The following is a 70,127-nucleotide window of genomic DNA, read 5'->3' on the forward strand; positions in this document are numbered from 1 at the left end:
AATGTTACTCATCTGACCTCATTCACGGCACCTAAGTGTGTACACTTCATTTAAGATGAAGAATTTTAAAAATTTAATCTTGAGCTCCTTATATCCTTTTGGCAAGCCTTACTTGATTAAGTCCGAGGTCTGCCAACCAGTTAAAGTGGTCAGCATTCTTTTTCATTAGTTTGTTAGCCAGTTAAATTGGTCGGCGTCCATTTTCACCGCTCAGATCATCAGTTAAACTGATCGGGTCGCCAGTTAAACTGGTCGGCTTCATGCTAAACTGTTCTGGCTTATTCAAGACGGCGTTGCTCAACGTATACAATACGCTCGAGGACTAGCTGTGGGGGGTATAACCCCAGTTACCCACGGTAAGGGCACATGGGCCGCACCACCAGGACGGTCCAGCCCACGACATTAAGGCTTGCGGCGCACGGCACTGGTCGGCGTACACCGCAAGACATCAAGGCGATATCCTGAAGATGGTGATTGATCTGTTAGGATATGCCGAATATTAAATTCCTTATAAAGATTATCGCTTGCCCAATTAGACTTAGATCTAACCGACCTGTAACCCTAACCCGGCTATATAAGGCGGGTAGGGGACCTCCTCGAAACATATTCAATCTCATATTCCAGCAATACAAACCAATAAAATACAGGACGTAGGGTTTTACGTCGAGCTGACGGCTTGAACATATCTAAATCTTGTGTCTCCGTTGCCATCTAGTTCTGTTTACGCTCACCTCTCCGAACAATCTACCATCATGGGTATACCCCTCGGTGGATTGCCCACCACGTATCGTCGACAATTGGTATATGAAAGATTTCATTGATAAACACAACCATCCATTGGCCTCAGCAGATTTAGCTTATGAGCTTGTCTCTCAAAGTCTCACGGAGAAAGTTGACACCATTGAGATAGAAATCATAGGAACTTATAAACACTTAATCATGCATAAATGTTTATCTTGATTGTGTATTCATCGAAGAGATGAACTCTCCGTTCCAAATTATAAATCGTTTTGTCTTTTCGAGATACATAACTGTTGTTATATACATATAGATATACACTATGTCAAAATACATATTAAAAAAGATTTATATCTAGAAAAGTCAAAACAAGCTATAATTTGGACGAAAGGAGTAGGACGTAACATTTGGATCTTTTTGGTGCTCTATTAATGAGGCAGTTTTTTTTATTGAATCTATCTTTGAGCTAGATAGGTAGTTTTTCATATCGTGAATTATGATATGGAGTACAAGGCCATAGGATAGGAATGTGTGCACACTCACAGAAAATCCTGCCAACTCTATATATTCTCACCCTTTACGTCATCAACGTGCCGATTTCTTGGCGTGGCCACCCCGGTGCTATACCGATCAAGAGACTATGGTAAGGTACGTGTTAGTGGTAACCTGGATAAGAGCGAGAGAAATACTATTTAATATTATTGTCAGTTGTCACTCCCCATGTCACATTCCACCCGAGAGACGATCGAATTTACCTTCTATAAATCCACAGCCATGGCACGGTGTGGAGCATAGCATAGCAAAACTCGTGCTGAGCCAACACACAAAGCACAAGACGAAAGACTAAAGTGCGTGACGCCGCGAGGGGTTAAGCCAGCAAGCAGCCAGCCATGGCAGTCGCAAACGCCCAGAACACGTCGTCACTGCTCCCGCTCGACGGCCGCGTCGCGCTCGTCACCGGCGGCTCCCGCGGCATCGGCCGCGAGGTGTCCTCCCAACTCGCCGCGCTCGGCGCCAGCGTCGTGATCAACTACGCGTCCAACTCCAGCAAGGCTGACGAGCTCGTTGCGGAGCTGACCTCGCGCGGCCAGCGCGCCGTGGCCGTCCGTGCGGACGTGTCGGACCCGGACGCCGTGCGCGCGCTCTTCGACCGCGCCGAGGACGCGTTCGGGTCCCCGCCGCACGTCGTGGTCGCCAGCGCGGGCCTCCTGAACCCCAAGTACCCGGCGCTCGCGGACACGACGGTGGAGGACTTCGACGCCATGTTCGCGGTGAACGTGCGCGGGACGTTCCTCGTGTGCCGCGAGGCGGCCAGGCGCGTCCCGCCAAACAGCGGCGGCCGCATCGTGACGTTCTCGTCCTCCATCATGGGCACGCTCCTGCCCGGGTACGCGGCGTACACGGCGACCAACGGCGCCGTAGAGGCGATGACGAGGATCCTGGCCAAGGAGGTGGCGGCCAAGGGGGTGACGGCGAACGTGGTGGCGCCAGGGCCCGTGCGCACGGAGCTGTTCTTTGCCGGGAAAGACGAGGCGTTCGTGCGGAAGGTCGAGGAGCGGTCCATGGGCCGCATCGCCGAAACCACGGACGTGGCATCGGTCGTCAAGTTCCTGGTGAGCGACGCCGCGTCTTGGGTAAACGGCCAGGTCATCAGGGTCAATGGCGGCTTCGCCTAAGGGCGCTTCGTGTTCAGTAATGAGCACAGTTTCTTCAGTTGTACTAGTATCCATCGCATCTGAAAAGTCTCGAAATTCAAATAACGTATGAGCGTATGCGAGGTTCTGCGTGGTGTGGTGCCTACCACGATCATGTAACTCAGGTTTTATCCGTCTAGTTTTACACACATGTACTATTGGTAATCAAAGAAGAATAAACTATTGGTAACCAAAAGGTAATTAAAGGTAATCAAATCAAAGGTAATTAAGAGGATCTCCAAGAGCCTTTCTAAATCTCACTCCCTAAATCATCATTTGGAGAGTCTCGTTCGCATAAAAATCGTTTTCTATATCTTTTCACTCTTGTTTTTCTATATCTTAAGCGCACTCTAAAGAGTCATTCTCGTCTTCTATATTTGGCCAGTGAAAAGTCCGAAATAGAAAATAGCTATTTGGATGGTCATTTAAAAAAGCCATTGGAGAGTAGTTTTTCATCAAAAATTTTATTCATAACATTTAGTAAGGATGCGGAGAATCTTTTGGAAGTGCTCTAAGGATAATAATTTAGTCATTTTAGTGGGACGTCTCCTTTCTTCTCTGTCCGTCGCACGAGCTGCACGGATCTGCCGCGGGGAGGGTCTCCACGTCACCTCCAGCCTGCAGGGCCTCGCTAGAGCTGCTAGCTGCTTGTTCGGAGATCACCGCCGCCCACTACCAGAAAGTCTCCGGGGAGGGCCTCGCTGCCGCCTCCCGCCTGCAGGGGACTCGTTGGCGCCGGTTGCCTATCCGAAGATCGCTGCCACCGCCTCCAAAAGCTCGCCACTGACCATTTGTAGGGGCCTACTGCTCGCATGCCAGTATGCCACCACTCGCCTGCATTGGGATCACCACTGGCCTGCATAGTTTTGCCAATGCCATCCTCAAGTTGTAGTGATTGTACAAAACTATATATGAAGTTGGATATGTGGACTGCGATCAGAAGAAAGTAATTCCTTCTTAAATATATGATGGCTAGTCAACCTCTAAATATTACGAAGCACCTAATTAACCAACATGCACAAACATGATTCTTTATGGCTTATTGAATTGAATGCATAGGTGGCTGTTGATGAGCTGAATCATATTTTTATTGTAGCGAATGCCCTGGCAGATGGTACTTGCATCTGATTCTTGTTCCACTGAACTGAAGCTATATGGTTGTCGCCGCAGATATAAGTTAATTTGTTCATGTTGATCTGCTCATAGTCATGTTGATCTGTTCAACATAATATTGATGAATTAGTTATTGGATTTGTGAGAGTTTCATTTGTAGTTTAGTACTCTAGTACTATTAAATTGATTCAGTATACATTTGTATATGCCAAAGAATCAGCTAACCTATTGGCCTGCATAAGCGTTGTATGTGTGACTTGTTGCTGTGCCGGATGCGGCACAGTACTGAGTATCTATGTTCCTTGACGCGAAATAGTAGAATGTAGTTTAGTAGTTCTTTATGGTCACTATGGGAAAAATGGAAAATGGGACAGGTAGCAAATTTATTAAATATTTGAATAGTGTATTAATCCTTTTAAGTGCTGATCACTTATTATTTGTGTAGTAACTCTTATCATAACATGTAAGATGCAAGAAAAGATGGTTGATATGAGTGAAGAGGCTATTGGATTATCATCATCAAATTGTTAGCAAGATGTTTCGTAGCTAGGAAGTTTTGGAGAAAGTTTTGACAATGAGAAAGTTTCTACAATAGCTATGGTTTGGAGAAAGTTTTTACAATGAAGAGATACTACGTAGAAAGAGACTCAACAACTAAGGAAATATATCTATGGTTGTCCAGGGTTTCGTGAAAACAGCACATGAACAAAGCGATTGATAAGAAGAGAAAGTCATGGATAGTTGTTGTGGGTGACTAGCCAAAATGGTAATGGCACTCAACAAGAAAATAGGACATTGGTATATGAAGGATTTCTTAATGAACACAACTATCCATTGGCCTCAGAAGATTTAGCTTGTCTCTTGAAGTCTCACTGAGAAAGCGAACATCATTGAGATGGAAATCATAGGGATTCATAAACACTTAATCATGCATACATGTTATATCATGATTGTGTATTCATCAAACAGATGAAAACAAACTTTTGGTGAACATAATGTAGTCCTCTATTCAAAATTGTAAGTTGTTTTGGCTTTTCGAGATACACAACTTTTGTTATGCATCTAGATATACACTATGTCAAAATAAATATTAAGAAGAATATGTATCTAGAAAAGTCAACGTGAGTTACCATTTGGAATGGAAGTAGTAGTATATAACATTTGGATCTTTTTGGTGCTCTATTAATGAGGCAGTTTTTTCTGTATTTTTTAATCTACCTTTCAGCTAGATAGGTACTTTTTCATATTGTGAATTCTGATATGGAGTACAACTGTACAAGGCCATAGGAAAATGTGTGCACACTCACAGAAAATCCTACGTCTATGTATTCTCACCTTGTACGTCATCAACCTGCCGATTTCTTCGCATGACCACACTCACCGAAATATTTAATGTTGTCAGTTGTCACTCCCCATGTCACATTCCACCGAGACCTTTCTTAGTTTCTCCAAACTCCTGAAAAAGTGCACTATATAAAAAGAAGATTCCCCGTCACATCAAACTTACGGTACATGCATGGAGTACTAAATGTAGATGAAATCAAAAACTAATTGCACAATTTGCTTTAACTTTGCGAGACGAATCTTTTGAGCCTAATTAGTCAATGTTTGGACAATAATTCACAAATACAAATAAAATACTACAGTAGAAAATCTTCACTATGCAAAATTTACATGCCCAACTAAACACCGCCCAAGAGACGATCGCGCATGCCTTGACTAACCCTTGACCAGCTTATAATACCTCCTATAAATTCACAGCCATCGCGCGTTGTGGAGCATAGCAAAACTCGTGCTGAGACAACACACAAGTACACAACTACACAAGTGCGTGACGCCGCGAGGGGTCAAGCCAGTCATGGCAATCGCAAACGCCGAGAACACGTCGTCGCTGCTCCCGCTAGACGGCCGCGTCGCGCTCGTCACAGGCGGCTCCCGCGGCATCGGCCGCGAGGTGTCCCCCCACCTCGCCGCCCTCGGCGCGCGCGTCGTGGTCAGCTATGTGTCCAATTCCGCCAGGGCAGACGAGCTCGTCGCGGAGCTCGCCTCCCGCGGCCACCAGGCTGTTGCCGTCCGCGCGGACGTGTCGGACCCGGACGCTGTGCACGCACTCTTCGACCGCGCCGAGGAGGCGTTCGGGTCCCCGCCGCACATCGTCGTCTGCTGCGCAGGCGTCCTCAGTGACAAGTACCCGGCGCTCGCGGACACTGCCGTCAACGACTTCGACACCATGTTCGCGGTGAACGTGCGCGGGACGTTCCTCGTGTGCCGCGAGGCGGCGAACCGAGTCCCGGCCAACAGCGACGGCCGCATCGTGACGTTCTCGTCATCCATTGTGGGCACGCTCCTACCGGGATACGCGGCGTACACGGCGACTAACGCCGCTGTGGAGGCGATGACGAAGATCCTGGCCAAGGAGGTGGCCGCGAAAGGGGTGACCGCGAACGTGGTCGCGCCGGGGCCCGTGCGCTCCGAGCTGTTCTTGGCCGGGAAGGACGAAGCATTCCTGCGGAGGGTGGAGCAGCAGTCCATGGGGCGCATAGCCGAGACGACGGACGTGGCGCCTGTAGTGGCGTTCCTGGCCAGCAACGCCGCGGCTTGGGTTAACGGTCAGGTCATCAGGGTCAACGGCGGTTTCGTCTAATAAGGGTCTAAGTGCGCCAGGTGTTCAGATATAGTGGCATCTACCACACATACAAGTTCTTTTTTTAAATAACGATACAATTAAGACTTCCGCTCGCTCCGCTCACTCCCGCACGCGTCGTTCATCCAACAACCCTCTCCATTATCCGCTTGTCCATTTCTAAAAAAAATCACTCACGCACGCCTCGCTCCGATCCGCTCCCGCACGCGATGCTCGACTGCCAGCCCTACCAGACGCGGCCACCTGCGAGTCGCAGCGCGCGGCTGCCAGCCCTGCCAGGCGCGGCGCTCGGCTAACAGGCCTACTAGGCACGTCGCGCGGCTGCTACCTCCCAGCCGCGTCGCGCAGCCGTTGCCATCGTGCTGCTGCGTCCGACGAACTCTATATACGGACGAGCCTCCATTCTCCCGAGCAGCAAGGAGATGTTGCGATGTGCTGAAAACGCGAGATGTTGCGATGTACTGAAAACGCATGTTGCAAGCGTATGTTTTAAGTGTTTCGTATGTTTCAGAGATATATTGCAGGTGTTTTAAATGAATGTTGCAAAATAGATCATTTATTATTTTTTAGGCAAAGCAAGTACTTATTCCCAATATCCATCCAGTTAGCAGAAAGTAGGTACACTAGTCTGATGGTCAAGATAATGTGACAACAAAAGTGGAAAACCGATACATATTCATTGGCCAAGATACAGGTATCGAAGGAAAGAAGTAACCACATTATTGTGAAGTTTCTAAACTGTTATGGCTATAAACGTAATACACGCTGCAGCCATAACCAAGCTTTACTTCCCTTCGATAACAACTGAGAAAACACCTAACAGAGACATGAATGTGCATCGCCTAATTTGACCTACATTGAATATTTTCGGTATTGAATTAGACATTCTTAACAGCTGATTATGTAGAGATTTTTTTACCCACAACTGCTTGATGGCAACCAGATTAAGGTCTACAGCCATCTCCCCCATGAATGATTCCCGTATTGGTCATTTTTTGCGGAACTAATTCCAATTAGGCCCATAGTTGGCCATGCAGCCCGAGCCCGTCGGCCCGGCCCAAGGCCCGGATTTTTGGGCCGGCCCAAGCACGACCCGGCACGGAGGCTAGCGGGCCTGGGCTGGCCCAGCCCGGTGCAGCAGGCCGTGCCTGGGCCTAACCCCAGGCATGTGGGCTGACATGGCACGGCCTGCTACAGAGCAGCCGGCCCAGTGACGGCCCGGCCTGCCAGCGCCCCCCCCCCCCGTGCCGCGCGGCCCGCGCCCCGCCCCCGCAATCGCATATAAGCGGCTCCCCCCATGAGTCCGTGACCCCGTCGCCTCGCCTCCTCAGTCCTCACCTCTCCACTCTCCTCGCCCGCTCCGCATCCGCAGACAGCACAGCAGTCGCCTCGCCTCCTCATCCACTCCGCTCTCCGCTCCAAACCCTAACCCTAATCCCCAGTTCCCCACTCGCTCGCCGCGGCGCAGCCGAGCCCCGCTTGCCCAGTCGCCTCAGCCTCGCCGGCGGCCGGCTCCGTAGTCCGCTCCCAACCCTAACCGGCAAACCCTAATCCCCACTCGCTCGTCGGCTCGCCCGCATCGGCCGCATCCACGATCTGATGAATCTGAGCTCTCTCTCGTGATCTACTGATCTCGTCCGTCGTCCCCAACTCCGGTGACCTCGATCCACCTCTCCTCCCTTATCCCTCCCTTCTCCCTCTCTCTTCTCTCGCTCTCGGTGAACTATGTGAGTTCGTGACCGTGTTCCCGTCCGTCCCTCCTCCGCCGTTCGCCATCATTTCTAATCGGTCTTTCCTCTGGGTGGCCCTCGTCATCTCCGGCACCGGGCTCCGGTTGCGCAGGTACTCCGCTAACCCTAACCCTAACCCTAGTCCCTAACCCTAGATCTGTCTTCTCCACTTCTTATGTCTCTTCCACTGACTCTGGATCTGTACCTCCATGGCTCTATCTCTTTGACTCTATTTTTCTCCTCCGTGCAGGTCGGTTGCCGATGCCTCATCGTCCTCTTCCTATGGCATAGACCGGGCACGGCGGCCGCGCGCACCGTTGAGGAACGGTGCTAGAGATAAGCCGTCTGCGGTCAAGGTCGCCATGGTGGATGACAATGATGTCGTCTATCCACTCACTAGCAACGATGACCTAATCGTGGCAGGGCTGCTCCCAGAGGACGACGACGACATCCGTGACGACGCTGCTGCGTTGTTGGGTATCGATGTCTGTAGCGGCTCTACTCCGATCGATCTGGACGGTGACGACGGTGGTGGAGGGGCGGAGCCGGTGCCGTCGGCGACGGCGATAGGGACACCGGTCGGCTCCAACAGCACAGATGGTACATCATGCCTTGGTAAGCGTAAATCTGATGTCTGGGTTGATTTTGATGAGATCTATGAGACTGTGAATGGTCAAAAGGTTCGAACTGCTGCTATCTGTAAAATGTGTAAGAGTAGATTGTCTACTAGATCTTCTACTGGCGCTGGCCATTTGATTAGGCATCAGAAATCTTGTAGGAAAAAGGTTGATTATGCTGCTAGGGTTCAGTCTAGGCTTTCTTTCAATCCTGATGGATCTGTGCATAACTGGGACTACAATCCTGCTGTTGCTCGCTCTGAGTTGTGTAGGTTGATTGCTAGGCTTGACCTTCCATTAGGTATAGGTGAGTCACAGGCATGGGAAGATTACATTGTTCTTGCTCATAACCCTAGCTTTGCCAAGGTTTCTAGACAGACCACCACTAGAGATCTTGGTAAGCTGTTTACTGAACGCCGTGATAAGCTTAAGAATTTTGTGTTGCCTGCTGCTACTTCTGTTGCTTTGACTTTAGACATTTGGTCTGGTAATGCGAAGGAGGACTATATTAGTGTTGTTGCTCACTATGTGAATGCTGATTGGGAGTTATAGAAAAGGGTAATTGGTCTTAGGCTAATTGAGGTTAAACATTCTGGTGAAAACATTGCTGAAAGAATTACTGCTGTGGTTGAGGAGTATTGTCTGACTGACAAGATTTTATCTGTCACTCTAGACAATGCTTCTTCTAATGCTAAGGCTATGAACACTTTGACACCTCTATTTGCTTCTTACTTGGGTCCTGATCGTTCACCTGATCATTTGGATCCTAGTAACCATAAGTACGGTCTTGTACATCAACGTTGTGCTTGTCATATCATTAATCTCATTGTAAAATCTAGATTAAAGATGTTAAAACCTTACACAGAAGATTTTAGAACTGCAATTAACTTCTTAAATTCCTCTAATCAAAGAATTGCATTGTTCAAGGAATATTGTAATGCTAAGGGTGTTAGACCTAGAAAGTTTGGCTTGGATATGGATGTTAGATGGAATTCTACTTACCTGATGCTTAAACACTTGGTTCCATACAAGAATGTCTTTTCTGTGTTCATTAATTTCTATTATGGTTCACAATTGTTGAATACAAATCATTGGTATTTTGCTGAGAAGTTATTGGAGTTCCTAGAACTCTTCTATGACTCCACTGTTGTTTTGTCTGGTGTTTATTATCCTACAAGTCCACTTGTTCTGCATCATATCCTAGAGATTGCTTCTCATTTGCATGCATGTGAAAAAGAACATAATCTGAGAGCTATTGTATTACCTATGAAGCTTAAGTTCCTTAAATATTGGTAGGACATACCTCTGTTATATTCATATGCATTCATTCTTGATCCTAGAGCTAAGATGAGATGTTTCTTTAATGTGCTACAATTACTTGGTGAATACACCTGTTCTGAGTACAGTTCATACTATGCTGATATCAAAACTGAATTGTATAAACTGTTTAACAAATATGAGAGCAAGTTTGGTGCAGCTAGGTCTCAAAGGGTTGCACAACCATCACATCATACAGGTAAGAAAAAGCAGGCCTGGGGAAGAATCTTTGGCCGTGGATCAAGTGTTGTTGGTCCTTCCCCTCTCCCTACCTCTTCATCTTCATCTACTTCTCTTTGTGAGCTCTCAGCTTACTTAGACAGTGACAATGTCACTTCTTATGAGGATGATTTTGACCTACTTCTGTGGTGGCATGACCACAAGCTAACATTTCCAATCCTGTCTATAATGGCTAGAGATATCCTATCAGTTCCTGTATCTACTGTCTCTTCGGAGTCTTGTTTCAGTTTGATAGGTAGGATAATCGAGGAACGGCGGTGGTGCTTGTCACCAAAGACCGTAGAGATGCTAACCTGCTTAAAGGACTGGGAGTTGGGAGAAAAAAGGGAACAGCATGCTGCTGACAACCAAGAGCTGGAAGACTCATTCTAGAACTTGTACCTTGATGAAGATGAACCTGCTGGTGGTGCTCCTGGTATTGGTACTTAGTGAGGTAATGAGGTTGAGACTTGACTTTTAAGAGGGTGTGGGTGATCTGTGAGTCTGTGACTGTGAAAGGGTGAGTGACTGTGAAAGACTTGTCTATCATTTGAACAATGGTTAATTAAGACTTAAGAGCTGGCTGCACTCTTTTTTCCTTTCTAAGGTTTCTCACAAGGGTGAGTTTTACCTAGAAAGGTTTTTAATGAGGCAGCATTGCACTAAACAGCTCATTTTGGTTATGAAACTGTGATCTGTGATTCTGTGAATGTATCGAACATTTCGACTTCGCTTCTGTGAATGTATGAAACTGTGAATGTATCGGACTTCGGACATTTGGAGTTTTGGACTTTGATTCTGTGATCTGTGACTGTGAATGTATTGGATTATGAAACTGTCATCTGTCATCTGTGGATGTGAATGTATGAATATTGAAACTTTGATTCTCATTATGTGATCTATGACTGAATGTGAAACTATGATATGTTTGTGAATAAAAAGGGTAACGGGCCATGGGCTGGCGCGGCCCGTGATTCTGGCCGTGCCTCGCGGACCAGCACGGCACAAAAATCAGCCCATAGGGCCGTGCCTGGGCCGGAGGCCAGGCCTGTGGGCCGGTGAGGCACGGTCCGGAAGGCACGGCGTGCCGTGCCGGCCCGTTGGCTATCGGGCCGTGCTGGCACAGGCCCGTGCCGTGTCGGGCCGGCCCGTTGGCCATCTATAATTAGGCCATTGGACTATCCATTGCATAAATTTATATTTGCCAAATCTTTAAAATTTGCTGTAATTTCTACATAAGATGTACCTCAACCAAACTGTGGAATCAGCCACACGAAATAAGAGTTGTCCTAGGAATTATACACATGTTGTCTTGATGATGCTGAAACTCCCTTCCTTTGTACCTGTACAATCATAGACAAACCCTAAGAAGGAAGAGAAGGAAGCGAGCTGAAATCAATCCTGAAAAACAAAAATGAAACCAGATCAGAAGAAGTAGCAAGCATGTAACCAATTTGCAGCACACGTATAGGTAGCTAGGGTTTCGGCAACTAGAGGAGCACACGTTCCCCAGCAGGACGAGGTGTTGAGGAGCCACCCACGCCGCCGCGCCGCCTGTAGGGGGTGCTGCCGCGTCGTGACCGCTGCCGCCTCGCGCCTACCGCTGCCTCGGGCAGGAAGAGGAGAGAGAGAGGAAGGGGAGGGAGGACAGAGGAGGAGGAGGGCGGGTGCTGCCATCACAGCCCGCTCGCGTCGTCGCCTTGCCTGTGTTGGAGAGAGACGGTGAGAGCGAGAGAGAGCGAAGAGGAGAGAGGAGGGAGAGAGAAGATGGATGGAGAAGCAGAAGCTGGGATATATATTTGCTTCTCTAGATTCAGAAGAGAAGCGGGGGAAGCAGAGGAGAAGCGAGAGAAGGCAAGGTGTCGGGGTTATGATACCCCGGGTATCTCAAGACACCGATTAGTTAGTCACTAGGGAGGTTCATGATACGCTAGCTAGTATAAGCCCAAATAACCGAGGCCCAACTTAGCTGTGCAAGCCCAAACCAACGCGGCCCAACTAAGCTGTGAAGGCGTGGGCCGAATGCTGCGACAGGGAGTCGGCCACAACCTCTCCCTCTTCCCTTCACCACACGCCGCACGCCCTCTCTCTCGTCCCGACCCCTGGGGGGTGAGGAGGGGTCGAGGCTCACCAGGTACAACTGTCTAGACAAGGACAGGCACGCCTGCTCAGTCCACGAGGATCGAGGGGACAGCCGTCTCGGAGCTGGCGCCATCCCTACGCCACGCCGCAGACAAGAGAGGACCGCTAGGCGGTGACAATAGATATGGTGACCACCGTCCAGGTATGGCCCGATGCGATGGGCGTACGGTCCCACCCACTACGGGATGGGCTCGCGGCTACGGCCTTGACTTTCAGGGCCATCCAGGCCAACGTAGGCCACGACCCTGGAACCCGAGATCATGGCCATTAGCTCCACGAGCAGCGAGACAACCAATGATCTGGGGGCGGCTACCAATTTATGTACGACGCCTCTGGGAGATCAGGAGGCAGTGACAAAGGCCACGACGAAGACCATGTCGCACAGGACGGCCGACGAACCACCACCGTGCCAACAGTGCCGCTGCGGCTGGCACAGTAGCACTACGCCACCACATACCGCAACATGAGCACAAGACCATGACGACAACCACACCCGGATGTCCACTACACCAAGACAAGAAGGCCTTGCTTGCCGACCAAGCTAGCTAGTTTCCCTCCCTTAGGCTCATGACCGCACGGTCGGGAGAACTTCTTTCTTTGTATGTGGCCTGGCCTCGGACTCTATATAAGGGCAGCCAGGGCACCAATCTAAGGGGACGGACTCTCGAGACTTCATTCAGCATGTCCCTCTCCACTCTCCTATCTCTTTCACTCTTCTTGCAACCCCCGTTGTAAGAACTTCAGAGCATTCAACCGAGGAACATGCACTCGATCTTCTCTGAGACTGGGCGTAGGGTTCCGGCTTGAACCAGTATAATTCCTTGTGTCTTTTGGATGCTACCATCATCTTCCTGGAGCAGCGCGACATTCATACAAATTCAATAGTCGGTCGATAAAACACCGACACAAGGAGAAGCGCGAGAAGCCGCTTTCGATAGAATCTACTCCAAGCGATCTGGGCCGCACGATCGAAGATCCGACGGCTGAAAAAATTAGGGTGACGTGGACCCTGCTTCTCCTGCTGGAATCGGGCGGGTTTTGTAGGGGAGAATGCTACGTTGGCGGACAAAGGCCTATTCAAGTACCAAAAGGACAAGTTTCAAAATCTAAAAATGGTGTTTTGAGAGTTTATTAGGACATCCATGAAAATTCAAGATAATTTTGGGAGCTTAAAAATATTTTTAAAAGTTGAAGGCCCTTCATGACACCCGTAATATTCAAATAAACTTCAAACTACCTGACTCCTTCCTCCCACAAATGCTAGTTTTTTTTTGCTATGGATATCCATGGATATTGATGCATCAACGGTCCTTCAACTTATCAACATGTGCCACTCAGGTTCACAAACTTTAAAAATATATTTTAGGTCTCTGAACTTGTTAATATGGGTGCACCGCACATCCCTAAATTTGTTAATAAGTGCATAGCTAAGTGCATAGCAAGTCCATTTCTAGACCGTACCAACCAGTGCGGTGTACTGATTGACAAGTTTAGAGACTAAAAATGCATTTGCAGAAGCCATTCATGCATTTAACTATACATCTTATAATAAGGAAAAAATGAATATTTTGGACTCATTTGTTTTACACCCAATACTAGGGATGAAAGCGGGAACTGGAAATTCCCGTACCGACCGACACCGAACACCAGAATTCCCGATCGGATATCATTTTCTTGGGAAAAACGGATTCGGGAAGAAATCCGGAAAAATTCGGCGAATCCGGGTCGAAATCGGTTAGAGTGATTTCCCGACCGAATTAGCGGATCCAGTATTTGGTCAGGAAAACTCCCGCGGAAAATTCCCGTTTTTAAGGCCGCAGACGACTCGCAGGAGTCGCAACGAGAAAATTAACATCGGCGGCGGCGCCTCACGCCTCGCTACTCGCGTCGGCGTCGCTTCCAGTTCCACGCGAGCGATCCCGATCAGCGATTCAGTCATTCAGAAGCGGAGTGGACTGTGGACAGGTGGACATCAGAGGCAGAGCTGCAGTCTGTGTTGCGCCGTCGTGCCCGCGTCCGGCCGGCGGCCGCCAATAGCGAGCACCAAGCAGCCGAGCCCGAGCGACCACTGATTCGTTGCGACTCTGTGAGCAAGCAAATCTGCAGGCGCAAGCGCAACAGTGCAAGGTGCAAGCAGCCGCAAAGTAAGTATAAACTATATGATATGATTTCTAATTTTTTTAATTGCTAATTGCCTAATTTGCAATGATCATCTGTCATCCGTGCAAATTTTTATTTCTATGCCACGGAGACGCGCACTGTTTGCTATTGTTTGCATATGGATTATACATGGTTGCTATTATTGCATCGGGCTCACTGTTTCAAGTGGTTACATATATCGATGTTCCCGTCTTGTGTTACCGCTTCCCGATCGTAATCGACATGTTCCCGTTAGAAATATTCCGTTCCCGATATCCCGTAATACCGGATTCGTTTTCCCGTCCGACCTTCCCGTTCCCGTTCCCGGCCAAAAAATACAGGAGCAGGAATAATTAAGACATTTTCCGACCGTTTCCAACCGTTTTCATCCCTACCCGATACACATACGTGCATACTCACCACTACAAAAGTAATTACACACATCCTACTTCTATAAATAGTTACCTTTAAAGATTTCTTGTACGTATCTTACAAGCTCACCATAAGTATTGTGTCCAAAAGATGCGACTTAATTTAGCTTATGCTGATGCTTATACTGAAATGTTGCGAGAGAAAAATACTATTTATTCGTTGAAAAGTACCGCTAAAGTAGTGCAGCAGAACATGGCCTTTATAGTTTGATGACGTATCTATACTTAGTATAAGACAAGTTCTTGTACTGTCGAAGTGATGTTTTATAGTAATAATGCGGAAGTCATTTTTTATAATTTGATTTGACACGAGAAGAGAATAAGAGCAACTCCGAGAGACTTGTCACCACGTCATGTATAGTCTCATTTAGATAATTTGGTGTAAAACCAGCCTCCAATAGATTATCTATCTCGCTTTATAAAAATAGCCACGAGTTATTCCTTGAGTCTCGCTCGTCATAGATAGCCAGCGTCCCTCGCTTGCCAAATGGGCAGATGGGCAGGACAAGATGCACCTCGTCGTCGTCACGGGACGCCACCCCTAGGGATCCAGGCATCCAGCTTCGCACATGCTGACTTCATCTCTGTGCTGCCGGCGCCGCGCTACTGCATAGCGCGCCCGTGCGCATGTCGGGGCGGCGGATCTCTTTTCTTTGCACCCCACAATCGACTCCGTGGCCACGTCGAGCTTCGACGAGCAAGCAGTGCGTACTACATCAGCTGCCGCCAAGCAACACGGTCCCAAGGAAGTGCACATGTTCGAGTAGGGCTCTGGTGCTTCCGCAACGTTTTAGCTCAGGCCTCAGGCTTTGGAAGATGGTCTGTGACGAGGTGCTCGACGGCCGGCCATCTCGTCCGTAGTGGCGTAGAGAAGCTGGAGGCAGATGGCGTCGCAAACATGGAGCTATCGCCGTCGCGAACACAAACGTCATCGATCTGCTCACGCTCGACCCGCACAAGCACACTGCGGCGGCGGCCTATTCTGGCAGTGAGGCATGACGCTTCGACGAGAAGCAAGGCATGCCATGAAGGTGTTCGACGGTGTGCTCCAAAGTGATGCCGTTGCACTTCAATGTAGGCCTGATGACTAGCGACAGGTTGGAAAACAAATAGCGAGCTGGTTTTAGAAAAGCTGCTGCAGAACTTTCGTACTTCGACAAGCTAAGTTGTTTTGGATAGCCGGTTTATCTATCCAAATTTACCTATGCTCTTAGAGTTGCTCTAAGGGCCCATTTGGTTTCATGTGCAATTAATTTTATAATTAACTCATGTTTAGTCCTTCTAAATTCTAATTAGCATCAAACGTTAAATGTGACATATGCCTTGTTTAGATTGGGGTTAGGAATCAGTATTTGGCACTGTAGCACTTTCGTTTGTATTTGACAATTATTGTTCAATCATGGCCTAACTAGGCTCAAAAGATTCGTCTCGTAATTTACAATCAAACTGTGTAATTAGTTTTTTTTATCTACATTTAATACTCCATGCATGTGTCCAAAGATTTGATGTGATGGAGAAAGAGTGAAAAAACTTGCAAACTAAACAAGGCCATAGACTAAATTTTAGTCACCGGATTTAAACACGTTCCTAGAACACCAGAAGAAACGAAGAAGATATAAAAAAAGAAAAAGAAACAGTGCTGAAAGTGCATCTCGCATAGGCAGTTGTTTCTGAACAGAGCAGAGCCAAACAGAATCCCTGACTTGTGAGTCTTGTCTTTGGGCTGGTGACGGACTGACGGCACAGAGGTAATGGAGGCCGCACCTACCACCATCACCGTCCAGGTCAAGTTCGCCGGGCGGACCATCCCCGTGGAGGTCCCGGCCGCGGCCTCCGGCGCGGAGCTGAAGCGCCTCCTCCAGCCGCTCACCAATGTCCTCCCGCGCGGCCAGAGGCTCATCTGCAAAGGCACCGATCCCCAAACCCTTGTTACCTCCTGAGTCCGCGGATTCGTTCCCATAGTAGCCAATCCTCACTCCCTCGTGGTCGCAGGCAAATTGCTCCAGGATGCCGCAAGCCTGAGCTCGATGCAAATTGTGGACGGATCCAAGGTCATGCTCATCGCGTCGCAGGGGCTTCATCAGGGGGTACGGCATCAGTGACCTCGATCTGTCCTAATTCCCCATATCTGTGCTGCTTTGCTGTGATCTTTCTGTTAGTTAGTTCAGATATTTAGCATTGAGTTTGTTGGAGTAGGATGTCCATGAGCGTGTGCATAAGTTCGATTTTTTACGGGTGAGCTGTGCTGGCACCTGGAAGTGCAGGGAGGAAAATTTCAGTTGCTCCTTGTTACTGGGCAAGTGTTCCATAGACAATAGGGTAACTTGCTTAATTTCACCATTGAATGTGGAGTGTTTACAGAATCTGCTTTCGTTGTCTACTCTTAAACAGGATGGACCTATCACAAAGAATAGCAGTAGCTCAGCAACAACTATAAAAAGGCCTTCAAATGTTAAGGAAAGTCAAACACAAAAACCAGAGGCAGTTGTCACCAAAAGCCGATCTGAGCGCTGGAAGTTAACAGGTGTTGTTGCGCTGAATGATTGTGACTTGAAGGTATCTTATTCCGATTTGTTTGAATCACTTTTATGAAGGTCCTGTTGATGCATGCCGGCATAGGATAATTGTGATTTGAATTTGTGAAATCTACAAATCTACCCATGGCCAATGGAAGTGCTCTCAGCATATTGGTCATGAAGAAATACCATTACATGCTTTATTACCGCCTTTATTACAATTTGCAAACAGACCCTAGAAGAAAATGTCTAACACTAATTTTGCAAGGATCCTTTTGTAGATTTCTGGTCATGATTGACACAATGATCTGTAGCCATAAACTATATACTGAATTAGTTATGGCATCTCGGTTTGGTGCCTACAGTTTTATCACCAAACATTCGATGATATTGATTTGTTATCACTTGGTTATTGATTCGATGATATTGATTTGTTATCACTTGGTTATTTTCCTATACCAAGTCCCTTTGAACAAAGTTAGACTTAATCTTTGTGGGTGCCTTCTCTATAGGTAGTGCCTGAAGAAGTCTGGGATTGTGGCCCCTCGATACGAATACTAGACATCAGCAACAACAGTATCAAGGAAATTCCACACAAAATCTCTGCTCTTAAATCTCTAAATGTAATTATTCTTTCCCACCGAGTGAATTGGGTTATTTTCTCCTTCCATAAGGAACTATAATTGTGTGTACATGACTTAATTTTATATTGCAGAAATTGCTCCTAACTGCTAATGATATAACTGATGATAGCATCTACTGGGAAGGTCTATCATGTCTTCAAAAGTTATTGAATTTATCTTTAAGCGAAAACCGGTATGTCCTATTCTGAAACTCTTGTCCCGTTACTGTTATTCATAGTAGTACTATGAATATTCTGTGATGTTGCCAGTGGATATAAAACAATGTTTATAGCTGTGTTCTCCAAAACTGTTTTTTGTTCTTTATATTCTCAAACTTTTGCTCTGCGAGCTAGCAGCTAGGTATTGGTCTATAATCAACCAATAGCTGACAGAAAGCTGAAACATGCCATATGTGGAAGTATAAGAGAGAATGCATACTAAATCTTGGCTTCTAACTTTTTCTTTAGTGTGTGGTGGAATCCTTCAGGCAGGAGATGCATCTGAGTGGTTAATCGGGTGCAGTGCAGATTATTGTGCTAAACATCTACATTAGTTCTCTGAAGATGCCTATACGTATTCATGATTTTTTCAGTTAAATGGGATAGTTGAATTATCCTATTGAGCAACTAAACCTCATGACCGCATTGTTTTTCACCTATATTTCTGTCAACATGTTGAATAGAAAATTTCGCAGTTGACTCCTGCCACCAAGATGTATGTAAACTTGTAAAGTATCACATTGGTACAAAAATGGGATATTTCATAGTTCTAATTAGAATACAGTATCTCTTATCTTCTTAGTGTTATTGGGCATGATGACTGATATGCATGTTTTTGTTATACATGAAAATAAGATAATGTCTTCCCCAGACCCCACTCATGTGGGAGCCTCCGGCACTGGGTCTGCCCTTTTTTATGAAAATAAGATAATGTGATCATCCACTTTCTTCTTTATCTTGCAGACTGGTTAGCTTGCCATCAACTTTGGGCTTGCTGACTTCTCTACGTGAACTACGTGTTGCAAATAACAGGCTTGATAACTTGCCAATAGAAATAGGACAGCTGAAGCACCTCCAGATTCTCATAGCAAGTAACAATAGGTTTGTGCCAGAACTCATCATTTTTGGCTTGCAGTACCTTATTTGTTTTGTCATACTTTTACATATTTATAATCATAACTGAATTCCGATTTTGTAATTTTGTTTATTCTACATACTTGTAAAGGAATGCTTCAGATGAAGAGTGATGCGATGTTACTGATGTGTTCCCATTTGAGATTGACTGTTTGTCAATCATGTTGAGGGTTGAAAAGAACCATGTCTGGATGGTTTGATAGACCAATGTCTTACGAGTTGACATTGAGACTGCTGACTGCTATAATTATGTACTGCTGATTCTATTTTTAATACAACTTTATTATATTTATGTAACCCAAAGAGTACATTTGCAGCCCAGAAAAAGTCAAAGACCTTAGTCAGTTTCTGTTTTCAAGTGCACTTCATAGTTAGTAATGTGCAAACACTATTAGGTTGTTACTAGTTCTATTCTATCATAGAAAAAAAGGTGTTATTGGGAGAAGAAATGCTTTTTCTGTTACTTCTTATGAAAACTATACTAGTACTGTTTTGTTAAGGAATTAAAACTTAGATGTTATGGTGAATGTCACATTTGACTCGTTTACACTTGTTGGCAGGATAACTTTATTGCCTTCATCAATAGGAGATTGTGAATCTCTCACTGAGGTGTGTTTTCTCTTACATATGACCTGCTTCTGCCTCATATATTCTTGTAGAGCACTCTGTATTGAACCTGATTTTTGAAATTTTCAGGTTGACCTGTCATCAAATCTCTTAACTGAACTGCCAGAGGCCTTTGGGAACCTTTGTAATCTTAAGGTGTGTGCTTTTAGATGCATGAAAGGTGCATTTGTGATCAAAACATAAAATTGCTAAGATGATATATTGATATATCATCACTTACAGCAAATGAAATGCTGAATTAGCATATTATGTTATCTTAATAATTTGTTAAAATTCCGAATGTCTCATTGTGAGATAGCAATGGTTTTCACAGTATGGATGGTACCACAAAATATTCATTGTCCAATTGCAACAATTTTGACATAGAAGGTGTATGAATGAATACAGAGTTATTAGTCCAGTCCATAGCTGCAGAACTACAAGATGTAAGAGATTCAATAGTGTGCAACAAAACTTAGCATGCAGTTTTGTGGTCTTATGAAAAAAAAGGAGCTATTTTCTTTGTTTCTCAGTATATCATGCATGGAACTTTGGGTTTACGTCCTGCCGACCTGGGACTGCCACAAAGAGTCAGTTCTTCTTGAATACTATTATTTCATTAACACCTATTAGTGGACCAGTTTAGTTTAACTTGACAAAACTATCATGCTGCTTCTGGCTCTTCTATAATATTTGTTGAGGGTAATATTTATTTGTGTCTTTTTTTTTTTGCTACAAATTTGTTCTCATTTTTTTATTTACAGTTGTACATTAGCGACCAGTGTGTAACATTCTTTATATGAAACAAATTTATTCAACAGTTTTTGCATACAAGGAACATACTACCAGTGTGTAACATTCTTTATATGAAACAAATTTATTCAACAGGTTTTGCATATACGGAACAATGGCCTTACTTCCTTGCCAGCAATGTTATTCAAAAAATGCTCGCAGCTTATTACACTCGATCTCCATGGCACAGAAATCACAAATGATGTTCTTCGACAGGTACCATTTCCTCAAGAGTCTGCATGCCTGCCCGTGCATGTTCATATTTTCCCTTCACACTTTGTTAGTATTGATACTACTTTGTTACCTTCATTGCCGTATTGCGATCTGCTCTGTATGGTTACACCCTATATTTATGTGTCTAATATCACCATTTGTTCGCGGTGGCCTAGTAGATATGCACTTTTTATATATTTATTATTCCTTTTTTAGACAAGTACAGCACTTGCGTATAGCTGATTAATTTGGCTGCATAAGTTTGGCCTTGGGCTCTGATAGAGGCATTTTCCAGTGGCATTCTCAATTTGACCTGTTCCAATTCCCAAACAGGTGGAGGGGTGGGAGGAGTTCGACGAGCGGCGGAGGCAGAAACATCAGAAGCAGCTCGACTTCCGTGTCGGCTCATCTGGTGTGTTCGACGAAGGCGCGGATGATGATAACAGGCGAAGGTGATTGCCTGCCTGTTGTCAGCATAATCGTTTGCTATGACGTTTTTCCCAAACAGCTGTAGAAGTGTACAGCTGAGAACTGAAGACTATTTTTTTTTATGGAGAGCGAGACGAACAACTTTTTACTCAGTCACATATAGATAGACGTGTTGAGAAATACATGGCACCGCTGAATATTTATACCATGGTACTATGGAACCAGACTATACAAAATACCATGAATGACGCATACTGATACTGACACATGCCAGCGTACCAACATCGTTGGAAAAGCCGTGGCAGATAATGAGATAAACACCGTCAATTTTCAGCAAGCGGGCGCACTCACGCGACGCCCCCATTGACCCTGATAACCTGACCGTTCACCCAGGACGAGGCCTCGCTCGCCAGGAACGCCACCACGGGCGCGATGTCTGTCGTCTCGGCTATACGCCCAACGGTTTTTTTCACCCTCTCTAGGAACGCCTCATCCTTCCCGGCAAGGAAAAGCTCCGTGCGCACAGGGCCCGGCGCCACCACATTGGCCGTGATCCCCTTCGCCGCCACCTCCTTGGCCAGGATCCTCGTCATGGCCTCCACGGCGGCGTTGGACGCCGCGTACGCCGCGTAACCTGGCGGCAGCACGGCAACCGTGGACGATGAGAACGTCACGATGCGCCCACCGCTGTTGGGAGGGATGCGCCGGGCGGCCTCCCGGCACACCAGGAACTTGCCGCGCGTGTTCACCGCGAACGTGGCGTCGAAGTCCTCGACGGCGGTGTCGGCCAGAGCGGGGTACTTGGCGTCCATGATGCCCGCGCAGGCCACCACTATGTGGGGCGGGGACCCGAAGGCCTCCTCGGCGCGGTCGAAGAGCGCACGCACGGCGGCCGGGTCGGAGACGTCCGCGCGGACGGCCACGGCGCGGAGACCGCGCGAGGCGAGCTCTGCGACGAGCTCCTCGGCCTTGGCCGGGTTGGAGGCGTAGTTGACCACGACGCGTGCGCCGAGCGCGGCGAGGTGGGAGGACACCTCGCGGCCGATGCCCCGAGACCCGCCGGTGACGAGCGCGACGCGGCCGTCGAGCGGCGTCGTGGTGGACGCTGCTGCCATGGCGAGCACGCTGTGGTTTGCTTGTGTGCGGTTTGCCCGTGTCGTGTGTGTGTGTGTCTCTCTACTGTACGCGAGTTCTGCGGAGTGGCGCGGGGCCCTACTTTATACAGGTTGTCGCAGGTGCTCGGACGTCACGGCTCTCGTCAGGGGCGGCTTGGCAATTGACCAGTTTCGGTAGGTCGAGCCAACTTGACAAAGACGATGACATGAGCAGTGACGGGCTGGTGGCACAGTTAACTCCGAATCTCCGATCCGTCCCGTGATGTCCACCTACACTCTGAATAATTTTTTTCTACACCTAGAAAATCTATAGTTATAAATCTCCCATTTAATTAATTATTAGCAAGCATGACGGTGCATTGTACGTACAATTTATTGCGTAGCGCTTGTGTCAATGTTAATGAGCTAGTTATTTTTGTTGAATTTAATTAGACTTAGTCTAACTTTAAATCACATAGATTCCATGGCTCATACTAAATGCTAGTGAAATAAAAAAAAATTAATCTTGCATGAAATTGACACCAGCTATGTTCGATTCTCTTATAATCCGTACTTTTCAGCTTATTTTTTTTCAGCCGGAACAATATTTTTCTCTCACAACAAATCAGCCGGAACAATGTTTCGGCTTGTTTTTTCAGCGAAACGAACAGGGCCAATATCGACTCGACTTAAATAGATGACTATTGTCATGTGGTGAGTTTTTAAGAGAGGTGGAAAGCAAGACACACACCCGCATGGGTGCAACGACAACCGAAATGGATTATTCTAGGTTAGATCAGCATATCATTGCCAATGGGTACACAAGTTCGGCAGGGACCAGGTGGCAGCGAATGCAAGCGACGCTAGAGATAATCAGGTATGGAAGAAACTTTGGGAGTTGAAGATTCCAGCAAAAATTAAAATTTTTGGATGGAGAATTCTCCATGGGTCATTCCTTGCGAGGCGATACTAACAAACAGACATATTACAAAATGTCGGGAGTTGCCCAGTTTGCTTCGCAGGGTGTGAGGATATCAAGCATATGATGTTTCTATGTGGACAGAGCTGTTCTACTGATACTGATTTGTTGTGATACCAAAAGAAGTGGGGATGCATCTAGGACTATGGAGCAAGATTGAAAACATTCTGAGGGTTGACAGTCAGACTCTACATTGCTAGAAGAAGTAATTCGATGTGGGGGATCTATTAAGAATCTAAATGGTGTGGGATTTGCAGAACTAATTATCACAGGTAGCTGGTATCTGTTGTGGGAAAGAAGACAGATAGCTCATGGAGAGAACGTTCAGAGGGCACATCAATCAGCTTAGGGCGCGTTTACTTTCGAAAATTTTTGGCTTTTGGCTACTGTAGCACTTTCGTTTGTATTTGGCAAAAATTGTTCAATTATGGACTATTTAGGCTTAAAAGATTCGTCTCGTCAATTACAGGCAAACTGTGCAATTAGTTATTCTTTTTACCTACATTTAATGCTCTATACATGTGCCGCAAGATTTGATGTGACGGGGAATCTTGAAAATTTTTGGTTTTTGGGTGAGATCTAAACAGGGCCTTAGGCTATTGCAGCGATTTCAACCAATTATATGCTGTCAATGCAGAAAGGTGTAAACACTTGGAAAGGTTGAGCCAAGCCATCAAAAGGAAAACTTATGGTTAATGTGGATGCGTCCTTCATCCGGTGACTAGCGGAGGTGGCACAGGTTTGATCGTCAGAGATTGTGGAGGAGATATTGTGGCAGCGTTGAACAATTTCTTCTCCCATGTAGCAGATGCACATATGTAGCAGAATAGTTACATCTTTTAGCTCAGCATACTGGTGCCAACAGAGTAATCGTTCTCCGTTCAATCAGATTGTTTATTGGTGGTTGAAACCATGGAGAACGGAGGATTTTCGGCGACTTCGGTGGCTGCGATTTATGATGAAAGCTATTCGTTGTGGAGGGACTTCAGTGATATCTTCATTGAACACTGTCAAAAGGGATGCAGATCGAGTAGCGCATGAGTTAGATAGACGAGCTTTTAGTTTGAAACTAATTGTATATTTGGATTGATGGACCCCCCCAAGCTTTATTTTAGAAGATCTTGTAAAAGATGAAACCCCTGGGCCGCAATCCGCAGCAGTCAACGGGCCGGCTGGCCGATCAACAAACTGCCGGCGGCCGCGTGCCCTGCCCACTGCCCAGGAAAAAACAACAGAGGAGTGACCTCCACGACCCCTCGCTCGCGTCCTGTCGCCTTGTCGCCTGTCGGCGTCCGCCCCCATCCAGCCAGATCCCTCCCCCGCCTCACTCCCATTCCCCCACTACACTCCCAATCCGAACCCAGATCCGCGCGAATGCTGGGGCGGGCGGCGGCACTGTCCGCGCCGCGGTGGCGCGGCGGGGTGCCAGACCTGCGCACCGCGCTGCGGTCGGGGGGCAACCTCCTCTTCGCGCTCTTCGTGGCGGCCGTGCTCGCATTCACGCTCCTCGCGGCGGTGCACAGCCCCGACGATCCGCTCCTCCACCCGTCCTCGCACCAGCTCACCGATTTCCTCACCTCCTCCACATCCACCTCCACCTTCCTCACCGACGACTCCGTGCTGCGCACCGGGGAGGACTTCAACTCCTCGTCCACCGGCGCCGCCGGCGAGGCCGCCGCTGGGGGTGTCGAAGTCGTTGCGGAGGCCGTCCCGTTCATCAAGCTCTCCGAAGTTGGCGCCGAGGCCGAGAAGACGGAGCCCGAGACGGAGCGGGCCGTCACCGTCGACACTGATGCCGCCACGGGCGAGGGTGCGGCGGTGGCGGAGGAAGCCGCCGTTGCGGAGGCGGTTTCCTGCGACACGGAGGCGCCCGTGGACTGCACGGGGGACAGGGAACTCTTCAACCTGCTCATGCGCGCGGCCATCGAGCGGTTCCCCGACCTCCACTTCTACCGCTTCGGCCGTCCCGTGGCGGTGCCGGGGAGTCCCATGGAGTGTGATCTCGCATGGCGCTTCCGCCCCGCTGCCGACGCCATCGGCACCGGCCGGACCACATACTACAAGGACTACCGCCGGTTCACGCTCACCCGCGACGTCAACACCTGCACCCTCGTGGTCGACACCGTGGGTGAGTACCACTCGGGTGTGGGTGCCAAGCGCAACGGACGGCGCAAGGGGAAGAAAGGGAAGAAGGGGAAGCAGGATGTACCTGTGACCGACTTCGTGCCGGCTAAGACACAGATTAGGCTGGACGAGAACACTGCCAGCAATGAGGCTGCTGGGGCTGCAGCGGAGCCGGTGTTTGTTGTTGGTGAGGCTGTCAATGACAGCTTGCCAGTGGTTGCTTCTGAGTCCGATTTCAGCCGTGGAAAGTACCTCATTTACATCGGTGGTGGCAAAAGGTGCAAGAGCATGAACCATTTTATTTGGGGGTTCTTGTGTGCGCTTGGTGAGGCACAGTTCTTGAACCGGACTCTTGTCATGGACTTGAATGTCTGCCTCAATGCACGGTATACTTCGAGTGGCAAGGATGAAGATAGAGATTTCAGGCTCTACTTTGATTTTGAGCATTTGAAGGAATCAGCGTCGGTGATCGACCAGAGCCAGTTCTGGCAAGATTGGGGAAAGTGGCACAAGAAAGATAGGCTCAAGAACTTCTATACTGAAGACATCAGGATGACCCCAATGAAACTTCGTGACGTCAAGGACACACTGATCATGAGGAAGTTTGGGAGTGTCGAGCCTGATAACTATTGGTCACGTGTGTGCGAGGGTGAGACTGAGGGAGTAATCAAGCGCCCATGGCATTTCCTGTGGAAATCTCGTCGCTTGATGGAGATTGTATCTGCCATTGCCTCACGGATGAACTGGGACTTCGACTCGGTCCATGTTGTCAGAGGGGAGAAAGCGCAGAACACACAACTTTGGCCAAACCTTGATAGAGATACCTCGCCAGACAGTCTCCTTATGTCACTTAATGATAAGGTTGGTGCTGGCCGGTATTTGTACATTGCTACCAATGAGCCTGACAAATCGTTCTTTGACCCACTTAAGGAAAAGTATAAAACACACTTCCTCGATGATTTCAAGTACCTGTGGGATGAGAATAGTGAGTGGTTCACTGAAACTAAGGTGCTGAGCAATGGTAAGCCAGTAGAATTTGATGGTTACATGAGGGTTGCAGTTGACACTGAGGTATTCTTGAGGGGGAAGAGGCATGTGGAGACGTTCAACGAGCTTACGCGTGATTGCAAGGATGGTGTGAATACATGCCCAGCTTCTTCCTGAACATTTGGTGTGCTAAGGTGAGCTGATATTATGAAATATTATGCTTCAGAGGATATTTTGGACTGTTGTTGGCGTCTCTTATGCCACCCCTAGCCTTGTTGTAGCTAAGTAGCCGGTATCACTTTTTGTTATACCACGGTTTTGTGTTTCCAGATTACATTAGTACATTCAGTTCATGCGTTGGGCTTGTGCTGAAACAATTAGCTGAACATGCATTATTGCAGCTGTCTTCTGTATCTCTGCTATATAGCTCATTGGTTTTTGCCACCACGACCCGTGTTACTCTCCATTCTCCATTCTATGAATTGTGTGTTTTCTTCACATTTGTTAAAAAGGGCGTACCCAGTGCAGAGAGCTCCCGCTCTGTGCGGGGTCTGGGGAAGGGTGTTAGTGGCAAGCCTTACCCTCGCCTGTGCAATGCGAGGAGACCGCGACTTGAACCCGGGACCTTCCAGTCACAGGTGGTAAGACTCTACCGCTTGCACCAGGCCCGCCCTTCAAATTTGTTGTCTTTGACAAACATAAATTCAGTTCAGTCAATCAAATGAACACCAATATTCTGTACAACTGGTTTGGAAACACTATAATCATGTGAGGATCGGTACCAGCATTTTTAGATAATGGGATTCATACCAGTTAAGTTCATGCGATGGCTTTACCCTTTCCTTTTAGGTGAGTGAAAAAATGTTAATTTTTTTAACATTTCTTGTCTTTGCTGAAAACCAATAAATCTGTGAGCTGGAAACCTAGAAACTTATGATGTCCAGTCGTTTGCATTCATGGATACTTAAGGCTTGAGCTGCAGTGCCACTTCCCTTAAGAACAGAGTTATGGATCGGTCATCTCCATTTCTACACTTCAACTATGATGCATCTTTCAAATCAATCTGTCTTGCCACGCATTTGGTGCATCTTCCTCTGAAATTGCAGCAACATGTCAGTAGTGTTTGCCATTATAGCTAAACTTACCCTGTCCATGTCAAAACCCTGCATTTTTCCTTTCTGAAATGAGCAGTTACTGCCCCTCGATTTCTCTGTCAGTGCATTTTGGGCCAGTGCCAGTTTGGTTCTTGACCTTAACAAGGCAAAGCCAAATCTTGGCCTTACCCAGCCGTTTTGGTTCTGATTTGGTTCGTAGAGTTTACCTGCATTGCTCACCTTTCCTGCCTCAATACTTTATGCTGTTAGGCTTCAGCATCTTCACTTCAAGTCCAAGCCATCACGAAGAACCATCCTTTGTTTAGCTCGCCGGGTACTTAGCGGTTGGTTTCTTGATAAGCCCGTCTTCTCGTTGACCTTGTTTTGGTCAGTTAGCCTGGTTTCTCAGCTCGCATCAGCAATGGAATGTGCCGGACTGAGATGGCAATTGTGCTCAGCGTGGAGCTTCTTCACAGCAGCAGCAGGCATTCTCTTTGTCCTGGGAAGTGCATTTTCTGGTCCTGTACGCTACAAAGCCGAATTGCAGATATCCGTGTGAAGCGCTGTGTCATAAGCCCACTGCCCACACACAGCATGAGATGTGCCTATTAGTGTGATTTGCAAATGGTTGGTTCTGATATACCCAGAGCCCGTTTCCCACACAACTTTACTGTGATTTTGTCCTAGACCCGCAAAACCACATCAATTAAACACACCGGGCCTTGATTTCGCCCTAGGAGAAAAAATATGCAGCAGCCTCATGCTCCAAAGTCGTTGCCGTAGTTGCGTGTTCGTTCGTGGGCGTGTGTAGGAGACTGGAGGACGTATGGGCCATATAATCTGTAAATGCATTGATTTTTTTTTAAGATAATCTGTAAATTCAATGATAAATTAGAAATCGCGCCATCGGCTTTCCTCGTTTCCGTGTGTTCAACACCTGACCATTCCAGCAACTGGAATCAGCAGCAATGTTGGGACAATCTGAGCTGTGGACGCGCCTGAACACGAGAAATATTGCTTGTGCTTCGAAACGGCAGTGTTTTCAGACTGTATCGTTGAATTAGAGGACTGAGAGTGCTGATCGTAGGCATTATAGCCTTCTAGCCTGGCCGCAGCTACGACTCACTAGCTCCGGACTTCGCTTGCGGGGGGCGGGCACGGCCTCGTTGAAGCCTCGTTTGGATGCGATTCGGATTCAACTCCAATCCATAGAGTGGATTAGATGAAATTTAGTGCAAGTTTCACTCCAACCCATACCAAACACGTGGATTGATGCGAATCTCACTACAGAGCCAGTGAAGACGGGACGAGATGGCCCGGAGAGCTGATGAGTACGCCCAGACCAAGAGGCCAAGACATGTTCCAGTGTTGGTAAAGCTCAATGCCCGGGCGGTCCCTGCCTGGACTGTTGGCGCGCGTGCCCGAGCCGCGGGCTCCATCGCTGCCGCTGGCGTGCGATGGCCGCTGGACGGACCAAAATGACGAGGCGGCACCACAGCACAAGTGACAAAAGCGCGGCGTGGCACTGGCATGTGCTCTCCCTGGAGTCCCTGTGCATATGGATGGCAGTGATAGAACAGTGCGCGCGCGCCCCCCACAGACCAAACACAGCTGATTCGCGCGCGCGTTTGCGGCCGGAGCGCCCTGCGCACCACTCCGGCCGCCGGCCGAACAACCCCGCGACGCCGTGGCTCTACCTAGCTAGCTGCTACCACCAACCGCCGAGTCCACGACTCACCTTGGCTTGGGCCTCGCGCCAGCGACGATGCACGACCAATTTCTCGCGCGGACATGTGGGCGTGCAAACGACGGTCGACGACGCCAGAGCGTAACGTGGCACGTACGTACGTACGTACAGCGCGGCGTACCGCGTGGCCGTCGCCAGACCTACCGGTTCGCACATGCTCACTTGCGGGCTTGCCCGTGAGAGGAGCGTGGCCACGGCGCGGCCGTCACGGCACTGTGAGTGCTAGGCAACGCACACACACACGTACGGTTTCCCACGCACCATTTTCTGGCAGTCCGCCTCCTTTCCAGGCCGTATCCGACGAGAGTGCGATGCGGGCGTTAATGGCGTCAATTATTTCTTTGCTTTTGCCCCCACCACCACCGGCTTTCTTCGATCACCGGCCACATCGGCGGATCGATTTGTCATCTGGAAGTCCAAGTATTTTCAGAACAAACGACTATTGGTATGTAGCCAAAGTCTGAAAATCTTACTATTATTAATTAGAGTCCCCAACGGAGACACCACGTTAACTCTCACCAGACGTGCTAGAAAAAAAAAGATAAATCCTATCTCACACTAATAAGAAACATCTGGCCTTTAATTTGGTGGCTAATCAGCATATCCGATAATAGCCAATGGATTTATTGCAATTTATATAAAAAAATTTACCTAACTCTACCATTATGAAAAATACTTAAAGTACCCTCTAATTTTGCATATAAATTACTCACTTCTGTCATTATGAAAGATAATTTAAAAAGAACCCCCCTAAGTTTATATATAAATTACCCCACCTTTTCATTATGAAAAATAATTCAAAAATAACCCACTATATTTGTATCTTACCCATTTCGTCATTATTATGAAACATAATTCATAATAACCCCCTCACATTGCACCTAAATTACCCACCTCTCTCAAATCTATATGTAAATACTAATATGTGGTATTACAAAAAAATAAACCAATATTCATAAAGTATGAGACATATATATTTCTAAATTACAAACTTCTAGAACTATGAAATTAAATAATCACATGATATGTTTGACAATGTATATACGAGGAGAAATATATATTTCTAAATTACAAACTTCTAATCCCGTGAAATTAAATAACCATAATGCTATGTTTGACCATGAATACCAAGTAAACATGTATACATTAGGATAAATATTTATTTTAATAGCTTATAAGTATGGAAAATGTTTAACTAACAAACCACTAGTAATTCCCTTTCAATTATATAATACTCCCTAATAATGAATTTCATAAGTTGTTTTTAAATAACTATAATTTTAACTGAAGCATTATGTCATATCAATATTAGTAATTTAATTTTTAGCACTCTATGATATATAAAATAATACTACACACATAATTCTTTGATATAACAAATTGAACAAGTTTGGTGCTAGAGTGCAATCTATTTCAACTTAAATTAATTAGCATGCAGAAAAACAATATTTCTAAGACCTAAACTCTTTTTAATAAAAATAATTTTTGAATAAAAAGTAAAAAAACACTAGAGTTTCTACCTAACAAGTGGAAAAAATTGTACAACTTGATTAAAAGTAAAAAGCTGAACTATAATATATTCTATTTTCTAAATAATTACCCCACCTTTGCTATTACATAAAACAACATAAAATAACTCATGGCTCTATATTTAAACTACCCACATATGCCATTAAGAAACATGATCTAAAATAGACCTAAATTTCATCTAATTACCCATGTACTCATATTACTATAAATAATTTATGTAACCCAATTTTCATCTCATTACTAAGAAAATTAAATATCCTCTCAATCTACATCTAAAAGATAATCAATATCTTCTATTATAAATTGTTTAAAATAACCATAGAACATGTAGATGTTTGTACATTACCCACTTCTATCAATATTAATATATTAAGATTTGAGTAATGTAAGCATACACATTGTGTCAACATGTATGAGCGATAAATATATATGCTATATTTCATCCAAATATTTTCTTAACAACTCATATACTAATGATGCTAACAATTTTTTTAAAACCATATTAGTAATCATGACATGATTTATAGAGGTTGTTACTTTATCAATATTTATATATTTTAACTAAATGTTTGACACTTCTATATTGATAATATAACCAAAATTGCACATATAATTCCTTGATAGGAAAATCCAATCATCTTAAGAATTGTGGGAGACTACTATGGCTATAATTTTTCGGCCCTTTAGCATTACTCTAGAGTGATTTGATCATTATAAGTCTTAATAAGGTTGAAAATGCTGTTGAGGTTAGCACTACTAATTAACCCCATTCAAGATCTCATTTCAAGCTCTATCACTTATCTTAGATGGCATGCTATAAGTTTTAAATGATTGAATATGCTACTGTAGTCTTTAGAAATGTACTATACGACCTAAAATTTTTATTTTAAAACAGTCCAAAATAAGAGTTAGTAAAAGATACAATAAGCACAAGAGTTTTAACTTGAATTTAAATAATCAAAATTCAGATTCATGACTTAATATATGTGATGCAACAAGGGTCATCATAGTTAATGGCAAGGTTTTCAAACTAATTGGATATTAAAATACACGGGGTGTCATGCAAAGTAAAAATATGAATCTCTACACCTAAAAGACTCTAGAGTAATCGTCTCCCCGGTGCCATCCTATTGATACCCAATTGCGACTCATTAGGAAGTCCTGCGTGCGTTCGATAGGAATGGATACGAAGTCCTGCGTTCAATAGGAACGGATACGAGTCTCGTTCCGACACGAAACTCTCCACGTGTGCAAATAAGAAGACGACGTCCCTCCCGACACTAGTAGAGAATAAACCTTTCATCCGAGGTCAAAATGGGCTCTAGTCCCGGCATTTTTTACGCTCGGGACTAGAGAGACCTTTAGTTCCGGTTGATGTCTCCAACCGGGACTAAATGTCCCTGCCCAATGGCTACTGCGCTCGGCACAGTGGCAAGGGACCTTTAGTCCCAGTTGGAGACACCAACCGGAACTAAAGGTGGACCTTTACTCCCGGTTGGAGCCACCAACCGGGACTAAAAGTCCCCAACCTTTAGTCCCGGTTGGTGTTACCAACCGGGACTAAAGGAGACCCTTTAGTCCCGGTTGGTAACACCAACCCGGACTAAAGGACCCTTTACTCCCGGTTGGTAACACCAACCGGGACTAAAGGTCCCCCGATGGGTTAGTTCAAAAGGGAAGCATCCCATCCTTTGTCAGATGTGTTGTGTAGGTGGGGTGGTAAGCTACGCGCGAGGCAATGCATGAGGTCTTGGGTTCGAATCTCACGGGACGCAGCGGTGGGAGGTATTATTTTTTTTAAAGCTGGGAGGATCCGGTTGGTGTTACCCACCGGGACTAAAGGTCCCCCTTTATTCCTGATCTGGGACTAAAGGACCCCCTTTAGTCCCGGATGCTTGCTCCCAGGTAGGGAACTGGGACTAGAGGGGGTTCCCCACCAGGAGTAAAGCTTTGTTCTGTACCAGTGCGATCTCCAGACTCCGATCTCCTGACGTCTCTCCACGTGTGCAAATAAATAAAGAAAAACATACAATTTAATATAAGTAATTTTTTTCTTAATAAAATATATTAGTTGTACATCTTTTAAAATTTTATCCCATGCGAGAGCACGTGTTGACGGACTAGTAAATAAATAATAGTTTCTGATGAAACAAAAAGGTGCGTTTCCGTTGGTCATGTGCTTTTCTGCTGAACAACTGGAAAGAACTAATTTGCCTGAGGTCAACTTGAGGCAGGCAGTTGTAGTGGCAATATAATGTGCCATCTGCCATGTCCGGTCGCTCGTCGCCTTCCACCCGTTCATCCATCATTCAATCAACTGTTCAAACGGTCCACTTTGTGGATGTACGTGGTCACACCTAGAGTAGGTCACTAGCTCGCAGCATACTCCGGCACCCATCCATGCATCCGGACAGTTGTGCAGGCGTGGAGAGCGACGCTCGAACAAGCCGCCGCGACAGTTCGTTCGGAGCACCGTCCGAGTCAAGAAGTCTTGCGTATGGCATGCTCCTTTGCGATCTTGCGTGTGCCGGCATGAACTTGCGATTAGACATGAGACAGGCAGCGAGGGAGACTCCACAGGGTCATGCACGCGCGTCGGCGTCGGGACTAGTAGAAGAATTAATGGGTGTGTGTTTGGAGCATGGATGATGGCATGGCGACGGCCTTCCAGTAGACAAAGAAAGCTTGCATGGATACGGCGCTCCCTGCCCCCCGTCGAGATCTTCCTTCGACTTCGAGTAATGAGGCGCAATAGCCTTTGACGTCCCGCAAATTTCCCCCGGAAGCTCAATTTTACTATCCCTCACCACCACTTGCAGACAGGTCACTTGATCCCACAAATTTTCTCGGAAGCTCAATTGGACTATCCCTCTTTATCAAAAAAAAAAAAAAAGGACTATCCCTCACCGTAACTTTCAAACAGGTCACTTGATCCTACATGACGCGGCAATACCAGGTAGGGATGAAAGGGGGTACCTATCGACCGATACCTATATGAATGTATCGTTCTAAATCGCATGCTGTCCTACCTGTGCATCCAGCCTCCATGTGAACTTTGAAAACCGTTCTCCTCCGCATACATCCTGTATGTTGGTTTGGAAGGCATTCATTTTTGGAACAATTTGGAAGGGAATTAGATCGAAAAATAATATAAAGAAACGATTTAACTTCCATAATATAGTAAATAACAATACTAATTTTCTTAATTTGGACACTTCAGAATCAAAGGCATGCAGTCTCCAGGTATAAATAGCTGTAGGAACCCAAAGACGACGAACTATAACATCATCCTTCGAGATCGAAATATTTTCTGCTAGCTCGTAAAGTAATTCTTATACAGAGGATCATATGGACCGTACAGGTGCAGTAGTTGTGTTCATCGTGCTCGCCTTTCTTGTTGCCTCGGCAGGTAATTTGACGATGACGATGACACGCCTTATTCTCTCAGTAGCTGTAGCTCTATAATGCCATCGTTTGTCTGTTTTGCTTAGAACTAATATATAGCTAACAAATACATGCTTTGTTTCTTGTCCATGTGGTATCTACGTGTTGCCGCAGCCTCGTCCATCTTTCATGGGGTTCGCAGAACCAGATGAACGGGTGCTCTTCGGATCAGAACGGTGCCTGCAACTCGTGGTGTGAGAGTGAGACCTCCTGAGCGCGGCGACGAGTCCAAGTTCCGCAATGGGCACCACAAGTGCCACTGTTACCGCTGATCTCTAGGTTCGTTGTTGAGTTATATTATACATAGATTCAGCAAAGATCTATGGCATAATAAGTACTTCCTCTGTTTCAAATTATAAATCGCTTTGACTTTTTTTGTATTGATGTTGCTATGTATTTAGATATAGCATATGTCTACAAAATAGATATACCAAAAAAGTCAAAGCGACTTATAATTTGAAATGGAAGGAGTACTAGCTAGCACTATCTATTTGAGATAGCCGCGGTGAATTTTTCTTTGGCATTAATTTGTTTGGTCATGCACTTATCATCAGGCAGATTACAACACAGTTAACATAGAGTGAGTTGGAATTACCAGTTTGTTTCTTTCGTCAAATCTGCTGCAGATGGACGTCATCGTCGCATAATTGCTGTGGAATTGAACAAATAAAGATATACTCATGACATTTGAACAATTCTTGAACCTATACCCCTCTACATGACACTAGTGATTTTGCGCGTGTAGGACCTTGTAAATCATTTATTCATTCATGTCTTCACCCACATCTAAGCGCATTATGAGCGCTTGTTCATACGTGGAGGCTCCATGGAGGGCATAGGCATTGACGCATTATGAGCACTTGTTTCGTATGAAAATATTGGGTGCAAACCACTCTCTTGATGTAATCATGAAAACTCTTCCAAAAACCCTGCTTAGAGGTTTTCAAAAATTATGAAACGATGCACGTTCATAGTTCATCCATAGATATACGTTTGTAGCAAAAGTTGGGAAGCAAAATCAATCTATAAAAACTCATGGAAATACCAAATTTCATGAGTATTTGCACTAAAGACAAATTCCCAGGAATTTTGTCTTCTAGTGCACTTGCACCTGAAATTTGTCATTTTTGTATGGATTTTTACACAATATGTTTGCCTCCCAACTTTTGCTACAATGTACATATATACATGAACTGTGGATTTGCATTGTTTCATAATCTTTGGAAAACTCGAAGTACGGTTTTTGAAGGGTTTTCACGATTGCACCAAGAGCATGGTTTGCACCCAATATTTTTCCTGTTTCACACGTGGAGGCTAGATGGAGGACATTGGCATTGACCGGGGGCACAACGCTAGTTTTTTCTCTCCAAACACCACAATAAAAGGAAATATTTTTGGAGAAAAGTAAGGTACGAATCCATAAAATTTTGGTGTAGAGCATGATATTGTTTTTTATTTCTATTTTTAATTTTTATTAAAACATGAAAAATGTTATTTTCAAGATGTGGCTTTCCACGGTGCCTGGTGTCATGTAGGATGGCGGCGGCTCTTTTGGCTGGCGTGGCGGCGGCAGGTCACGCATGCCTGTGACCTTGTCGGTGCCGCAGCGATCACCTGCTGGTGGCGGTTGGCTGTGGTCGTCCACGATGTGGCTGGTTTGAGTTTGGGTGTCGGGGTTGTCGGGCGAAGGCCCTGCTAGGCCCTTGGCTTTGGCTGACAATGGTGATGCCTTTGGTGGCACGTCCTTCGTTGGAGGCATTGTCATGAGGCCCAGCCTACCCTATAGGAATAAGGTTGAAAAACATTGATCCTCTTTGAAGGCATTGGCGTGGAAACCTACTCCCTCTTCTAGTTTACATCTCTTATCCCTTTGGCGTGCAGAGTGATGTTTGACGGATGCTGCTTCTAAGGATCGTTGGTTTTGTGTCTCTTGTAGTGGTAGTTTTTGCTGTTGCCTCCTTCGTGAGGTTTTGCTTTGTCTTTTTATTATTTTTTGTAAAACTTCTTCTCTATTAATACATACCCGACATGCTCTTGCCGGTTCTTCGAAAAAATGTTAGCAGAACAGTTTTTTTACTCTTTTTTATTATTAGATATTTTGATTAAAAAAAAACTGTAACGGCTATTTTTGGATTTTGTATTATAGTACCGCTTCTGATCGTTTTCATTCCTGATGCTACGTGAGAATCACTAGATTTTGTGGTGACCAGGCATGTCAAATATTCGGTGTAGCATCCTTTTCTGTGAGCGTTGGACAAATAATGCAAAATCATATCTTGTTTTTTTTAAAAAAAAATAAGAGTTATTCCTTGACAGTTTGAGCCACACCAACGATTAAAATACTCTTTTAATGGAAAGTGATGATTCACCAGCACAGGATATCTAAAGCCTCATTATGTTTTAGAGAAATGTTATAGTAGAGTTTTGGTATTATCAAATGTATTCCATCTTGATAAAATTCATTTGAGGTTGGATAGTAGCTCAATCAATAGTATGGCAATCTCCCTCATCAAAATATCCCTTCTATATTACTAGCATGATCTCCCCCAAGAAAAAACTCAAAAATATGGTTGTTCTATATTAGCACCACAAAGAAATTCCGTTAATCTCTACGTATGGTTGTTCCAATTCAAAGTATCGTTTTGGCCAAGAAGGCTACTTCGATTGCTAGCCCTGATCACAGGCTTCGGACCATAAACCGTAGGTGTGGGTTTTATTATATAATTTGTGTTTGGTTACGCTAGAAATTAATCAGCAAAATCATCTGTGGCGCTACGCTACGTCGAGACTGATCCTCTCTCCCTCAACAAGTTAGCAAAATTATCTGTGCTGCCACTCCAGCCAAGAACAAGGTAGACTCGTGTCCACTCCAATGAATCATTGGATTATGAAGTTAATGGCCGGCAACAAATCAAAACAAATGGGGAAGAACAGAAACAGGGCTGAATCTGATGCCATTGCCTGCCGCCCGTGATGAGCGGAGCTCCTGACGTCCTGATTTTTATTCGCCGCAGCCGCTAGAGACGACTTCTTCGGCTATATCATGGCATCCTTAGTGATCGTTCGTTAGCAACCTCAACCTTCAGCTAGCGGCTGATTCAAGCGCCTAGAGTCAGCCAGACAATTCATGGCATCGATTCTACGGCCAACAGATGAATTTTGACTCTCTTTTTTTTTAGATGATAATGGAGAAGTTCCGATTTTAGATGAATTTTGACTTGGTTGCCAGTTGCCACCGGTGTCGTCCAGCCAAACACGTCCCAGATAAATCGGATTTTACTGTAGTCACTAGCCGAAGCTGCCATTCACTCGTGAGATCATCATCATCAATGTATGGAAATGCTTTGTTTCCGAGCTAACAGGGGATTAAACACCCCATCTAATAATCCAATTAATACCTTAAAATGAGTTACCGCCTAACAAAAAGTTATTAGCTAGCTCCTGTAACTTAAATACACCTAATTGTTAATTATTACTCCCTCCGTCTAAAAAAATACAATTCTAGTTTTGAACCGGACACGCGCCGTGTCCCGGTTCAAAGCTAGAATTGTGTGTTAATAGAAAGATAGTACTGTACTAGCTGGCCAGTCAGCAGCTAACCTAGTAAAAATCTCAACTCTGCAGTCCCTTAATTCTGACGGGCGGGGCCTGCATGTCAGGCACAGCCTCACCACCGCGTCGACCGTCGACCCAGCCCCTGCAGCTCTTGAGCCGTGCAGGAGCAGGAGCAGGAGCAGCAACAGCACCGGGGAGCGGTGGGTGCGGCCCGTGGGCCGTGGCAGTGCCACTCCTTGGCTACCCTCCCAGTTCACTCTGCCCCCGCCTATATAAAAACTCGGCACTCCGTGGTGCCGCCGTGCGTCGTTCGCCTCCGCCAATCCGGCTATCCCGCAGACAGAGCCACCGCTTCAGTCAAACGTGACCGAGACTCGCTCCGCCTCTCTACGTAGAATCAATCGTAGATCCTTGAGGCCGCGAGCGCGAGCGGCGGCTGCCGGCGGAGACCGCGGAGGGAGATGGAGGCGAGGTACGAGGCGCTGCGTCGCGCCACGGAGGAGGTGGCGGCGGTGGACGCGCACGCGCACAACCTGGTGGAGCACGGCTCGGCGTTCCCCTTTCTGCGCTGCTTCTCCGAGGCCGAGGGGGATGCGCTCGCGCTCGCGCCCCACTCCCTCTCCTTCAAGGTAAGCCGCCGCCCGCCACTTCCCACGACTAGCACTACTCCCGTCCCACTCCGCTCCGCCACGGGGCCCCGCTTCCTCCCCGGTCCTGTCCTGCGCAGCTGTGCTCTTGGAGCTTGCTCTGCTGGTACTCTGACTCCTAGCAGTATATTCGATATCGCGACATTGATGGCAGCCTGCAGGCTGGGTTACCGTGCTAGATCGTGTCGATTGAGGTTTTCGTTGGCATATTTTAATAGTTTTATTGGCGGTCCCTGATGTGCAAACGCTGCTATACGTATGATTCAACTCCGTGTTCCTGAATTCACTAGTACTGTGGATCAACTCAAGAAATTATTTTAGAAGGTGGCAAGTAGTCCTGATTTGATTGCTTGCTCACACAGCTAACTAAACAAGTGCTACTAGTTGGTTTTGGAGGGTAGTGCAGGGTTCAAAGGGCACATATATAACTGATAGACATGGATGCAAATTTACTGCAATTGACCAGCTTGTTTTAGCAGAATATGCTGAGCTCGTCGTTTTCTGCAGTGCGGCATGCAGATGGCAGCAGCATTATGGGCTGCCTTGCCATCGTGCAGTAGAACGTGGTGGCTGTATAGTACTCCGCCTTTGATCGTCTCCTTGCCTCCTGATGAGTCATCAATGCCTGGGGTCCTTGTGAGTGGTGGGGCTGCTTGTTCCGAAACTGGAACCGAGTCTTGCGTATATGCACATGAGGAGCTGGTCTGGAATGCCCAGCCAAGTGTCCATGGCCTCAGGGGTTGTGGGGCAATTTTCCAGCAGCTTTTATCCATGTTAGTAATTACAGAGTCAGTAGGCCTCCTACTAGCCTTTTGGCCTAAGTATCGTTGTCCTTGCCCTGCGATCAGCCAATTACTGTAGCACTTGCAACATGTTTTTGTTAGATTTCTCTTTCAATAGCGTGTGGGGAAATCTGACGCAAGGCATGTGCCCGTTTATGTAGTAGAATGTTTTTATAAGGCACCTAGCCTACATAAGGGTGCACTATCATATAACTCATTACATCCGTGGAACCTCATGAAATGCTCAAATGCAGAGAAGCCTGAGGGACATCGCTGCATTGTACAAATGTGAGCCCTTACTTGAGAAGGTGGAGAAGTTCAGAAGTGCTGAAGGATTGAAATCGATTGGCTCCAAATGCTTCCAAGCTGCCAACATATCTGTCATCCTTATAGATGATGGCATAGCATTCGACAAAATGCTAGACTTGGAGTCTCACAAGGCATTTGCTCCTGTAGTTGGCAGAGTTCTGAGAATAGAAAGGCTAGCAGAAACAATCATCAATGATGTGAGTGTATTTCTCTTGTTTTTCTCTCTAGGTATTACATTTTTTTTCTGTATTCACTTTTTTTTGTTACTAAGTGCAAAGGTTGCTTGGGAAAAATTTATACTTTAGCAAAATAGCATGACCATTCATTATGGAACCAGTAACCTATATTACATTTCTTATACTGAAATATCAGATCAGCTATTTGTAGTTAATAATCCATTTTAACTACTTTTTAAAAAGTAATGTTTAGTCAACTTGCACGATTACCATTTTCAGGAGTCATTCAGTGGATCAAGCTGGACACTGGACTCATTCACTGAAAGCTACATAGCTAAGCTGAATTCATATCCTCCAGATTTTTCAATACCCTTTGCAAGCCAATTGGATTATTTTTCTTTAGTTCATTTTGATTTAGGAATATCCTTAACTTATTGCTCACAGTTTCTAACCAAATTGTTGCATTAAAAAGCATAGCTGCATATAGAAGCGGCTTAGAGATCAATCCCAATGTTAGCAAGACTGATGCAGAGGATGGTCTTCGTAAGGAGCTAACAGGTAGACACTTTTTTTTTTGATCATGGAGATAGAACGCCTAAAACAATCTCAACAAAATTTTCAATTATGTTCCTCCATGTTTTTCAGGTCCTAGGCCATTTCGGATTACAAACAAGAACCTGATTGACTATCTATTTACCTGCAGTCTTGGAATTGCTGTTTCACTTAACCTGCCAGTGCAAATTCACACAGGGTGACGACAATTTGGCTCCTAGTATGAAAGCAATGTTATATTTTGGTTGTTTCAATATCTCATACATGTACATATACTCCTATACATTTTTCAGTTTTGGAGATAAGGACCTGGACTTGCGAAAGTGCAACCCACTACATTTGCATGCTGTTCTTGAGGACGAAAGATTTGCTAAGTGCCAAATTGTTCTTCTACATGCTTCTTATCCATTTTCTAAGGAAGCATCCTATCTTGCATCTGTTTACTCCCAGGTAGATCCTGATTTTCTCCTATTGCATATATTTTGGTTTCATGGCTTTTAAGTTTTATCCATCCCTAAAAAACAACAATCAGGTCTACCTTGATTTTGGCTTGGCGATTCCAAAACTTAGTGTTCATGGAATGACATCGTCCCTGAAAGAGCTTCTGGAGCTAGCTCCCATAAAGAAGGTAAAGCGTCCATCTTCTGACTAACAGTTTCTAGAAAAGTTTAAGTTCTGAAATTAATTCAGTCTACCTTATGATCCTGTGTTGCTTAAAAACAGAACTGAGTTTTATCCTGTCTTCACTATCAATCATATTGTTCATATTTCACTCTGTACTCTCACTACACTAGCAGGGCTAAGTTTTAATAAACACAGAAAATGCTGCGGTAGCAGGAAATGTTCCAGAATTCAAGTTCTGGTAACAGACAATACTGCAGTTAAATATAGTGGGCATACGCACTGCTAACGTGATGGGTGGGGGCATCAGTTGTGACGCCACCCATGTGGTTCGAGCCCCCATTGTGCTGCATTAAAAGTTCCCTCACTCGCTCGTTGTTTAGACTATCTTCAGCTGCTGGCGCGGGGAGTGCCACATGGGTGGCCAGCCTCTTAGATCAAAGCCTTTGGGTCTATCTTTCCTCAGGGGTCTATTTTTTCTTGGTTAAATATGTCGCGCCAGATTATTTTCTCCAGAAGTGGTTGATGCATATTATAGGCAGACCTTCTTAGTCTGGGTTTAACTGCTTATGAACACGTTATGACCATTCTGTTTGAGTGCCACTCTTGGCTGTGTTAGTCGCTGAATTCTTACTTTTGGTAGTAGCAGAATTCTTACTCTCATCGAGAGAGGATGACACTAGGAGTTGGAGCAATTTTCTGGTTTATTTCCAAATGTCATGCCAACCTGAGGGGTTGGGGGTACATATTTATAGGCTGCTAGTCAACCAAGCATATGTCAAGATGCTAGTATAAGATGCTAGTCTAAGATGCTGTCCTCTAAGATGCTGTCCTCTAGTCTAAGATGCTGTCCTAAAAACAGACCATGCAGCCACAAGGACCATGTGACCAACACAGCCCCACAAAGACCAGCCCACACATGAGACTTATCCCATCATTCTCCCCCTAAGTCTTGTGCGTCGTCCTGTGGGAAAGTTGAACCATCCCGGTTCTGGAGCAGAGCACAAGGAACTTGATCCTCCTAAGGGGCTTGGTGAGCAGGTCCACAAGCTGGCCCTTGGTGTTGATATAGCTCGCAGTGATGCTCCCTTCCTCCAAACAGCATCGGATGAAGTGGTACCTCACTCGGATGTGCTTGCTGCGTTCATGGAACACGGGGTTCTTTGCCAGGGCCAGAGCGGACTTGCTGTCCACCCTGAGCTCCACCGCTCTAGTGTCTCTGCCGAGGAGATCACCGAGCAGTCGAGCGAGCCAGAGCGCCTGAGTCGAAGCGGTGGAGGCCGCTATGTACTCGGCCTCGCAGCTGGACAGGGCCACCACCTGCTGCTTGACCGACTGCCAGCTAACGAGGCACTTGCCGAGGAAGAAAAGGATCCCGCTCATGCTCCTGCTGGTGTCGATGTCGTCGGCGTGGTCGCTGTCGCTGTACCCAACGAAGTGTGCCGCCCCAGGGCACCTAGGGTAGTAGAGGCCGTGATCGAGAGTCCCCGCAACGTAGCGGATGATCCTCTTCACAACCTGCTGGTGCTCCGTCGTCGGTCGCTGCATGAACCGACTAACGTAGCCGACGGAGAATGCCAAGTCCGGCCGTGTGTGGGCGAGGTAGCGAAGGCTCCCCACAAGACGTCGGTACTGCGTAGCTTCCACCTCCGTCGTGCTGTCGCGGCTCAGCTTCAGCCTCTCCTCCATCGGAGTGAGAGCTAGGTTGCAGTCGGTGAGCCCAGCTAGCTCAACGACGCGCTTGGCATAGGCGGTCTGTCGAAGCGTGATCCCGGAATCATCCTGGTGCACCTCGATTCCCAGGTAGAAGGAGAGAGGCCCCAGGTCACTCATCTGGAAGGTGGCCTTCATCTCTTCCTTGAATGCCGCCATCTCCGCCTCCTTGGTGACGGTGATCACCAAGTCGTCGACGTAGACACCCACCAGCAGAGCATTTCCTCCACTGCCCCGTCGGTAGATGGCCGCCTCGTGCGGGCTTTACTCGAAGCCCATCCCCTTTAGCGTGGAACCCAACTTGGCATTCCATGCCCTCAGTGCCTGCCGCAAGCCATAGAGGGCCTTGCGTAGGCGGAGCACCATGCCCTCTTTGTCGGGGATCGCAAATCCCGGCGGCTGGTGCACGTAGACCTCCTCCTTCAAGTCGCCGTTAAGGAACGTCGACTTGACGTCCATGTGATGAACACGCCAGCCCTCCTGGGCAGCTAGCGCAAGGAGGAGTCGCACGGACTCCATCCGTGCCACGGGAGCAAAAGCGTCGTCGAAGTCGACCCCCTCCTGTTGCACGAAACCTCGTGCCACTAAGCGAGCCTTGTGCTTGACGATGGCGCCGACTTCATCCCTCTTCAGCTTGTACACCCACTTAAGGGTGATTGCGCGGTGACCACGAGGAAGGTCAGCAAGCTCCCAGGTGCAGTTCTTCTCGACCGCATCCATCTCCAACTGCATCGCGGCGTGCCATGCCGCGTGTCTCTCGTCCTCTGCAAACGACCGAGGCTCGCCGTCGTCACACGCAAGGTGCAACTGCGCCTCTAGGTCGTGAGGCACCGGTCCCGGCACCGGTTGGTCGCCGAGAAGGTTCTCCATCGTACGGTACCGCAACGGCTCGCCGTCGTGGTACGCGTCGATGCGCTCCTTGTCATGAGAGAGCGGAGTAGTGAGCTCAACCGGGCTGTGCTCGACACGAGCTGGTGTTGGGGTAGACGTGCCCGGACAGGTGCCTGTCGGTGCTGGAGTGCGTGGCGGTGCCGGTTGTGGTGGAGCCGGCGAAGGACTCATCGCAGCCGAGGTCCTGTCTGGAGAGCGTGGTGCCGTCGGAGTAGCAGGCGCCGGGATCGGTGGAGGCTCGGGGACTGGGGTAGACGCGCTCGCCGAAGAAGAGCTGCCTACTCCCCCAGCTCCCTCGAAGTGGACGTACTCGACAGTGAAGTCGTCGTACGTCGGAGCCGAGCCGTCGTCCACCGCCTTGTCCCACGCCCATCCTCGCCCTTCGTCGAACACAACATCGCGCGCCGTGCGCACACGCTGTGTCTTCGGGTCGAGGATGCGGTAGGCCTTCGAGCCCTCCACGTAGCCGATGAACACTCCCGGAGTGCTCCTGTCATCGAGCTTGCTGATGTGGCCAAGCTCCTTGGCAACGCGAGGCAGCCAAAGACCCGCAAGTGGGAGACCGCCGGCTTGCGCCCATGCCAAGCCTCGTACTGCGTCCTGCCGTCGAGCGCCTTGGTAGGCGAGCGGTTGAGGATGTAGACGTCCGCCACCACCGCCTCTCCCCAGAAGACAGCCGGCATTCCCCTCTGCTTGAGAAGGGCCCGAGCCATCCCCACAACCGTCTGGTTGCGCCGCTCGACGACGCCGTTTTGCTGCGGGCTGTACGGCGCGAAGTAGTGGCGCTGAATGCCCTCATCAGCGCAGTACGACGCGAATTCAGCCGTCGTGAATTCGCCGCAGTTGTCGGTGCGCAGCACGCGCAGCTTGCGGCCGCACTCCGCCTCCGCAGCAGTCTGCGAGCGCCTGATGGCGTCCGCAGCCTCTCCCTTGCTGCCGAGGACCATCACCCACATGTAGCGGGAGAGGTCGTCGACGAGCAGCAGGAAGTAGCGTCGTCCTCCCGGTGTGGCCGGTGTCACTGGGCCACACAAGTCCCCGTGCACAAGCTCAAGCCTCTCCTTGGCTCGAAAGCTCGCCCGCTGGGGAAAGGGGAGTCGCCTCTGCTTCGTCAACACGCAGACGTCGCAGAGCTGCTCCACATGGTCGAGGCACGACAGGCCTCGCACCATCTCCATGGCACTGAGATGGTGCGAGGCCTGCCGTGCCTCGACCATGTGGAGCAGCTTCTGGATACCTTGGCAAGAAGGCGACGACGGCGATCCCAAATCCTCATGACTCCATCCTCAACCACCACGCGCGAACCGTTCTCATCCAGCTGTCCCAAGCTGATGATGGAGTTCCTCAACGCGGGGATGTAGTAGACTCCGGTGAGCAGCCTGTGCTCACCAGACACGGCGGTGAAGATGACGGAGCCGACGCCCTTGATCTCCACGTCGGAGGCATCCCCAAACTTGACGGAGCCTCGGACGCTAGAGTCAAGCTCAGTGAAGAACTCCCGTCGACCGGCCGGTCATGTGATGGGTGGCGCCGGTGTCGAGGCACCACCCTTCAGTCTTGTCGTTGCCGGAGCCGTAGCCGAGGAGGGCGTGTGCTTTTGGCTCGTCAAGGTGGAGGAGAGCCGCTGCGGCCAGTGCCGCTGGAGGTAGCTCGATGCTTGCATGTGCCATGAACAGAGCCGGCTCCTCCTCCGCCTGTGCGACGTGGGCCTGACCGCGTCGTGGCTGTCGACAGTCCTTGGCCCAATGGCCAAGCTGGCCACAGTTGCGGCAGGCGTCGTCTCGTGCCGGCTTGTGCCTGCCGGCGGCGCCGCCCTGGGCGCCTCCGCGAGCATCACCCTCGGCACGTCCTCGCGCCCCGACCTACGCGTCTCTGCGCGGCTTGCCACACTTGCGGCCGCCTGTCGCGGAAGAAGGCCTTCCGGTCACCTTGGCTGGCAAGCCACTGCTCCCGAGTGAGAAGGAACTTCCCGTCATTGGTGATAGGCCCTGAGAGGGACTGTGGCTCATCGCTGTCGACGACCTTGAGGCGACCTATCGCCTCCTCGATCGACATCGTGGAGAGATTCAACAGAGACTCGATCGAGCGAGCTATCTGCTTGTACTTCTCGGGGACGCAGCGGAAGAGCTTTTCAACAGCTCTCTCCTCGCCGTAGGTGTCATCGCCGAACTGCACCATCTTCTGCAACAGAGTGTTGGGATGGAGAGCGAAGTCATCAACGTCCTCACCTGGCTTGAAGGCCAGGTTCTCCCACTCCTTGCGAAGTGCCTGCAGTGTGGACTTGCGGGCGCGGTCGCTGCCGATGCGTGCCGCAGCGATGGTATCCCAAGCCTCCTTGGCAGTCCGATTGTTGGTAAGCGAGAACTGCATCTCGGGCGGGACTGCAGCGATGAGGGCATCCAGCGCCCGTCGATCTAGGTCGTAGTCGACGTCGCCGTACCGGACTGCCTCCCACATGTGCCGCACCTGGAGCTTTACCCTCATCATCGCAGCCCACTCGACGTAGTTGGTCTTGGTGAGGGTAGGCCACCCACCGTCGGGGCCGACGTCCCTGACGACAGCCTGGAGCCCGTGGTAACCACGGTACCGATCCGGGGAGAGAGAGCCACGCTGCCTATGAAGGCCGTGCTCTCCATTGACCCGTCCGCCACCGTCGCCGTGCGCGCCTCCTCCAGGAGCGCCACCGGCGCGTCCGCGCCTATCGGGGCTGCCGCCGCGTCGCCCGCGCTCGTCCTGCCTCCCTCCTCAGCAACTCGAGGTCCGCGTCGGCGCTGTCGTCAGCATAAACGGAGCTGCTGATGCTGCCACGTAGGGCCTCGACCTCTGCTGCCGCCGCACGCGCTGCATCCGCTGCCGCAGCGGTCTCTGCCGCCGCTCGCTCGCGTTCCTCTGCCGCGGCAAGTTTGGCCTCCTGCCGACGCCGCGTGCTCGAGGCGACCGAGCGCTGAGACTGCCCTGCAGACATGACGCGCTACCGGGGGGCTGCTGCGTGGGGAGAGGGCTGCTTCAGATGAGCTGCTGCTCGTCTGCGCAGAGGGAGAGGAGTGAGCAGGAGCGGCCGGAGCTGCTGCTGCTCCTAGCTGGGGCTGTTGTGCGGCTGGGAAAGGAGATGAGCAGGAGATGCTTAGGCTACAGGATAGTACGGCTCTGATACCTGTTGTTAGTCACCGAATTCTTACTCTTGGTAGTAGCAGAATTCTTACTCTCATCGAGAGATGATGACACTAGGAGTTGGGGTAATTTTCTGGTTTATTTCCAAATGCCATGCCAACCTGAGAGGTTGGGGTACATATTTATAGGCTGCTAGCCAGCCAAGCATATGCTAAGATGCTAGTCTAAGATGCTGTCCTAGATGCTAAGATGCTATTCTCTAAGATGCTGCCCTTTAGTCTAAGATGCTGTCCTAAAAACAGACCATGCAGCCACAAGGACCATGTGACCAGCACAGCCCCACAAAGACTAGCCCACACATGAGACTTATCCCATCAGGCTGTAGACTTATGCATTTTTTATTAAAAAATTATATAATTCATCCAAGTCTTCTGAGTGAGGCATTTTGTTGACGCCGAATTGGATCTCGGATCACACACCAGCAATGGCTAGAACGCCTGAGGTCGCACACGCCAAAAGCAGCGAGCAGCTTCAAGACCAACAAAACCGATCTAGAGATTGATTAGGCCGATTTGAAACCCGTCCTTCGCCTATAGATCTCTGTTAGAATAGGCGCCCTAATGGGCTGGCCTTGGGCCTGGCGCCTAGCCTGTTAGGCTGGCTGCCTTAGGGGTTAAGATAGATAGATTACATTGATAAAGCAAGGATCATCGTTGATTGGGTGTTTTCTATAAACCCTATTGATCCTTGCCTATATATTGTACCATGTACTGTTGCTAATCTATCAATCAATTCCCGAGACCTATGGCCTGGCGCCTAGCCTGTTAGGCTTGCTGCCTTAGGGGTTAAGATAGATAGATTACATTGATAAGGCAAGGATCACCATTGATTGGGTGTTTTCTATAAACCCTATTGATCCTTGCCTATATATTGTACCATGTGCTGCTGCTAATCTATCAATCAATTTCCGAGACCTATTCGCTTGCAATCTCGAGAACACCTCCCGGGGAGACCCGTCGGGGAGATGCATGCCGAGGTTGTCCTAGGATCGGCAAGGCCAACTAGAATACCGTCGAATCTCGCGGAGAGATCCGCCGAACGGCAGGAGATTGGAAAAGTAGGGTAAAAAGGGTAATAGATGTAAAAAAGATCGATTGGATGTTGGATAACTCAATCGGCCGTGATCCTCCAATATATATAGAGGGGGTGGTCTTATCCCAATAGGAAACCCTTCCGAGACGCAATCTTCAAGTTTTCCACGAGTTTGGATTCTCCTGGGTTGGAACTTCCGACCTTGCGCAAGTCGGAAGTTCTAACTTGCGCAGGACAGAAAGCCTTCCCGAGGGCATAACTCCTTCATCCGGATTCCAAATTGAACATTCCATATATGTTTTTTGACCATCTCGACGAGAGGAACTCAACGGCGGAGTCCATTATGCATATTGACAAAATGTCAAAAATGACATTTTTAGCTGTCAACACATTTACAGACTCATGGTTCAAACACAGCGAACAAACACGACTCGACCTAGCCCAAACTGACCTAGGTTCCAAGTGCAAGTCCTAGCCCTTGTAGTTTCTTCGCACTAGCCATGCACCAAAGGCTGTGCTTGTCCTTCAGCTCACTCCAAATTGTGTTAATCGAAGGAGATGCGCCCTCAAACACACATGCATTCCTATGTTTCCATATAATCCAGGCACCGAGAATAATTAAAGTGGTCACTCCTTTTTAACTTTTCTCATCGTCTTGCGTCACCAATCTGCAAAAGTACTGTCAGTTTTGATATAGTCAATCAAAATGAAGTACTCTTCTCATCGTCTTGGCCTTCCTTGTTTGATCGTCAGTTTTGATATCCTGTGACTGGCTGCAGTCGGTGGAAAGTGGTACTGTTCTCCTGTTCGGTTTCTGTTTTGGATTTCAGTTTTAACTCTACACCTGTAGTTCTTAGTCTTTCGTTTCAGCTTAATTTCTTGTTTCCCCCTTTGTGTTGCTGTACTGTTTTGGACGCGTTGTTGCACTTCCCACTTCTCTTAATGAAACACACGTGCAATGCCAGCCAAGGTGACCGGAGGAAGGGGGAGCCTTCTTCCGCGACAGGCGGCCGCAAGCGTGGCAAGCCGAGCAAGGCGCGCAGAGACGCCTAGGCCGGGGCGCGAGGACATGCCGAGGGTGATGCCCGCGGAGGCGCCCAGGGCGGCGCCGCCGGCAGGCACAAGCCGGCACGAGACGACACCTGCCGCAACTGCGGCCAGCTTGGCCATTGGGCCAAGGACTGTCGACAGCCACGACGCGGCCAGGCCCACGTCGCACAGGCGGAGGAGGAGGAGCCGGCTCTGTTCATGGCACATGCCAGCATCGAGCTACCTCCAGCGGCACCGGCCGCAGCGGCTCTCCTCCACCTTGACGAGCCAAAAGCACACGCCCTCCTCGGCGACAGCTTCGGCAACGACAAGACTGACGGGTGGTGCCTCGACACCGGCGCCACCCATCACATGACCGGTCGACGGGATTTCTTCACCGAGCTTGACTCTAGCGTCCGAGGCTCCGTCAAGTTTGGGGATGCCTCCGGCGTGGAGATCAAGGGCGTCGGCTCCATCATCTTCACCGCCGTGTCTGGTGAGCACAGGCTGCTCACCGGAGTCTACTACATCCCCGCGTTGAAGAACTCCATCAGCTTGGGACAGCTGGATGAGAACGGTTCGCGTGTGGTGGTTGAGGATGGAGTCATGAGGATTTGGGATCGCCGTCGTCGCCTTCTTGCCAAGGTATCCAGAAGCGCAAATCGACTCTACGTCCTTAACGTGCAGGTGGCACAACCCCTCTGTCTCGCTGCTCGTCAGGACGACGAGGCGTGGCAGTGGCACGAGCGTTTTGGGCACCTTCACTTCGAGGCCCTGAAGCGGCTCAGTGCCATGGAGATGGTGCGAGGCCTGCCGTGCCTCGACCATGTGGAGCAGCTCTGCGACGTCTGCGTGTTGACGAAGCAGAGGTGACTCCCCTTTCCCCAGCGGGTGAGCTTTCGAGCCAAGGAGAGGCTCGAGCTCGTGCACGGGGACTTGTGTGGCCCGGTGACACCGGCCACACCGGGAGGACGACGCTACTTCCTGCTGCTCGTCGACGACTTCTCCCGCTACATGTGGGTGATGGTCCTCGGCAGCAAGGGAGAGGCTGCGGACGCCATCAGGTGCGCGCAGGCTGCTGCGGAGGCGGAGTGCGGCCGCAAGCTGCGCGTGCTGCGCACCGACAATGGTGGCGAATTCACGGCGGCTGAATTCGCGTCGTACTGCGCTGATGAGGGCATTCAGCGCCACTACGCGCTGTACAGCCCGCAGTAGAACGGCGTCGTCGAGCGGCGCAACCAGACGGTTGTGGGGATGGCTCGGGCCCTTCTCAAGCAGAGGAGGATGCCGACTGTCTTCTGGGGAGAGGCGGTGGTGTCGGCCGTCTACATCCTCAACCGCTCGCCTACCAAGGCGCTCGACGGCAGGACGCCGTACGAGGCTTGGCATGGGCGCAAGCCGGCGGTCTCCCACTTGCGGGTCTTCGGCTGCCTCGCGTTCGCCAAGGAGCTTGGCCACATCAGCAAGCTCGACGACAGGAGCACTCCGGGAGTGTTCATCGGCTACGCGGAGGGCTCGAAGGCCTACCGCATCCTCGACTCGAAGACACAGCGTGTGCGCACGGCGCGCGACGTTGTGTTCGACGAAGGGCGAGGATGGGCGTGGGACAAGGCGGTGGACGATGGCTCGGCTCCGACGTACGACGACTTCACTGTCGAGTACGTCCACTTCGAGGGAGCTGGGGGAGTAGGCAGCTCTTCTTCGGCGAGCGCGTCTACCCCAGTCCCCGAGCCTTCACCGACCCCAGCGCCTGCTACTCCGACAGCACCACGCTCTCCAGCCAGGACCTCGGCTGCGATGAGTTCTTCGCCGGCTCCACCACAGCCGGCAACGCCACACACTCCAGCATCGACAGGCACCTCTCCGGGCACATCTACTCCAGCTCGTGTCGAGCACAGCCCGGTTGAGCTCGCTACTCCGCTCTCTCACGACGAGGAGCGCATCGACGCGTATCACGACGGCGAGCCATTGCGGTACCGTACGATGGAGAACCTTCTTGGCGACCAGCCGGTGCCGGGACCGGTGCCTCACGACCTGGAGGCGCAGTTGCACCTTGCATGTGACGACGGCGAGCCTCAGTCGTATACAGAGGCCGAGAGACACGCGGCATGGCGCGCCGCGATGCAGTTGGAGATGGATGCGGTTGAGAAGAACCGCACCTGGGAGCTTGCTGACCTTCCTCGTGGTCACCGCGCGATCACCCTTAAGTGGGTGTACAAGCTGAAGAGGGATGAAGCCGGCGCCATCGTCAAGCACAAGGCTCGCTTGGTGGCACGAGGTTTCGTGCAGCAGGAGGGGGTCGACTTCGACGACGCCTTTGCTCCCGTGGCACGGATGGAGTCCGTGCGACTCCTTGCGCTAGCTGCCCTGGAGGGCTGGCGTGTTCATCACATGGACGTCAAGTCGGCGTTCCTTAACGGCGACTTGAAGGAGGAGGTCTACGTGCACCAGCCGTCGGGATTTGCGATCCCCGGCAAGGAGGGCAAGGTACTCCGCCTGCGCAAGGCCCTCTATGGCTTGCGGCAGGCACCGAGGGCGTGGAATGCCAAGTTGGATTCCACGCTAAAGGGGATGGGCTTCGAGCAAAGCCCGCACGAGGCGGCCATCTACCGACGGGGCAATGGAGGAAATGCCCTGCTGGTGGGTGTCTACGTCGACGACTTGGTGATCACCGGCACCAAGGATGCGGAGGTGGAGGCATTCAAGGAAGAGATGAAGGCCACCTTCCAGATGAGTGACCTGGGGCCTCTCTCCTTCTACCTGGGAATCGAGGTGCACCAGGATGACTCTGGGATCACGCTTCGATAGACCGCCTACGCCAAGCGCGTCGTTGAGCTAGCTGGGCTCACCGACTGCAACCCAGCTCTCACTCCGATGGAGGAGAGGCTGAAGCTGAGCCGCGACAGCACGACGGAGGAGGTGGACGCTACGCAGTACCGGCGTCTTGTGGGGAGCCTTCGCTACCTCGCCCACACACGGCCGGACTTGGCATTCTCCGTCGGCTACGTTAGTCGGTTCATGCAGCGACCGACGACGGAGCAGCAGCAGGCTGTGAAGAGGATCATCCGCTACGTTGCGGGGACTCTCGACCACGGCCTCTACTACCCGAGGTGTCCTGGGGCGGCACACTTCGTCGGGTACAGCGACAGTGACCACGCCGGCGACATCGACACCAGCAAGAGCACGAGCGGGATCCTCTTCTTCCTCGGCAAGTGCCTCGTTAGCTGGCAGTCGGTCAAGCAACAGGTGGTGGCCCTGTCCAGCTGCGAGGCCGAGTACATAGCGGCCTCCACCGCTTCGACTCAGGCGCTCTGGCTCGCTCGACTGCTTGGTGATCTCCTCGGCAGAGACACTAGAGCGGTGGAGCTCAGGGTGGACAGCAAGTCCGCTCTGGCCCTGGCAAAGAACCCCGTGTTCCACGAACGCAGCAAGCACATCCGGGTGAGGTACCACTTCATCCGAGGCTGTTTGGATGAAGGGAGCATCAAGGCGAGCTACATCAACACCAAGGACCAGCTTGCGGACCTGCTCACCAAGCCCCTTGGGAGGATCAAGTTCCTTGAGCTCTGCTCCAGGACCGGGATGGTTCAACTCTCCCACAAGACGACGCACAAGACTTAGGGGGAGAATGATGGATAAGTCTCATGTGTGGCTGGTCTTTGTGGGGCTGTGCTGCTCACATGGTCCTTGTGGCTGTTTTCTGTTTTTAGGACAGCATCTTAGACTAGAGGACAGCATCTTAGAGGACAGCATCTTATACTAGAGGACAACATCTTAGCTAGGACAGCATATTAGCATCTTAGATTAGCATCTTAGACTAGCATCTTGGCATATGCTTGGCTGGCTAGCAGCCTATAAATATGTAACCCCAACCTCTCAGGTTGGCATGGCATTTGTGTGAGCTTGTGTGAGAAATAGACAAGAAAATTGTCCCAACTCCTAGTGTCATCCTCTCTCGATGAGAGTAAGAATTCTCCTACTACCAAGAGTGAGAATTCAGCGACTAACAAATGAAACACACGTGCAATGCACATTCTCAAAAAAATTGCTAGTGCTAGTACGCTACTTGGTTCCTGCCAGTAGTGATTCTTTCATCATAACAAGTACCTATCCTGGAAGCTGTCCATAGAAATTCAGTGATGCCTAGTCAGACCTTCCATCTTAGGCATTACAAAGTATCTTGTTCCTACTTTGTGCTACAATACATTCAATTTACTGATGTTAGTGCTTTTCTTTAATATTCAGTATCATGTCCATAGTTCTTAAGGCGTCGCCTAGGCGACGCCTAGGCGTCCAGGCGTTCCCACCTCGCCGTGGAAACAATGGCGCCTTGCCCCCTAGGCGCCGCCTAGGCGCCGCCTAGGCGTCCAGGCGTACCATGCACTCGCCTGGACGCCTCACCGCCTTAAAAACTATGATCATGTCACCTTAGTAACATTACTCCATTTTGATTGATTATATATATATCCTGATGAATGTGACTGTCTTGTTGCCACTTAGATATGAGCAACCTATGTATTTCAACTTGTCAAGGTACACTTTGCTTGGTATTTCTAATTTGCAAAAGTTTTCAGGTCATGTTCAGTACTGATGGATATGCTTTTCCAGAGACATATTATCTAGGTACATTCATCATCTTATATAGTTCATAAAATGATTGAGGAGCATTGCCCATCGGTACAAATGTTAAATATCTTATCAGAAATCAAGGTGCACGAATGGTAGCTTACATTAGGATAAGTAAAAATACTTTTTTTTACCATGAACAAAGAGATTAGAAAGGATTTTTTTTGGTTCATGGGATTTTGATTTATAGATATGTTTGCTACGGTTTGTATTGTGAACCATGGAAGGGTGTATCTACATATTGAATATGTATTTAATATATGCTGGTTTAATGTTTCATTTCTTGATTCATACATTGTGCTGATTCACAGGTGCAAAAAGGGCACGGGATGTTGTTTATCGTGTCCTATCTGCTGCATGTGAAGATGGAGACCTTAGCATTCAGGAAGCCATCGAAGCTGTTGAGGACATCTTTAGAAGAAATGCATTGCATTTGTACAAGTTAAATGTTGTCAACGGATCAATAAATCATGAGACTACCATAGTTGGTGACAGTGTGTCATTGTCTTGTGTTGAAGAAGATGTGCTCTTTGTTCGAATAATCTGGAGCGATGCTTCTGGTCAATATAGATGCCGCGTAAGTACCTTTTTCTGACCACATACTGCAATTAATATGATGCGAAGTATTGATACTTCTCATGATCCATGGATCAATACAGTTCTCTGTTAGTTTTACCATGGAAAATAAAGTTATCAGTTGATTTTTCTCTTGCACTGTTATCTGCTCCATATAAAGTTATATACGCTTGTATAATGAACTTTGCCCAGCATATTACACCTGCTGATAACTTGTTTTTCTTTTATTTTTTGTTTTTGGCAAAAAAAAAAAACACAACCAACATAGCACGTTAAGTATGTTCTTATAGTTGCAAGTATTCTTTCTGAGTCTTGAGAAAATAGTACATCATATTTTATTCACTTCTCAAAGAATTGTACTTCCAGGTTGTGCCAGCTGGACGATTTTATGAGATTACAAGGATTAAGGGTGTTGGTCTGACTTTTGCAGCAATGGGAATGACTTCATTTTGTGATGGCCCAGCAGATGGGTCTAACCTTACTGGTGTAGGCGAGATCAGACTTGTACCAGATATGCCAACACTTGTTAGGATCCCATGGTATTTCTGATTGTTTTGAACATTCTTCACTACCTTTTTAAATAACTTGATCAATCTAGGAGGAACAATGTGGCATTGTGAATGTAAACATGAAGAAAGAACCACCCAAATTCGTGTTGAAGAGGACTTTAACCTGGTTGGTGGGAGTGCACACCAATTGAACTCAGCCCAGTTCCTTCTTAAGTACACTTTTCAGTTGACACACCCATTGTGACACTTGTTTTCGTTCTTGTTATTTATTGTTTTCTCCTTACTCCTGTTTCCACATCAATGATATGCTGACTTACATTCTATTGCTATTCACCTATTCCTCTCTCATATCTATGCATTTGAAGTTCCTATGTTAATTATATGGGTAACTACTACTCCCTCGATTCCAAATTGTAAGTCTGTTTTTTCAAGGTACATAATTTTTGTTATGCACCTAGATATATGCTATGTCTAGATACATAAACGGCTTAAAATTTGGAACGGAGAGAGTACTAGAATAGGGGATATTGAAATAGCATGCCAGTCTCATTCCTTTACTAGTAATCACCTAATATATTCTTGTAAAATAAAAATCTAAATTATGTTATAACTCTAAAAATCAATTGCTACATTATGGTTAAGAGTGTTCTATTTTTTTGGTTTTTTTCTCGAACACCCAGGGGAGCTGCGTATCATTTCATTAAGAAGAAAGATGAGTACACAGAGATAAGAAACCCCATAGCACAACACACCCACCTTACTTAGGGAAAGCACAAACTTTTAGCCTATGACAAAAGCAAGTGACACAACTACCAGGGCCAGGGCAGGACTCAAAAGTGCCCATCTAGTGATTCTGTTTTCTTGTTTAGTTCATATTAATTCATCAAATGCATTAAGACATCATGTTTTATTCTTTTAATAATATTAATATACCTATTAAAGTTGGTTTGGTTATGCTAGTATAAATTTTATGTTTGTAGAAGCCTCACTTCTAATTATGTTAATGGTAGATTACTCTTGTTACAAGGTCAAGACGCGAGGAAATGGTGATGGCTGACATGCAAATAAGGCCTGGAGAAGGCTGGGAATACTGTCCTAGAAATGCCTTGAGGAAAGTCACAAAAGTTCTGCTAGATGAGTTCAATGTGGTAAGAATAAATCCACACTTTCTCCTGTCTAAATTTTCAAAGGCCGTTTCGCCTCATGGATTCTAAATTGCATTTGTTTTGGTATTCATGCTTAGTTATTTATCCTTTCAGACAATGAAGGCAGGTTTTGAGAATGAATTTTTTCTTCGTAGAAAATTAGTAAGGTAGCTTTTCCAGGCTATGTTTCCTATTGAAAGTTTTAAAACCTTTTTATTCTTTATGGATCTGAATAGAAAATCTCTGCAGTGATGGAGTTGAGCAGTGGGTTCCATATGATAATACCAATTACTGCTCAACTTCAGCATTCGATGGCGCATCATCCATATTACAAGAAGTATATTCTTCCCTCAAAGCTTCAGGCATTATTGTTGAGCAGGTAAGGGCTTTACACTTGTCATGTGCAAAAATTTCATGTCAAAGTACAACATTTGATGTCAAACTTATTAGTTCATTTGCAATGATTTCTTGATTGATTTTTTTCTGTGTACCTCTACCTCCCCCTCTCTTCTAAAAAATGGCAGTTGCATGCTGAGGCTGGAAAAGGGCAGTTTGAGATAGCCTTGAAGTATATCTTGTGCACTCTTGCGGCTGACAAACTCATATATGCCCGTGAGACTATTAAATCGATTGCTCGAAAGCATGGACTGCTAGCAACATTTCTTCCAAAGTAAGTTATGGGTCAACATAGATAGGTCTGCTCATTTAAGTTTCACCACATTATGGTTCGATAATGGAGACTAACTTATCTTGTGACCATAGGTGAAAAACAGTTAAGTGAAATTAAGCTAACAATTTATTAAATTAAACAGAAACAATTTAAGTACTAGCTTCATAGAATGGATTTGTCTGTTTACCTCATTTTGTGCTAGTAGCAAAATGTTTGTGAACAGATTTGGCCAGGCAAAAGAGAGTTGAAACTCTTTTGGTGCTGAAGGGAGCTGAAATATGAGCTATACTTGGTCCATACTGGATGATCACCAATCATTTCAAACTTTATGGGCCTATTTGTTTGCCTGCACGAGCGGCCTGGCTGACGGGCAGCAGCTTCTTGTATTTGGTAGGCTGGAAAGCCTGGCGGGCCAGACTTGGCATGCCGCTTGAAGCAGCCAAAAGCCTGCACCTGGGGAAACAGAAATGAGGTTCTTTTCTTCTAGGCTCGACCCGTGTTCACAACAAGCTATGGCCCACAGCTCATGCAGCCAAACAAACATGGGGAGCAAGGCTCTGGTTAAACACAGTAACCAAACAAAGCTGGTTGCACCTCCCCAGCGGCCCAGCCTGCTCATATCTGCTCTGACCCAGTCCATCCTCACGGGCCACCCTCGTGCAGCCTACCAAACAGGCCCTATTTATTTGATATCTGATTCTTTCTTCTGCCTGGACACTTTCCAGGCCTGATTTGAATGATTTTGGATCTGGTTCTCACGTGCATCTGAGCTTGTGGGAGAATGATCAGAATGTTTTTATGGGGTCAAGTAAAGATAATTTTCATGGAATGTCAAAAACTGGACAACAGTTCCTTGCTGGAGTGTATCATCATCTTCCATCAATATTGGCATTTACTGCTCCTCACCCAAACAGGTAATGTCTTCTATTAACGCTTCTAAGAATGCCCTGTAATTCAATTGAAATCTTGATAACTCAATACATTCTTTGTTTCTCATATAAGCTGCATGATATTTACAAGATGTCAATTCATTTATCCCTATAATCCAGACAGCATAATTTGCTACTCCTCTGACAAAATGGCAGGATACTGATGAAACCATTTCAACAGTATGTTATGTGCTCCCTATTTAATGATCAAGTTCACTTGATTTTTTTTTATTTTTGTGTATAGCTATGACCGGATTCAGCCAGATACTTGGAGTGGAGCTTATCAATGCTGGGGGAAAGAGAACAGGGAAGCTCCATTAAGAACCGCATGCCCACCTGGTGTGCCTCTTGATTTAGTCAGCAACTTCGAGATCAAATCCTTCGATGGTTGTGCAAATCCGCACTTGGGTCTTGCTGCTATCATTGCTGCCGGCATCGATGGGCTAAGAAGAGACCTTAAGTTGCCCGAACCAATTGGTATGAATTCCTTATGCCTGGCCTTTCCTTTTGGCCATTGTTTCCAAAATTTATGCCTTGTCGGTAATATTTGGAAACTAACAACATTTGATCCGATAAGTGACAAGCGTTCGCCGTTCGGTACTGGATGAAGTACTATATGTCTAGAAGAAAACATCATTACCTCAGTATGCAAATACCTTATGTGATTTGTGCTGTTTGCAGAATCAAACCCTTCTGATCACGCTTCCAAACTGAAGAGGCTACCGCAGAACCTGCAGGAATCTGTAGAAGCGCTTTCTGCAGATAAGGTTTTGCATGAATTAATTGGTGATAAACTTGTCACAGCTGCTATAGCTATACGGAAGGTCAGCATTCTTTAATTTTCTTTTCTTTTAGCATGCTTTAATCTCTTTTTATTGTTTTAATTTTAAATATTCTGTACGAAAATATTTTAGGCTCCATCACCATTAAGGCATTTTTTTCCCCGCAGGCTGAGATCGATCAGTTCGCGAAGAATCCGGGTGCACTTAACGATCTCATCCACCGTTACTAGGGCCAACGAACGGAATGAGAAGCTACGTTTTCTTGGGCGTGGCAAGGGGTTTCACTGTATGACCAACCGAGAGACTATGTGGAAGAATAAATTCTGTTCCAACGGTTAACTTCGGATTCTCATATCCTGTGACTGAACTTGATACCCGGTGTTTCTCTTATCAAATATATAAAGGTTCTTTAAAATGTGAAATGATAGGCACATGTAAACTCTCGCTATTTTCTTCCTCTGGCGGTTAGAAACCGCTACAGAGCCTTCAACCATCGGCACTAGGCTCTCCGGCCAAATGGGTTGCTGCCCTTCACGCGATGCCCGTCCTGCCGTCCACTTGTCAGTTTGTTGGAACTAGCGGTTCCGGACAGAGTGAGGGAGACAGGGGCCTCCGCCCGCCAGGTGTCGCCCTTGGGCGGAGGCTCGGGATAGGCACGACAGGTGAACTTGTGGGAAGCTGGCACGAAAAGCTAGGGTTTCATTAATCCATTCACCATCCATCCGCACGGTTATAAGTGTTCCCTATTTATAGGGCTCAACTACTCCCTGACAGAATTTATTACAATGCCCCTCAACTGCTACAGTACATTCCTGGAATATTCCGTCACTGGTCTCTTGTTTGCGGGGCAATCCTGCCACACCGTCTCCAAGTAACGGGCCTCCATAAGCGGCCGGCCCACCGTGCCTTGGAACTTCGGCCCAAAGGCCTGGGTTCCCGATGCTGGCCTCCGTCTTCGGGGGCGCGCCGTCGCCTTGGTGGGTCTCCGCCGGTCCGATCGGAGACATCGTCCGTATGCCTCCGCCCGGCCGCGTGGGCGCCGTGGTTCCCAACGCTGGCCTACGTCATCGGGGGCGCGCCGTCGCCTTGGCGGGTCTCCGCCGGTTCGGTCGGAGACGTCAACCGTGGGTCTCCGCTCGGCCGTGCGGGGGCCATGCTGGCGCGCTCGCGCGGACCACGGACGCCTGCGCTTGAGTACTTGCACACACTTAGGCAAGATTGTTTGTTTACTTAGTTCAGAGGTAAGGCGGCCTCCGCCCTCATCGCTGGAGACGCCCGTGAGCCGAAGCGGGGCGGCGTCCGCCTGAGCATAGGTCGGAGGTGTCTGCGCCCGGCCTGGGCGAAATTCGCGACAAGCCTGCCGAGCCTCGTGTAGCGCCCTACGAGCATAGCCAGGAAAGTTCCTTTAGTCAGCGCCAGGTCTCCGCCCTAAGATGGTCGAAGACGTCTTGGCGACACCTTGCTGTTGGAGGCCTTCGTCACCCGCCGAAGCCGTGTTACAACAGTTCCCCCCTTTTGAGACCATGGTTCGCCGGAGCGTGCCGTGAGCTCAAAACGCCTTGGCCAAAGGCGTCCGCGGGGGCGGAGGCCATATTCATCGGCGTCTTCGAGCGAGGCCCCGCTACTTCCCCCCTGGCCCGCTCTGGCGTGGCTGCTGGTCTCGTTGAGAGTGGCCGTTGGGCAGCAAATCTAGCCGTTGTCCTACGGCGCGGCCGTTTATGCCGTGTCAGTTTCCGTTGCATACCTTGCGACTTTTTCAGAGATGACCGTTGTGCGGTAGGCGAATTTTCCGGAGGTGACCGTTGTATGGCGGGAGCCGGACCGCCTGCCCGCTGCCTATATAAGGGTGTTGTTGGTGGCGGGTTCCCCCCCCCCCGCGCATTGCTCATTCGCTTTCATTGCATTCGAGAAATCGCTCTCTGCTCTCTTCGCTTTCGCCTTTCGCTGCCCTTGCGCGTTCCGTCTTTCTGCTTGCGTCTCGCGCTTAGGCTGCTGTCGCGGTGGCTTTCCTTTCCGCCTCCGCCCAAACTCGCCGGCCCACCTTTTTCGGACCCTACCGCCACCTTCTCGGCGTTAGGGCCATCGGCTGGGGTGCGCGCTTTGAGGAGTGCATGCTTGCCTCTGCCTCCGCGTTGGAGTTTGAAAAGCTGGTGGAGGAGGATTTGGGGAGTGTCTCTGCGTCTGTCGGAGACCTGATCGCTGCGGATTCCAGAGATATGGCGATAAAGTCTTGGGATTTTGGCCCCTCCTCTATTACTGAAGAGGCAATCGTGGAGATGTTGAAGGAGTCATGTTTTCCTTCTTCCAGGGTAAAAATCCCTCCGTCGGGCCAGACTGTTCCGGAACCGGAGGAGGGATATGCGGTGGTCTTTCGGGACTTCTTCACCTGCGGCCTCCGCCTTCCTTACATCCCCTTCCTTTGCCGGGTGTTGGAGACCTTCAATGTCCAGCTCCATCATCTAACTCCTATTGCCTTCCTCACGCTGAGCAAATTTTGCTGGGCGTGCGTTTCCTATGGTGCCGAGCCGGATGTGGATACCTTCTGCGCGTACTACGAGCTACAGAAGCAGCCGAAGAAGAAGAAGGTGCGTGAGGGCAAGGAGGTGGAGGTGACCTACCAGTACGGTAGTTGCACCTTTATGTCTAAGAGGAACCAAGGCGCGGACCGCCTGGAGATCTCTTTCTGCCAGAAGGGCAAGTGGGACCGCGGCTGGCTTGAGCAATGGTTCTACGTGAAGACCTATGGGGTCCGTAGCACTACCGAGGATGGCGTGGAGTTCTCGGAGTATCCATTGACTTCAAGGATGGAGGAGATGGCGCCGCTCACGCGCGTGGATCCACCGGAGGAGGTGTCTCCGATGAGGGAGGCTTGTGATCAAGCTTTTGCGGCAGCGTGCCGCTACTCCAGTGGCCGCGACCTGGTGGAGGAGATTATGGCCTCCAACTACTAGCCCCTGGGCAAGAACAACCCAGCCTTTCGGCTGGAACAGGTGAAGGTTCCCGTTTTTGGGCCAGAGGCCGGGATTTCGTTTCCCCGCTTCGATCAGTCTTTGGGGGAGGGGGTGACGGAGGACAGTTTCATCTCTGAGGTTGAGGAAGCCACCGTAGGGTTGGTTGGCAAGATTTCCGAGCGTGAGTACACATCTCGGATGGCCGTGGCAGGCACCATGCTGCGGCTCAATCGAGTTTTTGAGGAGGTCAGGATCGTCTATCGGGAGCGTGAGGTTCCTGCCGAGGTCCTGGCTTCGATTGAGAAGAAGAAGAGGGCCTTCGCGAAGAATGTTACGGCGGAGGCTGAGTCTAAGAAGAGGAAGGGCGCCGTTGTTGCTCGGGCGCCCGCGAAAAAGAAGAAGAGCGGTGCTCCATTGATCGCGCCGGCCATGTCTTCTACCGGTAGTGCGGGCGTTGCCTCCGCCAACAGTGAAGACGTTGAGAGCTCTTCCATCCCATCAGCGGACGCGCGGGTTGCGAGCGGAGGGGACCGCGGCTCTCCCGTAGCTCTGGTGTGCCCTATGAGTGGAGCTGTGAGCGGTGCTGGGCGTCCGGAAGCCAGCGCTGCCCCGGCGCGCTCCTCGCATGGTGCTATGAGCGTCGGCGAACAGCCGGAAGGTAGCGCCGTCGAGCCTATGCCCGACGTTCTTGGCAGGCTGTGCTCAAGCTCTGAAGAGGACACGAAGGCCGTCCTGCGGCACGCTCCTTCATCCCCTACCATTGTCGTGCCTTCACTCGTGCCGGTGGCCAACGTCGGGCAACTAGAGGCCGTGCTTGCTGAGCAGGCCCTGGCGGCTCGGCCTTCTTCGAGTCCTCCGCCCGCCAGGCCGCTGGCTGAGGAGATCTGGCCCTTTGGGCCTTCGTCGCATGATATGGCGGAGACTTCTGCCCAGGGGGCGCGGCAAGCTACCCAGCCTAGGCTTTTTATGAGTAAGTCTGTTTGGCGCACCTTTTGTGTTTACTGTCTTTGCCCGGTTCATTTCTTTACGTATTGTGCCAAGTGCTAATACTGTGTATCTGTTGCTTTGTAGGTGATGTCATGGCTAGACTCCTCACCCCGGAGGAGCGAGCAGCCGCTGCCGGTGCTAGGTTTGGTCCGGGGCAGCCGGGGCTGACGGCGCCGGGTCCGAGTGAGTATAGGATGTTTTTATTTTGATCATCATTTGGCCTGTTGTTATTGCCTGTTTCTGATCTACCCTCTGACCTGAGCTGTTGTTGTTATTGTTTTTTTACGTAGGCTCCTCCGACACCTCAATCTCAGGTTGGGAGGAGTGTTATCTTGCTGTTCTTGGAGACGTCGGAGGTGGTCTTTGGCTATTGGTGTGTTTAACGTGAGATTTGCTTTTCTCACCTTATCGTTTTGTGTTTGTTTGTTCTTCTTTGAGCAGATCGCTTCAAATAGCGTTTGAGGGACATGGATTTCTTCCAACTTCTCCGTGTTCATCTAGAACACCAGAGCCTGGTGCGTCTTCGACGGTTTGCCCCTTTCCTTTTTCTGTGTATGCTCACTTCTAGACTTGTTTTTGATTCCGTTGTTGATCGCTTGCCTCTGAGAAGGAATCCACAGCAGCAGTGAGGGAGTAGCTGTCTTTGACGTCGAGGCGTTTGGACTCGGTCAAGGGAGTCCTTGCTGCAACCGTTGGCCACTACCGGGCCACCGTCGTCGAGCTTAGAGGTGAAACCTCCGCTCCTCTGGAGGAAGACAGCGTGTACGCCCTCGCCTCTTGGCTAAAGCGTCACCTTGCGAAGCTCCCTGGTCTGATCAATGGCTGCACGGACTACGGGGCGCTAGCGGGAGTAGCGAATTATGCCAAACTTTTGGCACGCGGCGGGTGTACGCATACCAAAAGTATTCTGGAAGGAGCGCTGCCTGGCCCGGAGGAGCTTGGTGAGACTTCTCTTGGTTTGCAAAAAACCTTGAGAAATTTCATTGGGCACTTTTGGGCTCCATTTGGGAGATCTGCTGCCCGGAAACTGGCGGAGGACAAGAGGGCGAAGGTATTTGTAGTCTTTGTAGCCGCCCCTTTTTCTTTTTGTTTTTTGTGAGGCTGCGAAGGCTTTCGTAGCTTTTGCCGCTGACACTCTAGCCTATGCTACAGGATGCGCAGAAGAGTCTTGCGGGCAGGCCTCTGTCAGTTCCGCGCTCGGCGACTACGGTCGGTGCCTCCGCCACTGGTGGCGCTCTGGGGGGATCTACGATCGGCGGTGGTGGTGGTCGGAGGCCGCAGGTGCCGTGCCCACCCACAGTTGATGCGGGCTCCGTTCTAGGGACTTCCGCTGTGGCCGATGCGCCGGAGGTCTAGGCTCTTTGTAGCACTTAGTTGTTTTGGCGTGTATTTTGTAGTCCAGTTTGACTTTTGTGAATAAAGTTTATTTTGTTCTGAATGGTTTTGTGGGAAATTTTAACCTTGCGCAGGTTCCGAATCGGGAGCCTGCGCAAGATGTTGCGCCTTTGACTCTCTACAGCGACGGTATTTACATGAGCAGAGAGCTTTGGGAGTATTGGCGTTCGGCCTTTCCCCGCAGCGTTGTGCGCGACGTGTTCGAGTCAGTTAAGTTTGACATAGACGACGAGCGCGCTGGGTTTACTCGTGCGCTCGCTTGGTGCGGACCTCCGCCACAATAGTTAGGATTTTATTACAAGTTGGTGTCTTGTAAGAATGCTTCTTGACGTTTTATGGAATACAAGACAGGTTCACTTTCTTGATTGTTTGTGCGGTGGCTTGAGCCTGTCGTGCTAGTTTACATATCTCGTCTAGTCCTGAGCTTGCACACCGTTGCCCTTTGCTTGGGCGAATGTGCGCGATACAGAGGTGGTGGCCAGGACCTTCGCCCCATTTTTTCTCCTTCTCTGTGCTCGCTTGATGGCCAGGGTAGAAGTCTCTGCAGTTTTTCGACCGGCGGAGGCGTACTTGAAGTCCGCCTGGCGAGGCTTGCCTAATCGGTGTTTGATCCGACTGGAGGTTTGGCGCAGCTTGTGCAGACGGCGGAGACTTTTGATATTTCTTTAGCTGGGTGTTTTAGCTGTCTGGAGATATGGGTCTCCGACGCTGCAAACCCGTGGGACATGGTTGATCTTTGGAGATGGCAGGTTAGGTCTCCGGCATCAGGGGGATGTTACGAGATTTCGTGCGATATCCCCCTTCTTCCGTAGGCCTTTGCTGTTCATCACCGTGCCGTAGGTCCTATCTCTTTTCCCACTGCCTCCGACTGTCTACTGTTGCCTCCGATTTTACGAGTTTTCGTACAATATCTACGACCGAGTTGGATATCTAAGGAGACCCCTGCCTCCATGGTTGTCGCTGTGGCCTTTGCCTGTGCTATGCCTTGCTCCCCCCTTGCACCCTTGCGCCCTATGCTGACTGAGTTTTTAAGGGCATGGGGGGAATCCATTTTTATAGTGGGGTGGTGGCTTTCGGGTGTTATCATTTTTGTACGTTGTTAGTTGGAACGTATCTTGGCTTTAATAGCCTGTATCTTGCTTGAATTATTCGTTCCCCTTGAGATCTTTTGAAGTAAAGAGGCCTGGCGCCGCAGTGGTGGCAGAGTTTTGTCAGGCACTTTCTGTTTTTCCTGTTTTCGATGGCAGAGACCTTCTTCCTGGTTCTAGCGCCACAAATTTGTTGCCCCTGATGCTAGGGTTGTTTTTTTGTTAAGGTCGAAGGCCTATTTTGTCGAGGTTGTTTTTTTCTTGGCGCCTGAATTTGTTCTTCGAGGGTCGGAGGCCTTTTTGGCTCCCTTTTTTTGACCTTGCTGCCCAACTTTGTTCAGGTGTTCGTCAAGGGTCGGTGGCCTGTTTGGCCAATTTTTTTTTGACCTTGCTGCCTGAATTTGTTCAGGTCTTTGTCAAGGGTCGGAGGCCTGTTTGGCCAAAAAATTTTTACCTTGATGCCTGACTTTGGATAGGTCTTTGTCAAGGTCGAAGGCCTGTTTTGGCTGTTTTTTGCTGCCTTGATGCCTGACTTTGGACAGGTCTTTGTCAAGGTCGAAGGCCTGTTTGGCCATAGAGGTCGTTTCAAATTGCCCGTGCATATGGCTGGCGCTTTGAAAGGATCTGTACTTTTTGTTTACCGAATATTGTGGCGCCAGAGCTGGCCGCTTTCGGTTTTGGGTTTTTGGAGCGTTCTTTTGGGGAATTACCTCTTTATACTTGTAGAGGATTTTTACATTGAGCCTGCCTCGTTAAAAACCTCACCTCCGCTTGGAGTTCCTCTGTGAGGAAAAGAGTGCAGGCTCTTTTACATTTTGTTTTGATTGAAGTAAAAAAAACTTAAAGGTAAATAGATTGAGGGGCCTCCGCTTATATTTTGCGGAGGTTGCCCTTTGGTACATTGCCTAGATGTAGTATCTGCGAAGGCTGTCAATATTCCATGTGTGGGTTGTCGTGACACCTTCGCTGTCGGTCAAGTGGAAAGAGCCAGGTCGGCCTGCTGCCGTTGCTATGTATGGGCCTTCCCATTTTGGTTGCAACTTGCCGACAAGTTGTGCGTTGGGTTTTCTTCTGAGTACGAGGTCTCCGTGTTTTATGTCTTTCCTTACCACCTGGGAGTCTCTCCACTTTTTGGTTTAGGACTGATATTTTGCAATGTTTTCGACTGCTTCCAGTCTTATTGCTTCTATTGTTTCTTTTGCATATTCTTCATCTTGCAACATTAGCTGACTCGTTGTGCGGAGGCTTTCATGCTTTATTTCTTCTGGCATCATGGCCTCTTCTCCATAAAACAATTTGAATGGTGTGAATCCTGTTGTTCTTGAGACGGATGTATTGTGTGACCAAATAACTCTTGGTAATTCATCTACCCATTTTCCTTTGCGTAGGCCCAGCAATGTTTTTGATATTGCTGAAAACACTATTCTGTTTGCTCTTTCCATAGCACCATTGGACTCTGGGTGGTATACTGAGGCGAAGGCTAGTTTTGTCCCTATGCTTTTACAGAATTCTTTGAAGTTCTCTGAATTGAATTGTTTTCCATTGTCTACTGTCAAAATCCTCGGTACACCGAATCTGCAAATGATGTTTTGCCAGAAGAATTTGCTGATAGTTTCTGAGGTTATCTTCGCCAGCGGCTTTGTCTCTATCCATCTTGTGAAATATTCCACTGCTACTACTGTGAATCTGTTTCCTCCTTGGGATGGCGGTAATGGGCCAACTAGGTCCATACCCCATCTTTGCAGCGGCCATGTCGGAGGTATAAGCTGGGTCTCCGACGATGGTTTTAACTGCCCTAGAGAGAATGTTTGGCATGCTTTGCATGTTCTGACTATCTGCTCTGCGTCTTGTATGTGTGTTGGCCAATAAAAGCCTTGCCTTATTGCCTTTGCTGATAATGCTCTTGAGCCAATGTGTGACCCGCAAATTCCTGAGTGTATTTCTTGAAGCAACTCTATGCCTTCACTCTGTGATATGCACTTGAGGAGAGGCTAGACTACTCCTTTCTTGTACAGTACACCATCTAAGATTGTGTAATTCCTTGCTCTGGCCTGTATTCTTGCTGCTTTTGCTTCATCTTCTTCGCTGGTTTTGCCTTCTAGGAATTCTATTATCGCCTTTCTCCAATCTTCATTTTGCAGGTGTAGTATTGCCTTTGGTGCCTTAGGTGTCTCCGCAGTTGCCGGAGACTTCAAGATCTAGTAAAAAGTGTTTGGTGGCAGTGGCAGGTTGTTTGCCGCAGCCTTTGCCAATTCATCTGCCTCTGCATTTTCTGCTCTTGGTATGTGCTTCAGGGTGAAGCCCTCGAATCTTCGCTCCAAATTTCTAACAATGGATAGGTATTTGATGAGTTCTGGCTCTCTTGCTGTGTATTCTTTCTCTACTTGGCCAGTGACCACTTGAGAATCTGTTTTGACTGTCAATGTTTTTGCCCCTAGGGCCTTTGCTTTGCTTAGCGCTAAGATCAGGCCATCGTATTCTGCAATGTTGTTTGTTGATTTGAACTCTAGCATTGCTGCGTATTTTATTCTGACGCCGGAGGGTGCCGTTAGGATGGTGGAGGCTCCTGCTCTGGCTTGGCCCCAGGCTCCATCCGTGAATGTGTCCAGCCTTGGATGGTTGGTTGTACCTTGGTCTCTATCGGGGGTGTCCAATCTGCTACAAAATTGGCTAGTGCTTGTGATTTGATTGCTGTTCTGGGGACATACAAGATATCAAATTGTGATAGCTCTGTAGCCCATTTGCCTATTCTGCCGGAGGCTTCTTTGTTTCTGAGCAGGTCTTGCAATGGCAGCGATGTTGGAACTGAGATTTCGTGGGCTTGGAAACAATGCTTTAGTTTTCTTGATGCCATCAGTACTGCGTAGGTGACTTTTTCCACCTTCGTGTAGTTTAGCTTGGCTCCAGATAGTGCTTCTGAGATAAAATAAACTGGCCTTTGAGTTTTGCCTGATTCTTTTTCAAGCTCGTGAACTAGGACTATGCTGACTGCATGGTCGGAGGCCGCCACGTACAGCAATAGGTGGCTTTCTGATTTTGGGACGGAGACCACCAGTGAGCTTGCTAGATACTCTTTCAAGTTATGAAATGCTTCCGACTGCTTTGGCCCCCACTCGAAGTTGTCTCCGACCCTCAGGGATTGGAAGAAGAGAAGGCTGTGTTCTGCTGATTTTGAGATGAATCTGTTGAGCGCTGCTATTCTTCCTGTCAGCTTTTGCACTTCTTTCTTGTTTTTGGGTTCTGTCATTGTCATTATTGCTCTAGTTTTGTCCGGGTTCGCTTTGATGCCTTCGCTGCTTATGATATATCCGAGCATCTTCCCTTTTGTGACTCCAAATATGCATTTTTCTGGGTTGAGGCGGAGGCCGGCTGTCCTGAGGTTGGCGAAGGTCTCCTATAAGTCGGAGACATGATCATCCTTGCTCTTGCTCATGACCACTATGCCGTTGACGTAAGCTATGATGTTTCTATCTAGTTGTGAGCCCAAAACTTCCTTTGTCATTCTGGCAAAGGTCGCGCCAGCATTTTTGAGGCCTTCCGGCATTCTGGTGTAGCAATATGTCCCTAATGGAGTTGTGAAACTTGTCTTGTCTTTGTCTTCTTTTTTCATCTAGATTTGGTGGTACCCAGAGAAACAGTTGAGTAGAGAGAACCTCTGGCATCTGGTTGCCTTGTCGACGGAGGCATCTATTCTTGGCAATGGGAAAGGGTCTTTTTTGCAAGCTTTATTCAGATCTGTGAAATCTATGCACATTCTTATTTTGCCATTCTTCTTTGGTACCAGTACTATGTTTGCAAGCCATTCTGAATACTTGACTTCCCTGATCACTTTTGCATCTAGCAATCTTTGCACCTCCACCTTTGCTGCCAGGATTCTGTCCTCTGACATTTTTCTCTATTTCTGCTTTCTTGGTCTCATGTTTTCATTGATATCCAGTTCATGCTGTATGATGTCCCTGCTGACTCCTTGGAGGTCGGAGGCTGACCAGGCGAAGATATCCTTGTTTTTTTACTAGAGTTTCCATGAGCTCTTCCTCCTCTGCCTTGCTCAATTCTGAGCTGATTGTTACTTTTCTATCTGGTAACTCCTTTTCTAGAGGGATCAGCTTTGTCTATTCTTGACCTGCCATATCTGTTTTTCCTCTAGGCATATCCAGAGGCTCTTGTTCTTTGTCTGCCGACTCGACTGCATTGATGTTTCTTTGGACTCTATAGATAGCTTTTTCTATGTTTCTTGCTTCTTTTTGGCTGCCTCGGACTGTGATAATACCATGGAGTGCTGGTATTTTTATGCACATGTAGGCCATATGCAGTGCTGCGTTGAATTTAGTTGTGAATCCTCTGCCCAAGATGGCATTGTATGGGTAATACAAATCGATGATGTCAAAGGTTATGTACTCGGTTCTAGCATTTGCTTGGGTTTCGAACGACAATGGGAGTGATATTTTTCCTAGTGCTTGTATCTGCTTGCCTCCGAATCCTATTAAAGGGGATTCGGAGGGCTGTAATTGATGCCGAGCTTCATTTGGTCGAAGGTATTTGCGAAGATGATATCCACTGAACTGCCAGTGTCAATCAACACTCTGCTTATCTCCCATGCTGCTATGTTTGTTTTGATCACCATTGCGTCTGTGTGAGGGTAGCTTTCTAGCTGGAGATCTTCTTCTGTGAAGGTGATTGGGACTCTGGACCAATCTGTGTATTTTGCTGTGCCCTGGACTGCTACATTGTTTACCAGGCGGAGGTGATTCTTTTTTTGCTTTTTCGTTTGAAACTCCATTGATGATCCTCCGGCGATTGGCAGTATCATGCCTATTATTGGTAGTGCCCCATGAGGGTCGACTTGGTTTTCTGGGTTTGGCTCGTTTTTTGGTGTTGGGGGTTGGTTGTGAGGTGGTGGCAGAGGCAGTTGTTGCATTTGCTGCTGTTGCGGCGGATACTCGAACCTGCTTTGGTTTTGTGGTGGTTGGTTTGTTTTGAGGTAGGTTATGTGGGGAGTTTTTGGGTTTATGTAGGTCAGGCTTGCCTCCAACCTATAGTTGCCCGCTGGGGGCTGCTGCGAGGGAGCTGACCGCCATGCTGGTAGGAATTCTGGGTAATAGGCGGAGGCCAGTGTGGAGGGATGTATTTGGTTTGCGTTTAGCGCTGGGTACATCGGGCAGTACTGCTGGTGGCTAGTTGTGTAGGTGGTGTTGACCTCTCTTGCGTTCTGCTGTGCCGGAGGTTGGGCGGTCTACTTGTTCTTCATTCTTTCCTGTGTCTCCTTTGTCTCCGGACAATCTTTGGTGCTGTGCCCTGCGCTTTCGCCGTGAAAAACGCAATATGGCCTGCGTTGTTTGTGGTTTTGGTTTTTGTTCCAGTTTTTGCCTTGGTAGCCTTGCCTACCTTGGTTCCTGGTCTGGGTCTCCAGCCCTGCTGGCCCTGGTAGTTGCCCTTGTTCGGGGTGAGGTTGACCCTCGATGCTGAGCACCTGCCCCTGGCCTGGTTTCTGATTTGATGCGTTCTGGTTCGCATAGCTCTTCTGTGAGTTTTGCTGTTGTTTTGCTGTCTGTTTTGACCCTGCTCCTCCAGCCTTTTCCGGAGGTCATTGTCTGATCTGCAGTACTTCTTGAACTCGTCGTACAACTACTGTATGGAAGTTGGTTTCTTTCTTGCTAGGTGTGCTGTGAACGGCCCGATTCGGAGCCCTTTGATCGCTGCTTCAATGGTGATCTCTTCTGGGACGTCTGGTGCCTTCGCCTTTAGTTGCACGAATTTCCGAAAGTAGTCGTGTAGTGTCTCTCCCTGCATTTGTTTGCATTAGAACAGATCTGTGGATGTCAGCGACTATGCTGCTAGCCCCTTGAAGTTTGCCAATATTTTGTCCTAGAGATTTTCCCAGGAGTAGACTGTGCTT

The 70,127-nt window shown here is 48.4% G+C and overlaps 6 protein-coding genes across 6 annotated transcripts; 5 read left to right on the forward strand and 1 right to left on the reverse strand.

The window, feature by feature from the left end:
* Positions 1-1,546: 1,546 nt before the first annotated feature.
* Positions 1,547-2,678, forward strand: LOC136487998 (NADPH-dependent aldehyde reductase-like protein, chloroplastic). The gene has a single exon (XM_066485063.1). The coding sequence runs from the start codon at positions 1,629-1,631 to the stop codon at positions 2,412-2,414; it is 786 nt and encodes a 261-aa protein (XP_066341160.1). The 5' UTR covers positions 1,547-1,628; the 3' UTR covers positions 2,415-2,678.
* Positions 2,679-5,363: 2,685 nt separating this feature from the next.
* LOC136488008 (NADPH-dependent aldehyde reductase-like protein, chloroplastic) lies at positions 5,364-6,221 on the forward strand. The gene has a single exon (XM_066485069.1). The coding sequence runs from the start codon at positions 5,404-5,406 to the stop codon at positions 6,187-6,189; it is 786 nt and encodes a 261-aa protein (XP_066341166.1). The 5' UTR covers positions 5,364-5,403; the 3' UTR covers positions 6,190-6,221.
* Positions 6,222-16,452: 10,231 nt separating this feature from the next.
* Positions 16,453-21,358, forward strand: LOC136536698 (plant intracellular Ras-group-related LRR protein 8-like). Its single transcript, XM_066528907.1, has 10 exons — positions 16,453-16,692; positions 16,777-16,871; positions 17,176-17,340; positions 17,813-17,923; positions 18,016-18,116; positions 18,886-19,023; positions 19,617-19,665; positions 19,753-19,818; positions 20,551-20,670; positions 21,001-21,358. The coding sequence occupies exons 1-10, from the start codon at positions 16,536-16,538 to the stop codon at positions 21,121-21,123; spliced, it is 1,125 nt and encodes a 374-aa protein (XP_066385004.1). The 5' UTR covers positions 16,453-16,535; the 3' UTR covers positions 21,124-21,358.
* LOC136536708 (NADPH-dependent aldehyde reductase-like protein, chloroplastic) lies at positions 21,257-22,268 on the reverse strand. Its single transcript, XM_066528913.1, has one exon. It carries the CDS (start codon positions 22,209-22,211, stop codon positions 21,444-21,446), a length of 768 nt encoding a protein of 255 aa, XP_066385010.1. The 5' UTR covers positions 22,212-22,268; the 3' UTR covers positions 21,257-21,443.
* Positions 22,269-24,401: 2,133 nt separating this feature from the next.
* LOC136488013 (uncharacterized) lies at positions 24,402-26,730 on the forward strand. The gene has a single exon (XM_066485074.1). It carries the CDS (start codon positions 24,544-24,546, stop codon positions 26,455-26,457), a length of 1,914 nt encoding a protein of 637 aa, XP_066341171.1. The 5' UTR covers positions 24,402-24,543; the 3' UTR covers positions 26,458-26,730.
* An 11,212-nt stretch (positions 26,731-37,942) lies between these two features.
* Positions 37,943-58,232, forward strand: LOC136536717 (protein fluG-like). Its single transcript, XM_066528918.1, has 18 exons — positions 37,943-38,279; positions 39,334-39,585; positions 39,844-39,910; positions 40,006-40,122; positions 40,210-40,315; positions 40,410-40,566; positions 40,649-40,744; positions 53,148-53,196; positions 53,511-53,776; positions 54,142-54,314; positions 55,312-55,432; positions 55,544-55,596; positions 55,679-55,808; positions 55,954-56,099; positions 56,825-57,013; positions 57,273-57,505; positions 57,710-57,852; positions 57,978-58,232. Exons 1-18 carry the CDS (start codon positions 38,112-38,114, stop codon positions 58,038-58,040), a joined length of 2,529 nt encoding a protein of 842 aa, XP_066385015.1. The 5' UTR covers positions 37,943-38,111; the 3' UTR covers positions 58,041-58,232.
* The last annotated feature ends 11,895 nt before the right edge of the window (positions 58,233-70,127 follow it).

Source organism: Miscanthus floridulus, chromosome 1 (genome assembly GCF_019320115.1).
Source record: "Miscanthus floridulus cultivar M001 chromosome 1, ASM1932011v1, whole genome shotgun sequence".
Taxonomy (NCBI): Eukaryota; Viridiplantae; Streptophyta; class Magnoliopsida; order Poales; family Poaceae; genus Miscanthus; species Miscanthus floridulus.

Coding starts and splice junctions, on each gene's coding strand:
- LOC136488008 (XM_066485069.1), top strand. CDS start 5,404: ATGGCAATCGCAAACGCCGAGAACACGTCGTCGCTGCTCCCGCTAGAC.
- LOC136536698 (XM_066528907.1), top strand. CDS start 16,536: ATGGAGGCCGCACCTACCACCATCACCGTCCAGGTCAAGTTCGCCGGG. Junction 17,341..17,812: donor TGAATGATTGTGACTTGAAG/GTATCTTATTCC, acceptor CCTTCTCTATAG/GTAGTGCCTGAAGAAGTCTG. Junction 19,666..19,752: donor ATTGTGAATCTCTCACTGAG/GTGTGTTTTCTC, acceptor TGAAATTTTCAG/GTTGACCTGTCATCAAATCT.
- LOC136536708 (XM_066528913.1), bottom strand. CDS start 22,211: ATGGCAGCAGCGTCCACCACGACGCCGCTCGACGGCCGCGTCGCGCTC.
- LOC136536717 (XM_066528918.1), top strand. CDS start 38,112: ATGGAGGCGAGGTACGAGGCGCTGCGTCGCGCCACGGAGGAGGTGGCG. Junction 39,586..39,843: donor CAGAAACAATCATCAATGAT/GTGAGTGTATTT, acceptor TACCATTTTCAG/GAGTCATTCAGTGGATCAAG. Junction 57,506..57,709: donor TAAGTTGCCCGAACCAATTG/GTATGAATTCCT, acceptor TGCTGTTTGCAG/AATCAAACCCTTCTGATCAC.
- LOC136488013 (XM_066485074.1), top strand. CDS start 24,544: ATGCTGGGGCGGGCGGCGGCACTGTCCGCGCCGCGGTGGCGCGGCGGG.
- LOC136487998 (XM_066485063.1), top strand. CDS start 1,629: ATGGCAGTCGCAAACGCCCAGAACACGTCGTCACTGCTCCCGCTCGAC.